Here is a 72,089-nt window from a genome sequence, read left to right as displayed (position 1 = left end):
TCCGCACCCCTGTTGCTGCGCTCTCCTCCGCGGCCCCGAAGCTCGCCGCTGCACCACCTGCAGTCTCCGCCCGCGAAGGGACTTCCTAGTGTGTGGACACCTTTCCTCCTTCACAGCTCCTTCCCACTGTGCAGGTCCCATCCCTATCCTTTTGACTCTGTTTATTCTTTTTTCTTTTGCCCTACCTAGGTACGTGGGGAGTTTCTTGCCTTTTGGGAGGTCTGAGGTCTTCTGCCAGCGTTCAGTAGGTGTTCTGTAGGAGTTGTTCCACGTGTAGATGTATTTCTGGTGTGTCTGTGGGGAGGAAGGTGATCTCCGCGTCTTACTCTTCCACCATCTTCCCCTCGTCTTAAAAGCCTTTCAATGTCCTGCGAAAAGTACTTCAGCTGTTTCCCATGCATTCAGGGTGAATCTAGCTTTCCTCACTTGACCTGCAGCAGGAGAAGCAGTCCAGCCTCAGCTGGTCCCGCTCACCCGCCACAGAAACCCCCAGTTGCCCAGCACCACCCAGCACTCGCACAGCTGCTAGAAGAGTCCAAGGGCATTCTCTCCACAGAACTTCACACTTGCACGCTCTCCACCTGAAAGCTCTTCCTCGCTCTTCACGCGGCCACTCCGTCTCATTACTCAGGTGTTTTATCAGATGTCACATCCTCGGAGAACATCTTCATGAAGGAGCCCATACTCAGTCACGCTGCTCTATTTCACTTTACTCTCTGAACTGAACCATGGTTACTCACTCCTTTACTAACTTATTACACCTCACTGGGACATACATTTCAGAAGGGCAGTCGCCTCATCCGCCATGTTTACTCCTATATCTCTGATATCTAATACATGGCTTGGCATATGGTAAGTCCTAAAGAAGTAATTTTGAATAAATGGATACATGTTTAAGTGCCTATAGCACCCAAACCTTTCTTTTTTTAAATTTTTTTTCTATTTCTTTATTTTCTTTATTTATTTGGCTGTGTTGGGTCTTCGTTGCTGCGCGTGGGCTTTCTCTAGTTGCAGCGAGTGGGGGCCACTCTTCGTTGCAGTGCGTGGGCTTCTCATTGTGGTGGCTTCTCTTGTTGCAGAGCACGGGTTCTAGGCGCGCGGGCTTCAGTAGTTGTGGCTCGAGGGTTCTAGAGTGCAGGCTCAGTAGTTGTGGCACACGGGCTTAGTTGCTCCGCGGCATGTGGGATCTTTCCGGACCAGGGCGCAAACCTGTGTCCCCTGCATTGGCAGATGGACTCAACCACTGCGCCACCAGGGAAGCCCGAGAACCCAAACCTTAGAAATTAAAATTCTTATTATTTGTTTTTCATTCATATTATATAGGCTCTTCTAGTTTGTGACAAGAATTTTAATGATACATATTATAATGTTGCCGGTATCAAATATAGATTGTTATAATAGAGAAGTTAAGAGAAGTACTAGTGAATAAAGAGAAACATTTTAAAAGTAATTCTTTCAATCCAAAAATTAAATTAGGCTGACCTAGTTAAATGTAAAAAATCCATAGGCATAGTAGTAAGAAAATCTCTGGGCAAACAGGTCCTTGAATTCCAAATATCTAGTACAATACCCGGAAACTAGTAAAGTGCTCATAAATGTTTAACAAATGCAAGAAATAACCTATCAATTGTTCATAAGAGGATCACTCCAGGGAAAGTGAAGAGAGAGGGCTGATTTTGCACCTTCAAACATTAAAACAGATTCTTTTTTTTTTTTTTTAACTAGAAAAAGAGCTCATGATTATCAGAGGTAAGTTCTCCTCCATGGAGTAAGAACAACATTACAAATAACAATGACAGCATCTGCCTCAGGATAGGAACCACCTTCTTAATATTTTTGTTTTGTTTGGTTTCAGAAGGTTTTTTTTTCCACACCTCTGGTTCAATTGATGACTCATACTTCCCAAGAAGCCGTATGTTTCTGTAGAAGGCATTCGCTCTATGGATTCCCTAGGGATGAGAGCCAAGCAAATATAATAAAACCCCTTTTACCCATCAAAAACAAGAATGAAATTCCAATTTCAGCATGATTTAATTAGCAGGCTGTAAATCATTTTGGTATTGAAAGCATACACTCCACTGTGTAGTGATTGCCCTATTTGCACCTTCACACTCTGCCTTAACATCACAGTAGCTGCACCAATGTAAAGGGGGCTCTCATCATTTTTACAAAAAATCTAGACTTCCAAGTTCCATGCATTTAGGAGAAAGTGTAGCCTCTGGGAGGTCCCCTTTGGTTGCTATGTCCTGAGTATTTGCCTCCCCTGTTTCTCACTTTGCAGCATGCCAGACTCTGTCTCCGTGGCAAGGACAATGTTCACTTACATATAACTGAGCTATTTTGTAATTAGTTTTAAAACTTGAAATTATCAGTGGATCATGACTCTGTGAATATACAAATGTACTACTCTTGACCTCTTCAATAATGGAAGACCAGTGTCGCCACAAGCATTTCCTAAGCTTAAGAAAACACCAAATTGTCAATCCAATCTTTCTTTTTTAAAAAAAATGAGATATAATTTGTACGGAGTAAAATTTACCTTTTTAATGTATAACACCATGAATTTTGACAAATGTATGTAGTTGTATAACCACTACCACAATCAAGGTATAGAACAATTCCATCACCTCCAAAAATTCCTTCCTGACCCTTTGTAGTTAAGCCTTCCCTCCACTCCCAGCCCTGGGCAACCATCGATCAAATCCAGTATATGAACACATTCATCATACCTCACTCTTTCACCATAATAAAAGTAAGACTTTATTAGAAGGAATTCAGGGATAAAAATGAAATTTCGTCTGCAGAAAGTGAGAAAAGGCAAGTTAATAACGATATCCTTATATTTGTTTCCATCATATGTTATGTTTAATTATTTTCTCTGTATTCTCAGTATGTAGAACTCTTGGTTAATAAAAAGAATGTTGTTATATATCATGGTAGATAAGCAAAAAAATCATTTTGGTGCCCGTGGTGAGCAAATGTCATTTCCATAACAGTATTTAAATTATTAATTAGCTTATATTAACCTTCTGAAGTGATTGATACTACTTAACAAACTATTCTCTTAATCAGGGATATGAAGATGGTCTCAATTTGAATCCTGACTAATTGCTAGTAGCTGGCAAGAATTCTAGGTTACAAAAAATTCTGAGGCTTAATAGGAAATTTTAATATGAAACATTTAAGTCTTAGAAATTATTAAACATTATATGTGTATTATCTTATTTAATCCTAACAAGAAGCCCAAGAGAATGTTCCTGTTGCTATCCTTATGCCATGAGAGGGGAAACTGAGTTTTAGAGTGATTAAATAACTTATTTAAGGTCCAACAGGGAGAAGTGATGAAGGTGGGATTTGAATCCATTTAGTCAGACTCCAAAGGTTAGTATTTATCAACTTTGCCACTTTGCACCCAGGAAATTAATCACACAATGCATGAGTGTGTCAGGGGGGTCATGCAAATTTTTCTGAGGAAGTGAATGTGGGGTGAAATTTGAAACATGTATTGAACAGAGAAGGAGGCAACAGCACAGAGCAAGGAAGAGCTTTTCGGGCAGAAAGTAGAGCAAGTACAAAGGCCCAGTAGGTGGAGGAACAGGGCGCTTTGGGGGAACTGATGTGCCCGTGTGCCTGAAGCACAGAGCCCAGGGAAAGAGAAGTGTGGGAAGCGACCAGAAGAGAAGCCTGCACACTAGGGCACTATAGCGATGTGAATGACTTTGATCTTCCTCCCAAGGGCACTGGGAAACCCTGCATCATTTTAAGCTGGCCAGTGATACAATCAAATGTAGGCTTTCAAAAGGTCACTGTGCCTGCAGGGAGGGAGTCTTATTCACAAGGGTAAGAGAGATGGAAGAATATTGCAAGTCATCCAGTTGAGGACAGTGGCTGTGTCTTCTCACTTTCTATATTCTGATGCTTGGACATCTGGGGCCTGGCTGACCCTGGAGGGACTGCCCTCCACAGGATTAGCTAATTCCTAGAGATTGTAAACCACTGGCCATCAAGCATATCTTTATATGCAAACCAAACAATTCAGAGCCCATACCCCCAACTGTCTTTTTTTTTTTTATCAAGCTCTTACAATCTGGGCCACTATCCACCTACCCTAGTCACCCCAAGACCAGGTACCAGACAACCAGACAGCCCTAGAGCCCACAGAAATGATTCAACCAGCTAAACCTAAACCTGTTTACCCTGCCTTGCCCATCCCTTCCATTGGAAACCACAGTAAAGGTTTCTGCCGTGTTACATTCTCTCTCCCTCTGCTTCCTGACAAACCCTGGTGCTTCCCCGCGTGACCCCCCATGGAGCGGTATGACCCTTCCTCTTCGGATCTGTGAGTATAACAAACTGTCTTTTCAATGGCAACTGTCTCCTGATTCTTTGGCCTTGCTGTACCTCAATAACAGTAAAACTATATTTTACAATAGTGGCATAGTGGAGAAGAGAGGGTACATCTGAGAGATATTAGAAATCAATAGGACATGGTGATTGATTGCATATGGGGCAAAGTAGATGTCAAGAAGGAAATCGAGATTTCTAACCTGTAGGCTGAGAGAAATAACAGTAAACACTTAGACAGCATTTGTGTTGTTCCAGGCCCTGTTCATTCAATTCTCTTTAAAATTTTATTCCCATTTCACACAAGTTGAAACAGAGACACAGAGAAGTTAAGTAATCTGCTGTGGCAGAGACTAGTGAACTATTATCCATCTCCTCTCTCTTGCTTCCTGAGAAGGCAGCTGGGCTACAGTTTTTCAGCCTTTTTTGAGGCTAGGTGTGACCAAGTGACTGAGTCCTGGCTGTGAGAACATGGTTGGGGGATGGAGTGTAGCACTTCTGGGCCTGGATCATTAAATCCTCCCATGTACCAACCATCCTTCTTGATTAATGAACGGACTCGGGAAGCCTCCTGTTACATATGGTGGAGCCATAGGTAGATGGAGCTTAGGTCTGTAAATCAAGGAGAGATCAAGCAGAATTTTTCTGTAAAATACCAAAGAGTAAATACCTTTGAGGACCAAGAAGCAGAATTGAAGGTATTATGTAGATACGACTATAACCATTTAAAATATGGTAATTAAAAAATGTAAGAACTATTCTTAGCTCATTGGTTGTACAAAGAAAGTGCAGCAGGCCAAATTCAGTCACAGGCCTTAGTTTACCAAGCCTGCCCTAAATCATTGCTTAAAGGAAAGCTACCTGCTGATCTAGGAAACTTTCCATGAGTTTATAACAGGCAGCTTGTGTGTCCAGCCCCTGAAATTTGGGGGCTGTTTTTTCCAGCAGTTAGCCTCCCATAACTTATCCAAGGCCACATAGCTGGGAAGTAGCAAAGCACACATTTGAACTTGCTGATATTGCACAGTGCTGCCTGCTGAGAAACAGGACAAGTTTGACTGTTGACATCCTCCAAGGGCTGCTTCATATTGCCACCCCAATTCTAAACCTTGAGTCAGAAAGAAATGCACAGAGACATAGTAAGAGTTCTACGTTGCACAATTGTGCCTTGAAAACCCACATGTTCCCAATTTAATAAAGAGATCTTGTTTGATAGTGTCAAGGATAATGGCTTGTTACTGTTCCTTCAAGGAGTAGGACTAATGTTTCGCATCTTATAAATACCCCCTAATTACCATTTCTTCCAACTCCAGCTCTACCAGCCACCTTCTCAGGAGTGTCCCTCAGTGTAGAGGCCACCCAAATCTGGAAGCAGTACTGCCCTTCTGCTGGAAAAAGGTGGGATGGAGAGATGTATAAGGGCTGGCTCTGGGACATCCCATGCTTTCCAAAGTTTACATTCCTTAGAGATTTTTGACACCTTATTTAAAATGACTAAGAAAACAAATAAAGAATTTTTTTCCTGGAACTTTACAGAAAATGAAAATGAAATGAACGTGGTCTGATATAGATTATCCTAAACACGTGCATGTCCAAAATATTGGATGGTGTATGATGTACCTAAAAAATCGGCAAGTCTTCCTGGTATAAGTTTGGAAAGAAAGAAATTGGCATTCTAAAATACCATTCCTGCTCATTCTTGCCATTTTTCCCCACCAGGCAGGATTTGTTTACTTCGGTGTTGATAGTTACCGGTTGGCCTCAAAATAGATATTTTAATTCTGAGATCTCACTCATGGATAAAGAATGTGAAGAGAAGTTTTCTGTGGTGAAGTTTGCATTTTTAAATTAAGGGTAATTAATCTCTCCTGTCCATCTCAGGAAAAAGAAGATGATTAATATGAAAACAGAGGTTGTTAGAAGAGAAGGCAATTAAAAATGATTCATTTTGGAATTTTCCTTAGACTTTGCTTTTTTGGTTTTGGTTCAGGAAGGTAGATGAAAGATATTATTTTTACTTATCCTGGACTCTCAGTGTTTTAAAGACAAACAAGTGATGATCTATATCTATATAATTTGCCCTATTTGTGAATACTCCATTATTGGTTGTTGTGGTCTGGTTCTCACATGCCAGATTCTACAAATGCCATGCACAGTAAGTTGTCTTATACAATGGAACCAGAACTAGTAGTTGACTGATTAATTTTAAAAAGTCAAAGAGTCATAAAAACTTCATAATTGCATCTTTAAATATTTCCTTTTAACTTAAAAGTTAAAAATGCTCATACATTTACCATCTTTTAGCAATACTATAGCGTGCCGTCTTTCTTTTGAGTATGAGTCTGTTGTTGGAAATCTAATCAGGTAGCTTAAATAAAACCCAATCACAATAAATTAAAATCTGAATTTTAATTTATTTAAAGAGGAATGAGAATTCAAAGACATTCAAGAATCAGTTGGAGGGAAGAATCACTTTTTATTTTATTTTTTGAATCTTTTACAGTTGTATCAACCACACATAATTCAATGGAAATTTTTAGCGACTCATCTTTATTAAGTCTTTCTAAAGCATATAACTTAGTCGTCATAGATATAAGTACTCTATGCTTGTCGCATTCGTACGACATAGTTTTATGGGACATTTAAATTATGTAACTTCAGTAATCCACAGAACTTGAATAAACTGGTTTGGGATTAAATTTGACCGCAGATAACTCAACTGGTGACACCAAAAATGCACAGATGTATAGGGAGCAGCTTTGAGCATTCAGCTTGGTTTGTGAAAACAATGAAGAAATGCAGTACTCTTACGAATCTATTAGGTACAGGTCAGTTTGAAGATCTTTGAATGTGTATGTAAAGTGGTGTTTGCCTGCTTGTAGATTTTACAAATCTATGTTATCACACTGAATAAACATAGTAATAGGGAGACTGCATGGACTACACTAATGTAATAGATATAGAAGTGATCTTAGTGTCTAAATTACTTGGATTTGAACTTCATCATCTCAGTAATAGCAGCCACAAAGTTGTAAAAAAGCAGTTATTGGCATCGTTATTTTTAAATTGACTCAAATAGTAGTAGTCTTCTTAACACACTATGGGTGAATTTGTGTGTTAGCAACTATAATCAGAATAGACTTACAGAAATTGTCAACTGCTTTGAAAAATTGTTTCACACATAAAACTCAAAATGTTTGATTCCATGATATTGAGGATGAGCTTTTTAGAATAAATAAATACATTTCTGTCTGATGAATTTCTATTCATCTTTATTTCCCCCAGCGTGAAACAGACCAGTGGTTCTCAATTGGGGCAGTATCACACGCATAAACACCTAGGGTATTTTGGAAACTGTATGAAGGCTTATCAATTACTGCAGTGGTTGCAGGGTGTCATTATTGCAGGGAGCTACCGGCACTTAGTAGACCGGGTTCTGGGATACTGGGGTCCCAGCAACGTGTAGGACAGTTTTGTACAACTTTCTGATGTCCCTCCAGAGGAGACACTCATGAAAATGAAAGATCTATTTAGATCTATATGAATCTAGAACCTGTTTTATTATAAAGACAAATTGGGGGGTAGATCTTTAATAAGTCATTTCTGCTATAGTAAGATGTGTGTTTCTAAAAATCACTGTGCTATGCAAAATCATGCAATAAAAACAACAGGGCTTATGAGAAAAATGGGTTTAGGGACATGATACTCAAAAACTTCATGAGTGACATAAATAAAAAGGTGGGATCCCAGTAAAAATAGTAGCACAGTTTGATACATGGTAAATGGTTAAGAAATACACAAGAACTACAATAAATATTTTACTGGAAAAATACCTAAAGTTCGCTAGTAGAAGTGGGCAACAGAAGAGCCGCCATCTGTGAGTTATTGTGAAGTCTTGGAGGGAGGGTTATGTGAAACTGGACGGAAAATTACAGCCCCATTCACTACGTGTGCCGGTGTGGTGAAACGAGGTAGCTGGTAGGTGTTTAGTGTGTTAGCATGTACATGTGTGTATTCCTACATGGCTCATTCAGCAAAGTGCACTTCTCTGGATTTGCCTGGTGTTTCTCGCTGAAAAAGTCCTCATAAGCAAATGTATTACGTTCAGATTGTTCCTATCAATTGCTTTCGAACAAATTTTAAAGCAAGTGTTACAGAACTAACTGTAGATTGAATTGTTCTAGGAAGGCAACTGCTATGTAAATCAAGAAAAATGTTTTCTTTTGTTTGGAACTTTCCAAGATTTGTTCACCTTTCCAGAAAATCATGTCCTTGAGGCAATGCCACTTGTGGTTCATGACTTCCCAACACGACACACTGGTATGAGCCTGCATTGGTAGCTGTCGTATTCCTGGTGATCTATATAGAGGTGCAAGTATCAAAATATTCATTAGATCTTCTACTCTAACGTTTAACTGTAATAGTTAAAGAGCATTTATCTAAGAATAAAGAAATAAAGTTGTATTAGAGATTACGTTCCTGCCATTTCTCCCTTACATACAGTTAGGATATTATATTGAAATTTTTGAAATGATATGTAAAGGCCAATTATATTATATAAAATGGGCACAATAAAATATGTATTAGGAAAAGAGGGTGGCTGTGAACCACGGGTATAGAGTATGTTTTTTTTAAAAAAAGAAAGGAAATGTTGACATATTTTTTTATCCATGAATACATGTGAGGGTTAAATGAGATATGCCTGGCATATGATAGGCTTTAAATAAATGATAATGGTATTATTATTTTTTGATACAGTATTAGAAGACACACATATCCAGTTGCTTCCTGCATCTTTTCTTTTGGATGTCCCACAGGGCCCTCAAACTTAGGAGATCATGGTCAACAAACTGCCCATTACTCTCCCAAACATGCCCCCTACCTGGGGTTTTTATTTATTTATTTATTTATTTATTTATGGCTGCATTGGGTCTTTGTTGCTGCACGCGGGCTTTCTCTAGTTGCGGTGAGCAGGGGCTATTCTTCTTTGCGGTGCATGGGCTTCTTATTGTGGTGGCTTCTCTTGTGGAGCATGGGCTCTAGGCAAGCGGGCTTCAGTAGTTGTGGCACGCAGGCTCAGTAGTTGTGGCTCACGGGCTCTAAGAGCACAGGCTCAGTAGTTGTGGTGCACAGGCTTAGTTGCTCCGCGGCATGTGGGATCCTCCCGGACCGGGGCTCAAACCTGTATCCCCTGCATTGGCAGGCGGATTCTTAACCACTGTGACACCACGGAAGTCCCCTACCCGGGTTTAATCAATAGTGAAAAGGCTTCATGTTTAACCCAGTAGTGACCAGCTAGCAAAGGAGCATTATCTGTGACTCTTCTCTTTTTTGAGAGGCCTATATCCAATAAACCCCCATTCCCATAAATTCCAGATATCCCCCTCTCTCCCACCATGTGTTTCAAAGCTATCTGCTTTTCTCTAACCTAACTACTACCACATTATTTCAAGCTACCATCATCTCCTACCTCAATTATGGAAATAGCCTCCGAGCTAAGCTCAGTCTCCCTTCTTATCCCCTCAGATCTATCTTCTCTTTAGCATCAACCAATAGAAATACAATGAGCACATATGCAATTTTCAATTTTCTGGACCATCATTTAGAAAAGGAAACGTGGGCGATTTTAATAACAACTTATTTAACTTACTGTATCCAAATTTTAATCATTTCAACATGTTATTCATATGAACAATTATAAAAGATATTTGGCCTCCTCCTTCTGCTATGTCTTCAAAATCTGGCATATATTTTACATTTACAGCACCTATCAGTTTGGACCCCCCACACCTCAAGTACAATTTGAGAGAATTTTATGCTATGCTGTGATACTCAATATATAATTTCTGGAAAGCCAGGTTTGACTCCATGACTGGCCTTGAGTTGAATTGGAAAATATACCACAGTCCATCCCTTTACAAATAGGGTTCCACAAGAAGGGTAAGCCCTGATGCCCTAAGACATCCATTGTGTGTCATGAATTAACTTCTCTCCTGTGAGAGTCCTCTAACTTCCTCTTCTACCCCTCTGTACACATCCAATTCAGTGCTCTCAGCTACCAGTAAGTGACAAGAATAGACAAACCAGTCTCCAGCTTGGGCCTTTCTTGAGAACTACTGTAGGGAACTCATTTTCTTACCTGCATCTCCAAATGCAATATAAACCTATATTTTTCCTTAGTTAACAAGACCACCTCATTCCACTGCCCAGGTTAAAACTCCAGTCATCTTTACCCCCCTATCTCTCTCTCCCTGACACCAAATCAGTCACTAGTTATGATCAATTCCTCTTCATTAAGTAAAACTGTCCCTTCTATCTCCATGACCCCATTGTCTGTTTGGATTGTTGTTGCTCTTATTTCCAGGGAAACGACATAGCTTCATAATTCTCCCAGTTGGTCTCCCTGCCTCCACTCTTTCTCAAATCCATTGTCTTCCTTGCTGTCACATTGATTTTTTTCTGAATAATAACAACAACACTAACAATGGCCATGTACTTTCTTGCTTCAATCTTTGCTTACCTCAGCTCCTCATTGCTTACAGGGCCAGATCCATGCTCCTTGTATTGGATTAGGAAATTGGGCTTTGAAGTACCTTTCTAGCTTTACCACGTCCACCCTGTCGCAGACTCAGGGAGCTAGCTATAATACATCTGGCTTTTTCCCCACTCACAGCTTTACAACCTGGATCATCTAACATGCCATTTTCCACTTTATTTTTATGCCTCACCTCTACCAGAATATAAAATGGAGGCAAAGACTTACTGTGTTTTGTGCAGCACCATGCACCCAGCACACAGAACAGTGTCCCAGAGTACATGATGAAATTTATCTATTGAATGAGTAAGTCAATAAATTGTTCTGAGACAGGCTGAGACCTGGGACCCTTTGCTGCAGTGCTTACACTTGGACAAATTCTCCTTGAGCAACAAAATACAAAGAAACTATAAGGGACTGAAAATAACTGTGCATGCACAGTTGAGGCAAATTATGGACAAGAAGATACAAAAAAACCAAAAAGATGCCACCAAAAACTACTAGAGCTAAACAATGAATTTGGTAAAGTTGCAGGCTACAAAATTAATGTACAAAATTCTCTTGTATTCCTATACACTAACAACGAAAGATCAGAAAGAGAAATTAAGGGAACAACCCCATTCACCACTGCAACAAAAAGAATAAAATACCTAGGAATAAACCTACCTAAGGAGGTAAAAGACCTGTACTCAGAAAACTATAAGACACTGATGAAAGAAGTCAAAGATGACACAAACAGTTGGAGAGATATACCATGTTCTTGGATTGGAGAAATTAATATTGTGAAAATGACTATACTACCCAAAGCAATCTACAGATTCAGTGCAATCCCTATCAAATTACCAGCGGCATTTTGTACAGAACTAGGACAAAAAATCTTAAAATTTGTATGGAGACACAAAAGACCCTGAATAGCCAAAGCAATCTTGTGGGAAAAAAACGGAGCTGGAGGAATCAGACTCCCTGACTTCAGACTATACTACAAAGCTACAGTAATCAAGACAGTATGGTACTGGTGCAAAAACAGAAATATAGATCAATGGAACAGGATAGAAAGCCCAGAGATAAACCCACACACCTGTGGTCACCTAATCCATGACAAAGGAGGCAAGGATATACAATGGAGAAAAGACAGTCTCTTCATTAAGTAGTGCTGGGAAAACTGGACAGCTACATGTAAAAAATGAAATTAGAACACTCCCTAACACCATACACAAAAATAAACTCAAAATGGATTAGAGACCTAATTGCAAGACCGGACACTATAAAACTCTTAGAGGAAAACATAGGAAAAAACTCTTTGACATAAATCCCAGCGAGATCCTTTTTGACCCACCTCCTAGAGTAATGGAAATAAAAACAAAAATAAACAAATGGGACCTAATGAAACTTAAAAGCTTTTGCAAAGCAAAGGAAACTACAAACAAGATGAAAAGACAACCCTCAGAATGGGAGAAAATTTTTGCAGATGAATCAACAGACAAAGGGTTAATCTCCAAAATATATAAACAGCTCATGCAGCTCAATATTAAAAAAACAAACAACCCAATCAAAAACTGGGCAGAAGACCTAAACAGACATTTCTCCAAAGAAGACATACAGATGGACAAGAAGCACATGAAAAGCTGCTCAACATCACTAATTATTAGAGAAATGCAAATCTAAACCACAATGAGGTATCACCTCACACCAGTTAGAATGGGTATCATCAGAAAATCTACAAACAACAAATGCTGGAGAGGGTGTGGAGAAAAGGAACCCTCCTGCACTGTTGGTGGGAATGTAAATTGATACAGCCACTATGGAGAACAGAATGGAGGTTCCTTAAAAAACTAAAAATAGAATTACCATATGACCCAGCAATCCCACTACTGGACATATACCCAGAGAAAACCATAATTCAAAAAGACACATGCACCCCAATGTTCATTTCAACACTATTTACAATAGCCAGGTCATGGAAGCAACCAAAATGCCCATTGACAGACAAATGGATAGAGAAGATGTGGTACATATATACAGTGGAATATTATTCAGCTATAAAAAGGAACGAAATTGGGTTATTTGTAGAGATGTGGGTGGATCTAGAGGCTGTCATACAGAGTGAAGTAAGTCAGAAAGAGAAAAACAAATATCGTATATTAATGCATATATGTGGAACCTAGAAAAATGGTACAGATGAACTGGTTTGCAAGGTGGAAATAGACACAGCTGTAGAGAACCACCGTATGGACCCCAAGGGGGGAATGTGGCGGCGGGGTGGGATGGTGGTGTGATGAATTGGGAGATTGGGATTGACATGTATACACTGATGTGTATAAAGTGGATGACTAATAAGAATCTGCTGTATAAAAAAATAAATTAAATAAAATTAAAAAAAAAAAAAGACCAAAAGGACCAACGGCCACTTCTGAAGAGCCGGGAGCACAAGCAGGATACTGCACATGGCCCCTGCACACAGCACCGCCAAAGGCGGGAGCAAACAACCTGAGCCGTCACTCCAGCCCGACCGCTGGACCTGCACATACTCACCCCATATAAGGGACCAGCTCACTTCCCCTCAGTGAGCAAGCAAGGGAGGGAACCTGTTGCTTGTTCTCGCTCCCCCCTGCTGCAGCAGGGGCCCCAAAAAGCCTTGCCTGAATTTCTTGTCTGGCCTCTGATCAATTTCCATTGATGAAGAAGGCCAAGAACCCTGATCTGTAACAGTTCCAGGGCCACCTCTGCAGCGAAGCCTGCTCCATGCTTCCTTTCATTCTCAGCAGGGTGATTGCTCTCTCCTTTGTGATTGCAAAACACACCAAATGCGCCATTATTTTAGCACTAACAGCATACTGTATATATTTACTCACATATACATCTCTCCTCTTTATTTGAGCTCCTTGATGGCAGGAATACTCTCTTATTCATCCTAAATGTCAATTATAGTACCCAGTTCATAGTAGGCATTCAAAAACTGTTTTATGAACAAGTGAATACATGAAATGAGTTAGACAGAGGAAGAAGAAGAGTATTTGATTTGGCCAGGGAATCACACATACACATGCACACCCCCCCCAGTGAGGAGTAAGACACACAAATCACCCTATGCAACTAAATGCTGCAAGGATTATTCTCTGTGAGAGACAGATATTAGGCTAGCTGTGGTGGCCTTTAATTCACCTTTGTAAAACACAGTTTTAAAAAGACAGTCTTGCTTATAAAACATAATAGGTAAGTTGTAAATCCACCAATTTGAGATTTTTGGAATGAAAATACTGATAGAGTTTGACCTTTAATGAGCTATTTCCATTATTAAAAGGTTCTACTTTTTTGTAATGAAAGAACTATGATTTCTGGAACTACGATTTCTATGATTTTATGGTGTATTTGTTTCAGTTGGTTTTTACCTTCAGTCACCTCAGCAAAAATAAAGAGGTTTCCCCACTGGGGGAATGTCAGACATGTATGCATACTGAGAGGGAAGCGGAGGGGGAAATGATCATTTGATTAATTCATGACTCTTCTCAGATACCCATTCCCATGCCCAGGTTCTGAGGACCCCATTTCTAGAGCTCGCACTGTGTTGACCACTCTCTGTTCTAATCGGATGACATATGGAAGCCAATGACTGCCTTCTCACATGCTAAAAGCGTTCATACTCTGCACACCTCGGGATAGGCAGAGCCTAGCAATTAAAAGCACAGATGGTATGTTGGTAGCCTCAAAATTTCTGCAGCAACAAAATTGGGAAATTAAAATGTAAAACAACACATAAAAACTAGACACCTCAAGCATGTAATCGTATATTTATTTCTCTTTTTAAAGAACACTCCTTAATGTAATTCAATATACAAACTTGGTTTCACAGAATTATAATCCACTATATAGCACAAAGATAACCCAGATTGTGTGTGTGTGTGTGTGTGTGCGCGCGCATGTGTTGTACCCCTTCCCTTCCTTCCATTCTTCTGAACCTACAAAGGCTCTGCCCACTGTCCACGCTAACAAAAACCCATTCTAAATGTTATCTACAAAAGACATTATCCTCCCACAAGTTCTTTTCCCTGGAAAGTTCCTTTCCCGTTCCCCCTGAGATAGCCAGGAGTGTGACACTCTTCCCCTCTGCAGTAGGGTCAAGTGGCTTCCCCTAGAGCTGATGCCAACCCTGTTACCGTGCAGACTGGCTGACAGGAAGGGCTGGGGACCAGGTCTCCGTGCCCTTCCCCACTTCCACACCCACCCCTCAGTCCAAGCGCGACCCCTCTGTAGTAGCCTTAGTTCCAATCACCATCTCGTGCAGCAAGAACCAAGGAGATTGCTAAGCCCAGGTCTTCTCCATGGGCAGCGCACAGCACTGCCTGCCAAGCCACCGGGCCGGCCGATAACCAAGCTCAACACAGTCCCATGTGCTTTGTCACTTTAATTTTTAAAGACACCCTAGCATAGGTCTGTGGCAACCTAGTGTCCAACTGAGTTACATAAAATTGTACCAGTGATGCACTTGTACATATTTACATGGGGTGGAATGTTTTCCCATATATTTAGATGAGTATATAGATCAACATGTTCACATAAGACCAAATACTTTTAATATTATTTATAACTGATTTATAAAGCTTTGAAAAAACTCACAATAGCACATTGTTTACTTTAATGCTTTACGGTACTATCAGTTTAAAATCACAATCAGCACTTAAGTTATAGTCAATCCAGCAAACAAGAGACAAAAAAATTTACAAGAGTTAAGAACTGACTGATACATCCTTTATCTTTTTTTTAAACTAATGCATAAGTGCAGAATAAGATACTCTAGTTTAAATATCTTGTTTACAATATACATTTTTGTTCTAGTTACGCAACAGTAAATCCCATGCTTCACATAGAAAAGCAATCCACAACATTAAGAAAAAATGTACAATTTATGAAACAAAGTAAATAAATATTAGTATTACAGAATCAGAGCTGTACATAAAAGCTGTTCAGTTTTAATCATATAAAAATATGTTTTAGTGCAACCTCACATATATATTGATGCTGTTTTGCTTTACATCATTTAGATCCAAGTGTCCAAAAAAGGAAAGAAATTACATTTATTACAAAGCAGATACACAAATTCTAAAATATGTACAAATTACTGCTAAAAAATGCTTATAAGAATATAAGCAAAGTAAAGAAAAGGCACAAACATCTGTACAATTTTAAAAGTACCAGACCCAATAGGTTAATTTCAAATTTTGTTTTGGTCAGGCTCATGATGACTTGTTAATTTACCTAATTCTTCTGATATAACAAAAGTATATATAATAGCAAACTACTGTAACTTAGGACAGGCATGCTATAAACTTGATTACCTCTATTTCTAGAAAAACAAAAACAAAGGGGAAAATGTGGAAATGAAAGTCTCCATGCATCTTAGATCAATGTAGTTGACTCTTTTCCGACAAAGGTTCCTTGCCTTCCTCTGTGCTTGAGGGTAATTCTTTGCTGCCTTGAAAGCCCGACTGTTTGTCATCCAGACAACTCTTGCTGTAAAACGTGGAGTGAGCGAATGCAGTCTGTGATGTACCAAAATTGTCCTTTTCACCATCATGCAAGTCAAGGTGGGTAGCTGAGGTACAGGGCTGACCTGGCTCAGGTCCACTAAAGTGTCTAATGCTAACATGTGCACTTTCCAAGGGTTTCTGATGGGGCGCCTGCCCCCGAGCTGGCTGGTCTGCCCCCAGCAGAGCGGCCTCTTCTGTGGCAATCCGGAGGGAGGCGATGGCTTTTGTGCAAGTCTGTATGTTTTCCTCCTGTTCCCGCTCTGTTGCATTCAGGCTGTCTTCTGAAGTGCTCTGTTTCGTCAGTAGCCGAGGAGAGGAGGGTGTGCTAGGTGGACCAGATGACTGCAGAGCGTGAGGAGATCGCTTCTCGTGCTGCTTAGGAACCACATAGGGATCCTTGGCGAAGGAGTCCCCTGAAGCTCCTCTCTTCTCCTCAGAGCCCTCCATTGGCAGAGGCAATGTGGGTGGAGGGTATAAACCGGAAAGGGCCGGCGGCATGGAGTGAACCATTTGGATCCCACCAACTGGCACCATGGGGATAGGAGCTCGCACTTGCTGCTGAGAGTGGAGTGGAAGATGACTGAAGACATAGTCATTAGGACCCTCAGGGAAAAGGCTGGAGCCTGGATGTTCATAAGCACCTTCTTGGTCTCCATAGAGACTGAAGTAAGGAACCTGAGGTAATCCTCTTCTTAAATTCTGCATCGGGAAACAGAGCACAACGCTTAGGACCCATCACACTTCACGCTTAGGTCAAGCTGTTTCATTCATTCACTCACTCACTCATTCTTTCAAGACATGTGGAGACTCCCTGATCTTTTTACCCATTTTTTATTTCTCAAGACAAAAGAGAATTTCTCAGCGGTCTTTTAGGATTCTTGAGTGAGGCGGTGGGTCTGTGAAAAGTTGCCTTTGCTGTTAAACAGCCATGTAATAAATCATGCAATGTGTTTTCCACTAGGTACAGAGACATGTTACAGCTCTGTTTTGTTCATAAGATGGAATGAAAAGAAAATAATGGATAATTACCAAAAACACTTTACTGAGCCAAGAAACACTAATAATAGATTTTTTAATTCAAAAGGAAGTTAAAAGATTACCATCTGTTTACATACTGGGCAGATTTTTAATATTTTTCTTAAGTGTTGATGAATAGAAATGGAGTGACAAGCCTGAAAATTAGCTTGCTTTTTTTTTTTTTTTTTTTTAGTTTTCTACAGAACAGATGACAAAATGGTGGTGATAAGATAACACAAACTGGTTACTCCAATGTGCAAGACATTGGTCTAAAGGAATAAATTCCTGCTCAGGAGACATCGAGGCAGATGATCACAGCTTCTCCATCAAATCTTAATTCAAGGCCAGACTTAGTATGGAAACTATGCATCAAAGTAGTTAATAGTAAATATTTCAAATCGTTACAACTTGCATTCAACTACACAGCTGGGAACCAAAGATGACTGTGTTTTAATTCTTCTGTTTATACTACTATTTCCACTTAAATATCTTCTTGGCAATTAATGGATTAAGATACTTAAAATTGGGGGCCAGTATTCCAGATGTTATGGTCCCAGTCCTGAAAATGGAGAACTTATTTTGTATAATTGTTTCTGTAGCAAAACCCAACTTATACTGTGAGATTATCAGGTTTTGACGAGATGATGAGGTTTCAGTTACTGAGATTCATTCTTTTAATGAATCGTCATCTAAAAGAGACTCACTGTATTTTTATTTTTATGTTTTTTGAGAACTTAAAATCAGAGAGATACAAATGTGGCAAATATGGTAGTAATCAGGAGAGACCAAAAAATGTTCTAACTCATTTCAAGGATGTTTCAGTTCTAAAATTCAAGATATGCTCTATACCATTAATGATTCATCCAGTTCTATTTGGATCGTGAGACCAGCTCAAGAACGATAAGTTATGCATCGTCTCTGCTACTCTGTACCAGGCTTGGCCCTTACCCTGTTCTGGGCTTCACCTTATTCAAGCCAAAAACAAATGACCTGTGCTGAAAGTGCAGGAGAAATCATGTAATCATCAACCCTATAACCACAAGCATCTCATAAGCTAGGTAAGGGGAGAATTTTATGGTATGAGAAAGAATCATTTAAATGCTACCAAAAAAAAAATGCCTCTTGTACTTGCTCCGGTTTAGAAAAAAGGCATGTTTCCTTCATCCATCACCACGTAAGGTGGAAGAGTATAATGCCTACAATAATGACCTTTGAAGCTAACCAAATGAATCTTCTTTTAATCACGATTATCACAGATTCAAAGTTTAAAACAAAATGTAGCTTGGCTATTTTCCATTTTGCTTTTGATTGCTATTCTGTGATGTCCACTGCATACACCTAATCAGAATGGGGGTCTGTGAGGCAGCCAGAGACACAGCTGTCCCATTTCATGAGATCTCTGAGTCAAGTCTAACAAAGGGAGTGGTGAACTGTCCTCTAAAAATAGGAGGTATTCAATATGTTCAATAGCCAACAGAATTTTGTGTTAAGAGTAAAAGTGTTATAGTCAGACCTTTACTGACCAGAAATTAAATGATTATAGTCACAGAAGCAAGTGCACAAGTACAATTCCTATCATGTAACCACTTCCATGGCTCCAAATACTGCCAGCCTTTTCCACATATCCTCTGTCCTTGAATTGACCCTTTCTTCACCCTCCAAATAAACTCTCAAGAAGATTTTTCTACCCTAATTTTTACTCCATTTGCAACACTATTCTCATAACTTGGACCTTATCATTGTAATATCGTGAACACACTCCCATCTTACTTAAAAATCTCGATACGGAAAGATGAATAATGAATGCATGTGTGGGTTGTGTTAAGTGCATGCATATGTGTGTGTATATCTATACATATACCCCATGTACCAGATATTTACCCCACTCATCTTTTCAACAGTGTCACTAGGTCCTCTGGAAGCAAAGGCTCAGAAGGAGGTAGGGGTGCAAGAGGTTCAGCTGGGGGTGGTGATGGGGGAGCGGGGAGTTAATGTATGGGAAGGTAATGGGAAGAGGAAGCAGGTGGTCAGCTGGGGCTGATCCAGGCTCAGCCATTGACTGGGGGCTGCAGGGGAGAATGTGACCTTGGCTTGAAAATGGAGGCCTAGCCTGAAGGTATGAACAGCTGGAGGCTGTCAGCTCACTGCATTCCTTAGAGCTGAATGGCAAGTTCTTTCAAGGACAGAAATCTGCTTGGCCCAGCCCCCTGACTGCCACAAACAGATTAAGAAACTGTGGCCAAGAGGTTAATTGACTTGTTCAAGATCACACAGAGAGCAAAAGGGATGGAACCGTAGGACGACACTTTTACTAGACAATGTTCACGGACACTGTACCGAGGACCAGGACACATTTTCTTTGTCTCCTTGCTATCTATCTACCAAAACTTTAAAAATGGAAAAGGAAAACTTTTTGTTTAAAAAAGATGAGGCCAGAAACTGTACAATTTTTTCTTCATCATCCTTGAGCCACATATGATAAACCCTCAAAAAATATTTACTGAATGAATAAAAAACTCTTTTCTCTCTTCCTCTCTTCCTTCCTCCCTCTCTCTCTTTCCCATTCTATTGTTTATCTATCTACCTTTCTATCTATCATATATCTACCTATCTATCATCTGTCTTAAAATTAACACTAACCGGAGGGCATTAGGGAGGAAACAGCAGGATACTAGAATCTCAGTGACTGCATATCACCTCCTCCAAACCTGCTCCCTGGGACCTACCACTCCAGACTGAACCAGGTAATGAGCAAGCCACACTGGACTACAGGGTCCTTTCATGCCACGGTCACTGCCCTGTGAGCCCTTGGTCAATGTTAAACAACAAGGTATTGCTAATAGAATTTCCATCAAAAAGAATTATTTTTAGGGTTATTCCAAAATAATAGAGAGGGGGAAGCACTCATCTACTACAGCAATCGGGAGACGTACTTCTCATAGGATCATTGATTCTTCTTTGCTCTGGCAATGAAAATCTTGTCCATACATCATAGAAAGATGAAAACCCTCTGCAGCCCCTCCAAAAAGGTGTGGTAAAGCATCAAACGGGAAGCGTTCGAGACCAAGTGTCTCTGCTTGGGGAGGATCCTCAGGGAGGATTCCAAGGTCTATTCCTTTCTATCGCATGAACAAAGCAGCCTGCTAAGAATTCTCTACAGAGAATTAAACTGGATAATAGACCAAAGGCTCAACAGTTGGGCTTCATAAATGGTAAAGTTCAACAATAATATTAAGTATACAGGTGAACTGGTATTAAAAAAAAAAAACTGGTGCAAAGTCAATGACTAATAAAAACCAATCTCCTTCCAACAACAACCTTCTGGCCATAGATCTAAAAATTAGATGAAGTCCTTCAGTCTACTCCTTCACTTCCTTTGCCCAAGTTGGCTGCGAGTTGCTATTATTTTTTAATAACAACAGTGTGTTGGCACCAAAGGGTTATTTTTTGTGGCTGTAGCTGATCAGGAACAGGAGAGCCTCATCTCACACACTTCATCAGCATCATTGGGTCTATACCAGAAAAAGCATTTTACACCCTGGATGTGGTATCCTGGTATCGGAGGGATTTCTCACTCTATTCATGCTGCAATAGCATGAACTTCAGAAGAGCCCTGCTTTCTACTTAGCACCACCAAGACACAAAAAACCTGTGGAAATGTCCCTCTTTTTCTTAGCTTGTTAATTTATTTGTTTGACAAATAGTTACAAGTAGTCCTGATAGCTACACATGTTTCCGCAGTAGTTGAATCATGAAGACTAAGCTGGTGGCGGGCTTGTAAACAGGGCGCTGGGGGCAGGGGAGTGGAATGCAGCAGGGAGTTTTCCTAAAGTTCAAAAATGACAACCTAAGCATATAACTCAGGGTGGTGAAAAGGTGATGAGAGGGAGGAAGGTGACCACTAGGGCAATGATAAGACGGTAGAGCTGGGAGCTGGTAGCGCTTCCTTTGGCTGTGAAGGACAGTGCCGACCCACATGATGGAAATCCAGAGCAAAAGGAGAATGGCAAAGAATAGAGCCCAGGAAACAAAAAGCACACTTAAAGCGACCAAACTCCAAAGGTATCATTCCTCTGTCTACACTAGGTGCCTGCTTCATTCATTTTTTAAAACCCTACACAAGCTGAAAGAGACATCAAGGTCTACCACGCTGGTGGAATGACGCAGGGCAGGTGCTTTTCTATGGATTTGCATAAGCCCACTGCCTAAACTTCATCCATAATTGCTGCCGTTGTTATCTTAATCTATAATGAGGGCATACCATAGAAATCGCCTCTGGTGCTTTCTCCCTTAGCTTTCCCAACTCCCCATTCTCTGTGGGCTCAAGATCTCACTTTACAAGGGCACTCAGTAGCAGGAAGTGGCGGTACCAGGAAGAAAAGCATACATGTTCATGCCTTTCATTTATAAACATACCAAGGGGTTCATTCTCCCCTCTTCCGATCCCTCACTGGTTTCACATGTCCACTCACTGTGGGCAAAGGAATGAGTTTATTTTAAAATATTTTTTTGCTTGAAAGTCAATGCTAATGCCTGAATCAGAATCCTTACCTGGCAAAGAGTTACATAAATGACACCTAAATGTCCCTGAGAATGTCTGTCTAGGCAGCCATGCTATTCCAAAGACTTCACCTTTTCTACTCATGCAAAGGTTTCAACTCCTGTCAATAAGGAGTTAGGTTTAGAAAGCATTTAGAAAGATCGCCCCTGTGACCAGCTGGAAATGCTCTTCTCTGATGTAATACTACACTTGGGATAATACCACAGACATGTTACTGACAATAGCATGCAATAAAAATGTCTTCCTTCTATTTTCAGTAACCAAATTTACTCCTCCCCATGAGAGAGACCCATGTCATAATACATTTCACACTAGTGTGTCATCAAGAGACTCCAATGTGCTTGGACTTATATATTAGAAAGAGAAAGCTAATTATACTTACAGGAGGCCCCAATACAATTGGCTCTGCTTGCAAATACTGTCCCATGGACAACGGTGGGTTGTGGTATAAAGCCCTTCTGGGAGATGGTGCTCTTATGGTGGTCATGTATCTTCTCTCTCTTCTGGGAGAGAGGTCTCTTCTGGCCGTGATCTCTTTCCCAGGTGACACTGGCCTCCTTGGGGACAGATGCCTTCTTGGTGAAACATCTCCTTGTGATATCTCTCTTCTCAAGGCAGCTTCCTTTCTTGGTGAAAGATGTCTCATGGGCGATACATCTCTCCTAGGTGATAAATGTCTTCTAGGCGACAAATCTCCTTTGGGTATCAGATACCTCTTTGGTGAATTATCTCGACAGGGTGAAGAATCATATCCTGGTGAGGAGTGGTGGCTGGAGGGTGAGAAGTCCCTTGGGGAGGAACTCGGTTCTGAAGACAGCATGCATTCTTCATCCATACAACTAGGGATGTCTAACCTGTCTTTGTCTGGTTCCGAGTCTGTACTTTTGCTCTGGAATAATCTCTGGTATTCTGTCATTGGAGTATCTTCACATGAGTCACTTGGTGTCATAAGCTGAGTAACCTGAATACTTGGCAAAGTAACCAAATAGCTGATCAATGAAGAATGCCCCAGGGAGCTATCAGAAGGAACCCCATGGGGCACGGCGCCAACATTCACAGGTAAGGAGGAGAATCTAGGAGGCTGGGGACTGGTGCTTCTTGATCTTGTTTTTGGTGTCAAATCTCCTTGGTCATCAAAGTCATCATCATCTTCATCATCATCATCATTATCATCTCCATCCTCACCATCCGATTCTTCAGCATCTGAGAACTGATGATCAGTTGAAATGCTGGACATGCTATGCTTCTCAGCCGCTTTGTGCAAATCTTCCATCGTTTCTGAAGCAATTGAACAAAGACAGTGAAGATCAAGATCCAAATACGAAGGTTAGGAGCTAATTTAGGCCCCATCTCTTTCCAAAAGCTTTCCTCAACCCTCCAGCCCTTAGAGACAGTCTTATCTCTGAATTCCTATAACACACATGGGCACATACCTCTGTGACTCTAGATTGGTTCTTTTTTTTTTTTTTATGTACCTATCTGGTTTCATCTCCACCCTGTAATACGGACTCCATAGTAGGACCTTATAACTCAGGCATCATACCACTCATAGAAAACCCTCAATAAATGGGTATGCAATGTTGTTAATGATGGTATTAGAGGAAAAAGAGAAGCAAGACTTGTCTCTATAGGTATAAGACCTCACGAGGCCCAGCTGACCCTCAGGTTTTCTATTGAGGTTAGTGATGGATTATTTTTACTACTAGATTTCCTCTTAATAGGAAAAATAAGACAAAATGCTTTTCAAGTTTCCCAAAAAGTTTCATAAACTTTAAATCACCATCACAACTTAGGTGCAATTAGATCTCCTTTATGGTTCTAGATAGAAGTATTTCCATAGTAAGGCCTTTCAACCTCCTCAGCCAGAACTGAAATGCATTTCTTCTCAGTAAGTTTCAAGCAATTCAATGTGTCAGACTTCTTTTCTATATTTAGTATTTAGTAAAATGAAATGTGATCAGTATCTTTTTTAAATACCTAAATTTATTTTACCACCTTGGCCACAAAGCTCCAGCACGCACAGTAAAGAGTTCAGTCAACTAAAGTATGAAATACCTGCTTCCTCGGTTTCGGTATCATCCACTGATGTCATTGAGACCCCCAACTCCAGGCATTTCTTCATGTGTGCTTTAGATTTCATATGCTTCGTTAGGTTTCCTGGAAAATACAGCCAAAAAAAGAGCAATGAATTGGTTACCAAAATGTGATGATTGCTGCAAAATTCAGTGTGAAATGAACTGACTTGAGATAATAAAGATTTGTTTCTCGCCCCTACCCCTTGTCTCAAACTTAAGAGGAACAATTTGGCTTCTGAAGATATTAACCCCAGACAGCTTCAGCCCAACCTCAGGTTTTCTGCATTCTAGAAGACTTGTCGAAGTCTAGGGTCACAGCTTTTCAAGAGTAGGCTCAAGTACAACTGGGAATCCCAGGCTTTCCTGGCTGAGAAGGGATCTAATATCTTTGGCCCAGTTGGGCCCACCTCCTTGGACTCCATAAAACCAGGATGGCACAAGCTGGGTCACACCTCTCTGAGCAACTTCAGAATGAAATATTGTCATCAACATATCCACCAGACCCCAGACCTTCTGGCATTGATCAGATAAAGATTAAACTCACAGGATCCTCACTTGTCAGAAGAAAAAATATATGCAAACTAATGTTGGGGCCAATCCTGTAAATGAATGCAAAGATCCATACAAATACTTAGCTAACTACTTATAGGAAGCATTAGTCTCAGTATTTAGCATCTATCCATCTGGCATATATCAGCAAAGTTTATGACAGCAGCTTCTAAAGTTCTGGAGCAGCAAAATTCCTTTCTTATTTATCTTGAAACTCCCACTGTTCTACGAAAAAAGAAAGAATTTTATGTCAAATATGTATTATGATGATGATAAGACATACACAATTGTCCCTTATGTAAAATGGTGTAGTACAATTGGCCCTCCATATCCACAGGTTCAGCATTCACAGATATGAAGAGCTGGCTATACGGTTATACGTGTACCTAAGTACATATGTGTGTTTCTATAGATTTATATAATTGCTATATGGAATGTGAGAAATTATGAAAACACTGATCCAATCACCTCTGATTTAGGATCTATGAAATTATATATATATTATTCCATGTCATATATATAACTTATCAAAAGAGATCCAGGAAGTAATTCAGCTGTAAGGGCCATATTATTATCTTTGCGCTCTGACGCTGCTTTAGTAACATAGCAGCAAATGCTTTATTTTTAAGAGTAGGCTCATTGAATCTAGATGGAAACCCAGCCTGCTGAAATAGTTTATTCCCCTTGTAAGAGTGTCTAGCTTACTATTAATGTAATATATGAGCCACAACTCTAAACTGGGGCACTGTTGTTTATTATTTTATTTATATTATTTTATTTTTTACTTAACATTTGGCTTATTGCTTATATACCTACAAATTTTATGTGGTATTTTGATAACTCCAAACATAGAAATATGTCCTGGCCCTTACTGCTCTTTTTTATCAAAAAAACTATATCTACAATTTTTCTAAAGATCTAAACAATTTTTATAGATACATGATCAAGAATTCTAAAATCTGTAAATTAATTAAATATATCTATAAATTAATGGAAGTCATCTGCTTCTATAAGAGTGCAAGTGATCTGAGTATGTGGACATATGTAGATGTTAGGTATGTCAAGATAATTTAGAGCTTAGTATGTGTTTCTTCTTCTATATTTTTCTTTCCACTCGTTTCAAGTAGGCAGTGAGGCTTTGCGCTCTCATCCTCAGGGTAGTTTTGTAGTTAGAAATAGGGCTCAGAAACAACCCCACCCTGACTTTGGCTTATTAAAGTCTTGAACATATGAAGGATTATAGCAAAGAGAGGGGAGCAGGATGGCAGGAAAGGGCACCTGGAGAAGTGACACAGGCACAGAGGAGGTACCGGTCCTACAAGTGTGCTCTGATTCTGTGCTCAGATGACATGACAACAAGCACTTCAGCCGGAAGTGAAAACTGGCTGGCGAGGGGTTTCCCAGGATGATCTGCTCTTTTTAAGATTCCAAGACATTTGTACATTCCCGAAGGGTGACAAGGAAACTCCAGTAATGACCAAGAATAAATTATTTCCTGCTAAAACTCCAAGACAATGGTTCAAAGCCAAATTTAATTTGGGTCAAAAGAAATAGCTATGTGACGTTTCTTCACGCAGTGTTTCATGCAGCTATACTTACAGTTAACTCATATGCCCAGGGAATACCAGTTGTAATGACTGGCGGATTTGCATTATTTCCTAAAACCAAAGTTTATATTTTCTTATGTCCTAGGGAGTCTCTCAGTGAAGTTCTACATAAAAGGTCTTGATTGTGCAAAAGTGGATGGTATTTAAAGGACATTATGGTTATCTCCTTTGAAATGCAGCTGAACACTCCCTCCCCTTCTTTCTGGCTTACAAAGAGGCATACTTATAATGTAAATATCTTTTTAATAAAGAAGAAACAGATACGTTGAGAGGCTACACATTTTTACTTCTGACAAACGAATAAAGACAATTTAGGATTTTGTGTATAAGAGAAAATAGGTACACATTTCTCTACCAAAGATTATTTTATTTGATATTTATTTTTCTTGATGGGTAGTGGAGCAGATTAATTGGCATGCAAATCTAAAGTTAAAACATTGGAAAATGTTAGTGTGAGGTTAGTGAGGGTGTGTCTAGAGGATTCATTAGTACTTCTACAGTAAGTAGTAAAACATACTTCTACAGAAGTCATCCACCTCTAATTCACTACTGTTTGTATTCTGAGAACACTGGGTTTATAAGCATTTTCATAATTTTATAAAATGATAGAAATATAATGGAAGCAACCTTTTAGTATAAAATATTTTCATATAAATCTACCTTCTAAAAACAGATATTTTTTAAAAAAAGAGAATATCATTTCAAGGCAAGTCTTAGTTTTATGAGATTAATAGCCATGGCCTGAGAGTAAGAAATTGTCTCCGTGCTGATAAATACACAGAATACAAGCTATCAAATTTCTATGCATAATTAATGCAAGTGTGGATGGAGGGGCCCACCGGGGAGTCCGCGGGTCTCTACATCATTTATAATCTTGAAACTGACCATGGGCACATGTTTTCTTTCCAGCTGCTGCCTTGCTTTTCTAATGCCATGGCACGGATTATCTCCCTGCAGTATTTCAATACCGGTGCAAAGATTCTCTAGACCACATAACATTTCCAACATGAGGTAATAGCTATCCAGGCAATTCTTAGCCACTTCCTTCGAGACAACGAGCCTGGACCTAAGTCTGTAGCTCTTACTTAGGTCATAAAAGGAGCCTCACTGTCTCATGTACATCCTCAGACCACTTAACAGGAAGAGGAAAATACATTTTGTGGGGTCACATTTTCACAAAGAAAACCAACTAATTGTCGATGACGGTTATAAAACAGTATTCAGAATCTGGAGCAGCCATTAAAAAAAGTGTTTTTCCTCTAAAAAAAAAAAGAAAGAAAAATCAGACCTGTACCTTTTGTTTTGAAGGCAAAATTACACAACTTGCATACATAAGGCCGGACATCAGTATGAGTGCGGATATGCTTTTTGAGCATGCTCGGTTTCTTACAGCGAATTCCACATTCTTCACAAATGTACTTTCCACGTCCACGTCCTCTGACATATACATAATCTTCATTTGACTTATACCTGTTAAAAAAGGGAAAATACAGTGTGTTTCCAAATACTTTTGCACGTTATACATCAAACCAAAAGCTAATCATTTGCAAGACAAATTTTTAGGAGGGACTTTTACAATTATTCAACTTTATTTCTACAAAGCCTGTGAAATCTATGCAGTAAAGTCCTGAAAGAACAGATTTGGCATTGTAAATGAAAGGGAATTTTTTTCTACATGGAGTTCAAAACGGAATTGGCTCTTCTATGAAGTGTAAATATATGGACTCCGTACAGATGTTCAATGGGCTTATATAAGCCTCAAAGAGTTGCAGAGCTGTGCACCTCGCTGCCTCTGGCCAAGAAACATCCAAAAAGTTATACTAGCATATTTAAATCATCACATATCATTTGCTAATATTCCATCATCTAAGATGTGCATACCCCTCTGAATTTGCTAGAATAAATATGACTGATTATAGAATTCTTCATTGCAAGTTTCTACTCTATTTTTACAATCCTGGCACGAGAGTCAGAAATTTCTAGCTTACACAGGCTGAGCTGAGCTCACCAACTGTTGCCTACAGATTTGATCTCCTCTTCCCAAGGACCATGAATCTGTACTAAAGTGAAGTCTAAATTTCAAGTGGCTTCTGGAAGGTACTGTTACATAATGAAAACTAGACATTCTATTTTTCAATCAAATTTGCATTCGTTTCTGGAAGGATTTAATAGAGAAGTTTGAAAGGATAAATGAGGTCCTCTAGTTTAATTAAATCAGTTAGATGAGCAAAGTCTTAGGTATTCACTGTAATTATCAATGGAAGAAACCTATCTAGTGCTCACCATCCATCACATTTTGTTTAGAATACAGGGAAACATGACCTATCATACAGTATAGCAGCATTCTACTGAATAACTCAATGAATACCATTATCTCTTAAATCTCAGGCTAGAATTATGGGTCTAATGTCATTCTTGGGAAGATATTCCTTTCGAAGGGCTCTTTTTATAACTTCAAAAGGTAAAGTGACCTACAAAATGCCTTAACTCAGTGTGGACTGACTTAAAGGCACTAGATTTACAGTTTTGTTTTGTTTCGTCTTACATTCTAAGAGCATTGCAAACTTCTCTATTTTGTTCTAGCTAATCTATCATCAGAAATAAAAGCAAGTTCAAATTCATTTGTCAAATCCACTGAAGAATATTTAAGAGAGAAAATCCATGCAACATATTTAAATATCCACTCTGCTATGGATACTATTTAATCTTAAGATTATCTTTTGTTCAGTCCCAATCCAGGTGAGAATTGACTAGTATCAGAAATATGAATAGTCAGTTTTGCATGCTTTCTGCTCCTTTAAATCTTTCCCACTTAGGGACAAGGAATTTCCAAAGTCAACTTTTTCTTCAAAACTATTTTGAACTTTATCTTTCATCTCACATTGTCTTTTGTAATAAAGAAGAAAAGAACTTAAAGATGCAAAATATCTTTCATCTTTTAATATCACTATTCTCTGCCCCAAACTTAGGGCATGAAATTACCTAAGGATGACATTACCTTAGGATGAAATTACCTAAGGAATATAGAATAAAACAAATAATTTTATAGAAAGCAACTTTTCTTCAGGGAAGGGTACTTTAAGCTTACTGTGGCCCAGGCCCATCATTGTACTTAATGTACAATGTATTATCTTCAAATAACACTATTTTAATGTCTCAGCTGATTAACTTGCTTCCAGAATGAAAATAGAGTAAATTTTGTATAAAATATAACCATATTAGAAAAGTCTGCACAAATAAAATATTTACCCTTCAACAGTTCTGCAGACCCATGAATTTACTTGATACAAGAATTAATGGATTTTGAAAAAATAATTGAAAGATATGATGAATTGGGTGATTGGAATTGACATGTATACACTGATGTGTATAAAATTGATGACTAATAAGAACCTGCTGTATAAAAAAATAAATAAAATAAAATTTAAAAATTAAAAGGAAAAAAGAATTAATGGATTTAAAAAATAATTAAAAGGTATGTTTAATTAAATTACTAAGTCTATGAATTAAATAGTAATAAGAAACATATACACTTAAAAATTTGGTCAGTAGTCCTTTTTTTTTTGAACTTATCACTTTGCAATCGGCAAAATAAGAGGTGGTAACACACTTCTTGGAATAAACAGCTGATTACCACCAGGCAGAAGATGGATCACAGATTAAGGAATGATATCAATTACAGGAAAAAATCTGTAAAATATACAAACACATGGAGGCTAAACAATACACTGCTTAATAACCAAGAGATCACTGAAGAACAAAGAGGAAATGAAAAAATACCTAGAAACAAATGACAATGAAAACATGATGACCCAAAACCTACGGGAGGCAGCAAAAGCAGTTCTAAGAGGGAAGTTTATAGCAATACAATCTTACCTCAAGAAACAAGAAAGATCTCAAATAAACAACCTAACCTTACACCTAAAGCAATTAGAGAAAGAAGAAAAAAAAAAAACCCCAAAGTTAGCAGAAGGAAAGAAATCATAAAGATCAGATCAGAAATAAATGAAAAAGAAATGAAGGAAACAATAGCAAAGATCAATAAAACTAAAAGCTGCTTCTTTGAGAAGATAAAATTGACAAACCATTAGGCAGACTCATCAAGAAAAAAAGGGAGAAGACTCAAATTAATAGAATTAGAAATGAAAAAGGAGAAGTAATAACTGACACTGCAGAAATACAAAGGATCATGAGAGATTACTACAAGCAACTATACGCCAATAAAATGGACAACCTGGAAGAAAAGGACAAATTCTTAGAAAAGCACAACCTCCTGAAACTGAACCAGGAAGAAATAGAAAATATAAACAGACCAATCACAAGCACTGAAACTGAGTGTGATTAAAAATCCTCCAACAAACAAAAGCCCAGGACCAGATGGCTTCACAGGTGAATTCTATCAAACATTTAGAGAAGAGCTAACACCTATCCTTCTCAAACTCTTCCAAAATATAGCAGAGGGAGGAACACCCCCAAACTCATTCTATGAGGCCACCATCACCCTGATACCAAAACCAGACAAAGATGTCACAAAGAAAGAAAACCACAGGCCAATATCACTGATGAACATAGATGCAAAAATCCTCAACAAAATACTAGCAAACAGAATCCAACAGCACATTAAAAGGATCATCCACCATGATCAAGTGGGGTTTATTCCAGGAATGCAAGGATTCTTCAATATATGCAAATCAATCAATGCGATACACCATATTAACAAATTGAAGGATAAAAACCATATGATCATCTCAATAGATGCAGAAAAAGCTTTTGACAAATTCAACACCCATTTATGATAAAAACCCTCTAGAAAGTAGGCATAGAGGGAACTTACCTCAACAAAATAAAGGCCATACATGACAAAACCCACAGCCAACATCATTCTCAATGGTGAAAAATGGAAACCATTTCCACTAAGATCAGGAACAAGACAAGGTTGCCCACTCTCACCACTATTATTCAACATAGTTTTGGAAGTTTTAGCCACAGCAATCAGAGAAGAAAAAGAAATAAAAGGAATCCAAATCAGAAAAGAAGAAGTAAAGGTGCCAGTGTTTGCAGATGACATGATACTATACATAGAGAATCCTAAAGATGCTACCAGAAAACTACTAGAGCTAATCAATGACTTTGGTAAAGTAGCAGGATACAAAATTAATGCACAGAAATCTCTTGAATTCCTATACACTAATGTTGAAAAATCTGAAAGAGAAATTAAGGAAACACCCCATTTACCATTGCAACAAAAAGAATAAAATACCTAGGAATAAACCTGACTAAGGAGACAAAAGACCTGTATGCAGAAAACTATATGACACTGATGAAAGAAATTAAAGATAATACAAACGGATGGAGAGATATACCATGTTCTTGGACTGGAAGAATCAACATTGTGAAAATGACTATACTACCCAAAGCAATCTACAGATTCAATGCAATCCCTATCAAACTACCAATGGCATTTTTCACAGAAGTAGAACAAAATATTTCACAATTTCTATGGAAACACAAAAGACTCCGAATAGCCAAACCAATCTTGAGGAAGAAAAACGGAGCTGGAGGAATCAGGCTCCCAGACTTCAGACTATTCTACAAAGCTACAGTAATCAAGACAGCATGGTACTGGCACAAAAACAGAAATATGGATCAATGGAACAGGATAGAAAGCCCAGAGATAAACCCACACACATATGGTCACTTTATTTTTGATAAAGGAGGGAAGAATATACAATGGAGAAAAGACAGCCTCTTCCATAAGTGGTGCTGGGAAAACTGGACAGCTACATGGAAAAGAGTGAAATTAGAACACTCCCTAACACCATACACAAAAATAAACTCAAAATGGATTAAAGACCTAAATGTAAGGCCAGACACTATAAAACTCTTAGAGGAAAACATAGGCAGAACACTCTATGACATAAATCACAGTAAGATCCTTTTTGACCCACCTCCTAGAGTAATGGAAATAAAAACAAAAATAAACAAATGGGACCTAATGAAACTTCAAAGCTTTTGCACAGCAGTGGAAACCATAAACAAGATGAAAAGACAACCCTCAGAATGGGAGAAGATATTTGCAAATGAAGCAGCTGACAAAGGATTAATCTCCAAAATTTACAAGCAGCTCATACAGCTCAATATCAAAAAAACAAACAACGCAATCCCAAAATGGGCAGAAGACCTAAATAGACATTTCTCCAAAGAAGATATACAGATTGCCAACAAACACATGAAAGGATGCTCAACATCACTAATTATCAGAGAAAGGCAAATCAAAACTACCATGAGGTATCACCTCACACCAGTCAGAATGGCCATCATCAAGAAATCTACAAACAACTAATGCTGGAGAGGGTGTGGAGAAAAGGGAACCCTCTTGCACTGTTGGTGGGAATGTAAATTGATACAGCTACTATGAAGAAAAGTATGGAGGTTCCTTCAAAAACTAAAAATAGAAGTACCATACGACCCAGCAATCCCACTACTGGGCATATACCCTGAGAAAACCATAATTCAAAAACAGTCATGTACCACGATGTTCACTGTAGCTCTATTTACAATAGCCAGGACATGGAAGCAACCTAAGTGTCCATTGACAGATTAATGGATAAAGAAGATGTGTCACATATATACAATGGAATATTACTCAGTCATAAAACGAAACGAAATTGAGTTATTTGTAGTGAGGTGAATGGATGTAGAGTCTGTCATACAGAGTGAAGTAAGTCAGAAACAGAAAAACAAATACCGTAAGCTAACACATATATATGGAATCTAAAAAATATATATATATATGTGTATATATATATATATATATATATATATATATATATATATATGTATATAGTTCTGAAGAACCTAGGGGCAGGGCAGGAATAAAGATGCAGACGTAGAGAATGGACTTGAGGACTTATATATACTACCAAATGTAAAACAGATAGCTTGTGGGAAGCAGCCACATAGCACAGGGAGATCAGCTCGGGTGCTTTGTGACCACCTAGAGGGGTGGGATAGGGAGGGTGGGAGGGAGGGAGATGCAAGAGGGAGGGGATATGGGTATATATGTATATGTGTAACTGATTCACTTTGTTATAAAGCAGAAACTAACACAGCATTGTAAAGCAATTATATTGCAATAAAGATGTTTAAAAAAAAAAAAAGAATGATTGGGACATAGCCCATAACGTTGGACAATGAAATGAGGAGAAAATTAAATATGGCCCAATCCTTTTGGATCATCAAAACACAGCAATAAAATGTTCACATATGCTTTTTCATTTGTGTCCTTCGTTAGTGGAGATGGGCTCCCCAAATCATACAGTCACTGTGGAAGTCTCGCTAATCTAGTACAAGTGCGCTGTTATGAAGAAGACTGATGAATGTAAGCGTTGATTCAGTCACAGGGATCACTCAGTCTCTATAAAGATAAAATCTCTATTTCTCTTGTTTGTGTTAAAAGATGAGGAATGTGAAAAAATACTGAGACAAGCTTCATGACTACAAACAGCTGTGGCTTTAGTGGTGACAGTACTAGGCATTCATCCAAGGGGGTCAACCTTACCAGGGAACCAACTTTGATAAACCATCTCCAAACTGGTAAATCTATGTGAGAAACTGATACTTCATATCACCAGCCACTCAACATTTTAGAGTCAAACAGATAACATTATTTTGTTCTCCAAATATAATTAGAATAAAATCATGCTCATGGAAATATGTAGATTATAGATCTGTTGCAAAGATAAGGTAGACACATCACCATCCCCAAATGTGGTTAACATCCTTTAAAATTTTTAAATTTTAAAGCAGAAGTCTGGGCTTTTTCTCCCCTGTGACTAGATTTAAGATACCTTTCTATCAAAATCTAAAACTGGACATTACACATACATGCAGTGTTTCTTAACTAGATAGACAACAAAATCATTGAACCTTATTACTTGAGTTTCTGCAACTCAGAATTCAACACTTAAAAAGAAATTCCTAAAGACAGAGAAACTGTCACAGACCAGAGAAGTTTGGGGAAACATGACAACTAAATGTGAAGTGGTGCCCTGGCTTGGATACTAGAACAGAAAGAGGGTATTGAAGGAACTGGTGAAATCCCAATAAGGTCTGGACTTTACGTAATAATAAAAACAATAAAATAAAACTAGTTTCTAGGTTTATACATGAGTGTGCATGACTGCATTTTTGTAAGCATAGAATAAAAATATGTCCATTACTAACACAACAAATGCCTATCAAAGTAATACCAAAGAATGAACAAACTTAGACAATATCAGGAGTCCAGCAATTTAGTCGATTTCATATTGAATTAGAGGTATGAAAATTTAAGGCAGAAGTTCGAACCATATACAATAGGGACATTTTCATTAAAAGCAAGTCATGAAAGCAAGGGCACGAGCTCATTATCTATTACCAGACAGACTTCAGAAATGTGTATAGAAAAAGGAATTTGCTTTATGCTTCAGACCAGAGGAGATACGACTTTTCCATGCAGACACTCAGGACCATTTATGCTGAATTTAATGGAATACTTTACATTTGCACATGTGTTTCCTTACCCTCCTTCAAAGATTTTAATTCGAATGGGCTCAGCTTGTTTGGATCCAATATCCTTATCTCCATGAATATCTCCTTTCCCTCTTTCCTTTAAGATATTTCCCATTAGTTTCCTTTCTAGCTTGCTGCCAAATAAAAAGGTCGCATCAGGTTTCATCTGTAGGCCAAAAAGAGAGAATCATTTCGTATGCATTCCCTAAGACACAGAGGCAGCGCACACATCCCACTCTTCCATGATCTCTGAAAATCAGCCTAAACTCCATGCTAAAAGGCCATAGGCTGGCTACATAAAATAAGGGACAACGGGGATAAAATCAGAAAAGATGACAGTTTCTACAGAATAAATTCAACATTCTGTTAAAAAAAAAAACCAACAAGACCCCACTAGCACGTACACTGTACAACACTAATAACAATGTTAAAAACATGTTCTGTTTTTGGAAGTAGCAATTCAAGCAATCTCTATACGTTTAGAAAATATTCTCAAAAATTATTAAAGAGAAATGGTAACTGAAGTGAGTAAATATATTTTATATTTTATTTATTATATATTTTTGTTTAAGACCTCCATGTACTTCTTTATTAATTTAGCATAAATTCCAAAGTGGCCCTTATTAATATTCTTATAATCCTACATGTAAGGCAATAATTGTTCATGTAGGAACGAACCTGCTAATCCCTTGGAAAAATGAGTTTTGAGAGAAATATATTAAAAATAAATTTTAGTAAAACAATAGCCAATGGGAACAACCCCTCCCTCAGAAGTTCACAAAGTTCAGTTCTAACACCCGGCAGCCTCCTTCCTGATCTTTCCTCTCCTGTGTCCACTCCCTGTTCTATGTCCTCATTTCACAATTTCCTGAAGTCCTCACATCAAAGGGAAGTTGGTCTGCTAGGTCACTAACACAGGTTGGAACGGAGAGGAACTCCAAGGAATTAGCCCCTGCGGTGGAATTTCACTGCACCCGGCTGAGGAGATACTTTGTGCTTGGTACTTTCCTAAGTACTGACTGGTACTGACCCCTCATAACTAAGTTCAGGGTCAATGGGTAAGGCCCGTTTGCAGAGGACCCCCTCCCCAGCTCTGGTCTTCATTTTACTTGTATGTTTTTTCCGTACATCCTTCACTACGTATTCTGCTCAGCAGTCAAATCCACAACACAGAGTGCTTTCAGAAACAATATTTGTTACCTGAGCAAACTGCTTCCAAGCACTTGATGACGTAAGCTTGCCGGCTCCAGGCCTGTGCATAGCGGCCAGGGTATAAATTTCTGCGGTGATTTTTTGCTTGGACCTCAGAAGAGCCAGCGTGGTCTTGGTGTTCAATCCTGATGGGTTTGGGTTACAGGAACTAATGCACCATGAAGCATATACCGAGGATTTGAAGGTGGCCTGTTGCACATAATTGGGTTTTGTATAATTCAAGAAGCACCAACTCACAGTCGTTGTTGTCCGCAGACTGGGGAACTGCAGAATCTGCTGGAAATCTACCACGTCCGTGAAAAGAAGAGTCGAATTTGCCACTTTCCCGCTTGGGTCGGATGCTCTGGGGACCAGCACGCCGGCAGGCAGCTTCTGGCCCTTCCCTTGCTCTTCCAGCTGACTGTCCCCGGGTGGCAATGAGGAAGTCTGCGGGCTCATGCTCATATCAGACGCCGTCTCGTCAATGTCTAACTCATCTGAGGACTCTTTGCTTTCAGAAGGCCCACTGGACTTCTGCCCCAGAGCGGGTGCCCTGGAGCTTGGAGGGAAGGGCTCCCTCAAGGGCACGCTGGCGGACGGGTGGTCTTGAGATGAGGAAGGGGACAGCGAGGAGAAGGACGATGACGCTGACGGCAAGCCATCCTTTGGCTCAGAAGCACAGCCCTGTCGAACCAGCTGGGGCTTCTGTGGGCGGGAGAGATCCTTTTTGATGTCTGAGTTGGTCAGCTCCACGGCGCTAAGCTCCTCCACGATCTGTCCATACATCTTTTCTTCCTTGACCCTTTTCTGCTGCTTTGTTTCCATGAAGAGTTCCAAGCTGCTGGCTGGAGAAAGCATCCGCTTGCTGCCTCCCAGGGTGGCGACGCTGTCAGAGGTGGAAGGTAAACATAAGGGGATCGAGGATTCCAAGCCAAGGGGTATGGTCTGAGGTACTTTCCAGATGGGGCACTTTTCCAAGCCTGCGTGCTGCCCCAACACCTGGGCAATGTTAAATCCTATCCCTTGCATGGCCGGGTTGGTTACCAGTGTTCTTTGGGTCACATTCTCGTCGACTTTGCATATGACAATGGCAGGGCTGTTCTGCCCAAGCATCTGAGAAATGCTTGTGTACATGACACTCCCATAGGACGGTACGTGGGTCTGGATCCTAACAGGAACCACTGTTCCTGGTAAGGACTGTAAAGGCCCAGCGTTTGCTGAGGTGAACTCTTCTTGAAGAACCTGCTCGGAGGGAGTATCTGTTGACTTGGTGCTCTCCCCTGACGGAAACTTTGGAAGAAGGTTCTTGGAGTGTAGCCCTGATGTTCCTGAATAACCCGGGTAGGTTTGCTCTTTCGTGTGCGCATAATCAGCGGATTTCTTTCCAGTGTGCTCCGCCACAGGCTCCAAGGGGTAGCTGGGGTGAACTTCTGCCTGGAAAGAAGGCTTTCCATAGCTCTTTGGAGCGTGCGGAGCCAGGGGATGGGGGAAGTGTGCCTGCCACCAGGGGGGCTGCTGAGCTGGGAAATGAACCATACAGACGGTAGGATATTGGAACTGAAACAAGGTGTTCTGGATTGGAGAGAACGGAAGAGTCTCTTGATGTGGAAATAAATGTGGCTGTTCAGTCAAGTGCTTGCTTGGAATATAGGATGTCGGTTGTATGAAGGGATTTCTCAGAGACTCCTGACTATCCAGGTGCATGATCTGTTGCTGGGCCAGGTGGAGTGGTCCTGAGCTCAGCTGGGCACAAGGACCCACCACCTGCTTCCCTGGGTCCTCTGCCTGAAGGGCAGGAAGCACAGAGCACGGGGCGTGGTGCCACGTGGCCCTGAGGCTGCCGTGCAGATGTTCTAGCTGTTCCTGCTTTACGCTCAGATCCGCGGCGGCCTCCCCCTGGGCGATCTCGGGAGAGCCACTGAAAGAAGCCTGCCGCACCAGAAAGCATTTCTTTCTCTCCCGGGATGGGGACAACGCGGATGCCGACGCCCCTGCCACCGGAGCATGGGACAGATTCCCATAATCGAATGATTTGCTCCGAATTTCTGGGACTTCCGTTGGGTGGGGACAAGGCATCTGCTCGGACGAGCAGCGTCGCATCTCCTTTTGGTGGTGGTGGCCGGGGACGGACAACGAGTACGAACCAGCAGGGACCGTCAAAAACTCTGAGTGCTTCCCAAACTCATCCGGCTTGGGAGGTGCCGCAAGCTTCATGGTTTCTTCTCTTTCGAAAGACATGGAGAAACTGGAGCTGTGCGACAAGTTACTTTCCTGACTGGGGCTGCGGGAGAGGCCGGTGCCTGTGGATTCAAAGCTGGATTCCCCGGAGGAGTGCTCCATGTCCGCGAGCCGCAAACGCTTCTTTTTGGGCGGCAGCTTCTCGGCCGGGAGCTGGGAGAGGGTCTCACTTCTCTGGGGCCACTGAAATTCCTCCACCGGCTTTTCTGCCTCTTTACTCTGGGCCTCCTTCTCCTTCTCTGGCTTGTCAGGCTCCTCGGTCACGCGGATCTCGGGGACCTGGATGTTGTGCTGACGCACGAGGCGGGGCTGCGCGTGGTAGGGCGGCTGCGCGACCTGCTGCGAAGGGGATGGCTTCCCCCCGCCTTCCGTGGTCTCCCCGGGCGGAGCCCACTCTGGGCTCACCGGGGCTTCTGAGATCTCACTGTCACAGGTCTCGGAAGGTGACGAGGCTTTCTCCTGGGCGCTAGCGGCGAGTTCAGCGGACTCGGACCTCTCAAATGAATTGGGGCGGCTCAGCGAGTTCGTATGCTGAATCACAGAGATCACATTGCCGGGAGGCTTCCTGCCCCCTCCGTCTGATGGCTTGTCTGAATCAGCAGCTGCGGGTGACTCCTCTGACCCAAGCGATGGACTTCCAGATTGCAGCGGGGGTCGACACGGGTCAAAGCGCTCCGAGTGACCATGAGAAGGGTTTTCCTGTCCAGCCAGGCCGAATCCACTCCTGGCTCCTTCCTGCATCTGCAATTTGGGCTCGAAATCTGAAGTCGCGATGCCCAGGGGTGTGCTGACGACGCTACTGCAGATCATCGGGGTGTCCTCCTCGTCCCCTACACTCTTCTCTTTCCGGCGTTTTCGATTTTCACAAGTAGTTCCAAACATGGTTGGCACTCCCTGCAATGGCACCGAGGGATCCATGAAATACTCTCCGCCGTGTTTCAAGGGGCTGATGCAGGAAACATCCCTGTAGCTCTGCTTCGGTGTCTCAGAATCCTCCCACTTCTTATAGGGTTTCCGACAGACATCATAGTCATACCCAACCCTGTCCCCAGGAATCAACTTCTTTTCCTTCAAGGATGGACCCGTGATGCTCTTTGACATCCTGCCATGGTGTTCTGCTTCCACATGCCCCTCCTGTACCGAAGGCAGCTCAAAAGCCGCTTGTCTTCTTAACATGCGCTGAGGGGGTATTCCTACAGTCCCTGGATAGAACACATCATCAGAACCAGTCATCCGTTCATCAAATGAGTGACTTCCTCTCAAAGAAGGAGGAAGACTTAAATTTGTTGCTGAAGAAGTTGGCATTGAGTTGCTTCTAATAAGGGGTGAAGAGTCAACAGGAGCTTCTAGGAGAACTGGGCTGCTGCCTTGGAAACTGGCTGGATAAAGTTTTCCTTCATTCCTGATAGATGATGGAATAGTCTGGGACTGTCTTGACTCGCTGTTGAATTTAGTGGATTTCAGCATGCTTGTCTGACTGGGGTCGATCTCTCCCTTGCTTGGGATCAGCTGTGAAACAGGATCTTCAAACATCTTGACATCTAACCTGGTGTTAACGTGAGGTAATGAGTCCATGGTGCCCTTCCTACCCATCGTGGCGCGCTCCTGACTTGTGGTTGTAACACTGAGTGTATTTCTCGGACTAAGCCGACAGTATTTTCCAAAGATGATTTCTTCATAAGACTTTGCATTTGTGTTTGGAGGGCTTATCTGCTGCTCTGCACTTTCTGAGCGGGAAAAGTAACCAGAGTCAGTGCTTCCTTTACTGTGCGGGCTCAGAAGGTTTAGAGATGGCTCAGAATCTTGTCCTTTTTTCTCTGACAGTCTTAGTGCAAGTTTCTGTTTAACTGTGTGAGAGTCATCAGCCTTAGTATTTAAAGACGGATTTGGTAGCATATCAGTGCCAATATACTGAGAGCTTTCATTAGGTAAAGGAATCCCGCTTTTGGGGATAATCAAAATCGGCACCTTCATCGGACCTCCCAGTGATTCTTCCAGTGACCCATGATAGACACCTCTGCTGGCGATATCCAGCGGCATGGGTGGGCCGGGACTCATTTTGCCAGAAGCCTCCACAAACAAAGAACTCTCCTCATCTGTGTCTGTACTCTGTTCACCGTCTGAATGTATTTCTGCTTCTACGTCAATAAAACCGGCCTCTAGGTCCAATTTAGATACAGCTGACTCTGTGAAAGGGACTAATCCTGCCTTAATTGCATGGGCATGTGACTTCCTGTGCTTGTACAAATTGCTCTTTGTCTTGAAAGAGAAACCACAAGGTATACATGGATATGGCCGCTCACCAGTATGGGACCTGATGTGTTTTTTCAATACGCTGGGTTTGGCACATGCCCTGCTGCAGTAAGGGCAAATGTACTTGCCGGGCTTTTTGGGTTTGTGCTCTTTTTTGTGAGCATCTTCCGACTGTTCGATACTTTTCTGGGAGTATTGGCTATAAGCAGGGTTCAGACTTGAAATCTTTTTTCTAGGATAACCACCACTGTGGCCGTGTATAGGAAAGGAAAATAAGTCCTCGGAGGCAACAGATGGCAAAGGGCCAGGGAAAAGCCACGGAGGGCCTTCAAGGCTCTGATGTGGCTTGTTGCTGTGCATGACCCCCTGTGGCAATGAGTGCTGAGGGAAAGAGAGGGAATGTTGGCATGAATAAGGACTCAGACGGTGCGGTGGGTATTGCTTCTCTGTGACTTGCTGTGCCACTTCGCCAGGTGAGGCCAGTTTCCCAGAACCAAAGAGTTGTGCTGATGCTGTGTTTCCGATATGCTCAGGATCTATTTGTGGTTGCTGCTGTCCTTCTTGACTGCCAAAAGTGCTCATCTTAATAACAGCTGATTGTTCCTGTCTCCATCTACCTGATGCTTTATCAGTTTCTCCAGACCTTGAGGTAGCTTTTTGTCCTAGAGCTGTGTCCCCAGTGTCCATTTTGTTACACAAGGTCTCAAGTGCTAGTTCGCTTGAAAGCCGTGCAGACTCATGGAGTGTCTTCAAAGCTGCGCCTTTCAAAGCTTGCTTGCTTCCATGTTCCAGGGTGTCTGCAAACTTGCTGAGTGTTCCTTCTCTTTGGAACCTTCCACACCCACACCGTAGTCTATGGGCATTAGATGGTAATGTCCTTGGACCAGGGCTATAACACAGTTCTCTCCATTGTAGAAATGTCCATCCAAAAGCTAAGTGCAAATCTATAAAGATCTCTTATGGCATTTGAATATTTTCAACTAGGGTGATATTGGGGTGATGAATATTCTAGGAGAAATTTTGCCCATCAACTAGAGCAAAGTTCAGTTGCCAGTTTCACTAAGATAAAATGGTCTGAAAGAGAACGAAACACAAAGAGATGGTCATAGTAGTTATCAAGCAAGAAACCAAAACCGTTCCTAAATAAACAGCCTGAAATTGGATAAATTGAAATGTTTTCTACTCCAAGAAATCCTTTTTATGGTTGTTACATTAATCCCACAATGAAAGGTTATTCATTGCAAACAGCATTAAGTCATAAGCATATATCTCCTCAATGCTTAACTTTTGGTCATCCTTTTAAATACCCCTTAATTTTGGTCAGAAAAGCATTTAAAGGAAAACTTTTGATACATATTATTTATAAAATCATAAGATTTTTAAAAGGCTTCATTAAAATAAATTTAGAGCTATTTCTAACCCAGTTTTATGACTTACATGCTAAGTGTACTACATATTTCTCTATATAGATATATTTCATAGGTTAATATAAAATATATGTTAAATATATAATATAATATAATTTATAAGTATGTAATACAACAGTTAATATAAAATGTCATATGTATTATATGTAATGTTAATAAAAATATACAGCTTAAAATTGGTGATTAGGAGTGATTAGAGCTAGACTAAACCTGTAAGAATCAAAGATTGCCACAGAACTTTGGAAAAGGCAGAAAAGTGCATCTAAATAAAATAGTTATAAAACCTTCATAATATGGACAACAAAACATATTTTGGGGACAATTAGAAAATATAATGATTACCTGAATGGTTTAGAGTTCTCATGGGCATGATTGTCTTGACGCTTCCTGGGTAGAAAATAAATGCAGTTAGGAAAGATTGTTCCATCAAACTACAACACTGTTGTATGCAAATGTCAATTTAACGTTCATTATATGTAGGGCTCACAATGTTATGTGCTCTAAAAAATCAGCAGGTAACTGCTTTAGAAAACACTGAACTAAAGCAGTAAACCTAATACTGATTGTCACTGTGTCCAAAAACAACTCAAGGAGAAAAAAATTTTTTAAACTTCAGATTCATATTTTCTAAGATATAAGATTAATATATTAAAACATCTTAGACTTTTGACACAATAAGCCTGGTTCTAGTTCTTTAGATATTAAAAAGTTGAGAACGGTGGTTTTTTTTTTTTTTTTTTTTTTTTTTGCGGTATGCGGGCCTCTCACTGCTGCGGCTTCTCCCGTTGCGGAGCACAGGCTCTGGACGCGCAGGCTCAGTGGCCATGGCTCACGGGCCCAGCCGCTCCGCGGCATGTGGGATCCTCCCGGACCAGGGCACGAACCCGTGTCCCCTGCATCGGCAGGCGGACTCTCAACCACCGCGCCACCAGGGAAGCCCAGAGAATAGTGGGTTTTTAAAAAATTCAACCTATAGCTTTAAACATTTAAATGTATAAATATCCTTTTCAGGAAATTTGCATGACAGCAAAGTGAAGGAGTCCTCCAGATGACTGTGAATGGCTCAGGAAAACTTGACAACTTAGAAACTATCAGATTTTAAGTGAATACTCAATTTCCATAAGGGAATGGCCAATATCGTACCCAGAGGATTCTGAGAACTTCAATGCTCAACTCCATCAATTACGACGATAGCTGAGGTACTTCCTTGATAGGCAATGTAGCAGTGCTTATCAAAGTAAGAAAGCTCATACCCTCTGGCTCAGAAATTCCATTGCTGGAAATGTATCCTCATGGATGTACACAAATGCACAAAGTTATATGTACAAGGATTAAGTCAGTCATAAACTCAGCCATTAAAAAAAAAGTAAGTATAGCTATAAGTACTAATATAAAAGCTCATTCAGGAGATAGTAACATTAGATGTGAAAAAAAAAAGTTTATTGCACCCTAGAATGTATTTTATAATCCCATTTGTGTAAAAGAAAAACAAGCAATAAACAGAAAATTTCTGCAAGAATGCCAAACAGCTTTTACATTGGTTAAATCACATAAATGGAGCCAGGGAGTCAGAAGAACGGACACAGGAAGGGATTTCTACTTTTAACCTTATGATTTTTGGTAATCTTTATTTTTGCTTATTTTTTTAACCCGGGCATGTTCACATTTTAAATAAAATACTGGTTAAGAAAAAGGATGCCACCATGTAAACGTACTGTATTTTTCCAAACTAAAACTCAAATACTGATTTTATTTCCATGACCAATTTTGTCCCTAATATAGAATGCTACTTTGATGATGATAGTAGTTGCACTTAGAAAGGGTGGAAAACATGGAAATTCCCACAGGAACAATAAATCTTTTGGATGAGAAATCAGAAGCCCCCGCGTATTTGTAGCAAGGTATCTATAATCAAAAAGTCTTTCTGCTAATAGCCATGAAGCACAGTAGGTTTGTAAAGCAGTTGTCAGAAAACTAAACAACAAGCATATTAACTTTGGTTTGCTAAAAAGTTTTATTATTGAATTACATTTTTCCCCATACAGTGATTTTCCTATGAATCCCTCTATGGGTAAAGAGGCAAACACTGAAAGAGAAGTGATGGCTTTGTTAGACTTCAATGCAAATAAGAAGAATAAGCATCGTTAAGCCCAAATTGGCTGAATTTTTGTTTAATGAACTACCTACTTGAGGTTCATGTAGACACAACCTCTGTCAGACCTTTAGAGGTAACACCCTCCAAAGTGGAAGTACAGTGTATTTCCAATACAAGTCAGAAACTTTTGCACATCTTTCCTTAATTCAGAGTCAGAGCTTGAACTGAATAACTTCTAGGCTGCTTTTCATATTTATTATCTTATCATGGTATTGATCTATGTATGCAGTTCTGTTGATGGTGATAACAAGGATGATGACTGCTATTTACTGTGTGCTTACTACATGCACTGGTAGAGTTATACTGTATAGAGCTTCATGACGGTCCTACGCCACAGGTGTTATTACCCATATATACAGTTGAGGATGATACTTAGGGTCAGAACCAGAATCAAATCCAGGTTTGGCAGACCGCCAAGGCTAAGGGGTCTCACCTCCCCAACTAGCACCTGCCACCCCCAGCTCCACTGCTAAGTTTTATCACAATGTAAAATAATACATCTTCAAGAATATTTTCTCCTAAATATTTTCACTTGACTCCAATACTTCCAATGCTTGAGTATTTCATGGTCCTGGGAGAATATTTGAGTTTTGTATGGATTTCAAACAAACCCGTAGTGTAAATGATGTTCAAAATCTTTATATTAAAGTATTAATGAAGACAGCTCCTCGTGAGAACATGATTAATTCTCATGACATACAACTGTTTTACTTTGTTCTTTGAGAAGCATTACTTTTAAGGAAAGTAAGAACCTCACAAGTGAAAATTAGGCATATGGTCACTTCCCATTCCTTGGTTTACATAAAATATATAATTTTGCTTAAAACACGGACTTCAAGTTAAACATGTACATAAAATTTTATAAAAAACAGGACTGGGATACTATATTTAATAATTAAATAGAATGTAGTGTTTTCATTTAGCAACAAAGCAATAACTTTTTAAATCAGATTTAATTTTTATGGTTTATAGTAAAAAATTAAAACTATTACACCCTAAACCAGACATATACGATTCTTATTCACTAAGGACATATCATAAAAAGAGAATCACCAAATAAACTTCAAGGAAAAGCAATAATATTTTGCTATTAAAGAACAGATCAGAGACGAAGAAAAGCAATTTACATAAAATTCAAAAGTAGACAATTAATGGTCAGAACAAAAATTATCTACAATAGTTATTTAATTTTTGATGGGTTTAAATTTTAGAAAAGGGCTCGTCAAAAAAGTCACGCCTACAATTTTATTTAAAAAAATCAATTTTGCTGATCTTAACAGAAGACCGTCCTGTACTCCAATAGCATTTATTATACAGAAAATGTTTTAAAATTCACAGCTTTGATCCCAGTAGAAAATGACAATTATGCAAATAGCTTTGGTCAGGAAAACCTCCTCCTTTTAAATTTCTATGACAAACCTGCATAAGATGTCCTACCATTTCATCATGAAATTAGATAAACCCAGTGCCATGCTCCCTACTGCTGTTCAGAGAAGAGCTTCTGTCCTTCTGTCTGAGCTGGAGATCCCAGAAGTATCAGGGACACCTCTGGTCTACATTCCTCTGAACTACAGTGTCTAACTTTTCACTTCAGTGAAAGGCTTAATTAAGAATATTACTAGGGAATTGGAAATCACTCCTATTTCACATGAACCCCTTACATGAGATTTTAAACATATCTGAGCATATACTATTCTCTCCAACACCATCCTTGGACAGCCTTCAACTAACTTCTATCCATAAAATCACTCTCCTTCTTGGAGTTTCTGAGGCGTATAGAAAGGTAGATTGGAGAAAACAGGAGTAATGGGTCCTTTGGGATACTGGTTCATATTCATGAACCAATAAGAACATGGACTCTTTTCATTAATCTCTTGTCTTCAGTTGCTTTATCTTGGAAACTGAAAAAAATTCTGCAATGCAGACTGTTTGCACCATAGATCTATTCCTGGGCATGGCATGTCTGTCTAGTATTCAAAGTCTCTTTGCTGCTCTCCTCAACTTACACTTAGGGAAAAAAATTCACTTGAAAATCCATAAGGCTTTCAAAGTTTAAGCCAAAGTTTGATAATGACATTTGTCTTTTTTTGCTAGGTGATACTTTTACTTAGCCATCTTACTCTACCAACAATGGCGTAAATTCCTGGGCTTGTGCTGTATTACTTAAATGTATGAAAATGCTTATAAGATAGGGAAATATTTTCCTTGGATCTCAGAATATTATTATAAACCATCAAATGTATTATTGTATATACCTGCAATTTTACCGAAATTTTCTCCATAAAGATCTACTTGGAGCTATAAAGAGCCATGGTAATGTGGTTCATTACAGCTACATTACTTCTCTATGATTGTGTAGATTCATTTCATTTTTCATACTCTAACTGTGTGTTAAAAGTAAATCTCTGGTTTTCCCAATTGATTGATATGTCTAAAAATGCAATATTCGAGCAATCCTCATATGAAAAGAAAACAGCCAGTTATCATTTCCTTCTCTGAGATTTCTTTATACGGTAACCAAACCCACGCAAATTCATTGTTGGCATCCATTGCCAACCACGGAACGGTATGCCAAACACAGCTTCACATTGACATTTAAGATTTTCCCTAATGCCTTTGAGTGCTCTGAAAGGAGTAGGATATTTTGCAAGAGGATATGACTTTTGGCTTTCCTGTGGATGACGCTCCAGCCCATAGGAGTCCTTCGGTTGGTAAAGAAAGGCAGGCATTGTCTAGCAGGCTCAGTGCATTTTTCAGAGGGGGGTAATATTGAAAAAGACACTACCCTCTGCGTGGCTATTTCAGTGGTAATGGAAATAAGGGAATTGAGCAGAAGAAAAGAAAATGATATTACTTGGAAGAGTTGCCATTTTTCTAAAAGTGTGCCCACTCCCTTGGCCACGCTTCAGTCCCACTCAAATAAATCTGGCACCCAGTTAAGTAATTTCCTCAGACAGGCCCTGAAAGGAAAGGCACAGAAACAGCCTCCCTTATAGACCTCCACAGAGGTCTCTTCAGGATAACAGCTGGGTGGGATTGGCAGAAGGGCAGCCTAGCTCTGCAGATGAATAAAGGCCTACAGTATCCAGGGCTGTCAATCTGGGACCTTTTGCTTAGAAAAACACTATCTCAGAAAAAAACTTTACCTCAGGAAATTAATCATTACTTGAGTGGTGGCAAAAGTCAAGTGAGCATTAAATAATAACATCCTAGATAATAATGGTATAAAATGATGGGCAACAAACACTACTTCTCTGCTTCCAATGTTTTAATAATAAAACATTTCAAACAAATTAAAATGGTTATTTGGGTTTTTGTTGTTGAGAATTAGGTGGTATTACACGTGTAAAAAAATATATGTCTTCTGATAGCAATTACTAGACAAAAAGCTAGAGGCCATTTCCATATATTTGCTTTCAAAATGCCATAGATCAACTACAAAATATTTTAGGAAACACATGAGCATCTCGGAGCACCGTTGCTTTAATGCTGACGGACCCACAAGTCACTACCACATATGAGTACCGGATGAAGGAAACAAGGGTCTACCGAAAAACCATGACCAGTGCCAGAGCCCAGCTGAATACTGACTTATTTACACAGGATGATTAAAAAAAGGCACCTTCCTGAGAGCCAAATTCATTATAAATGCTTCTTTTATTAGTAAAAACTCCCATAACAACCTTAGTTCTCCCTAAACGGAGCAAGTCGCCAGTATGAGGAGGATACTGTATATGATACAAAACCCTGCCAAACAATTCAGAGAACTTCTGGAGAAAAGTAAAGAGATTGTGATGATCACCCTCTAATTGGACATACATTAAAATCTAATTTGACATCTAAAGCCTAATGGAAAACTGAACTATATTTTTTCCATGTTGGCTACAATGAGTGCAGATAGTTGTATAGTTTGCATATCTGTTCAGAGTATTTGTGACTTATTTTGACTCTAGCATGCTAATTTTAATATTTTGTCATAAATTTTTCTTGGCAATTTTTTTACAATTGTGATTTTGCTCTTCTGGTGCAACGTGTCCCCATTCTATAACAAACGTTATTAGGATTTACTACATAGAATTTTGCATGAAAGTAAACTGGGCCAGAAAGAAATTCTCTTAAATGAGGCTATCTCAATTAAGCAAATTATAATTAAAACCGGACTATTATGAAAAACAAAGCAAAACCTTCACTATATTTCTCTCCAAATAGCATATACCTTGTTTCTTCCCAGACTGGAAGACAAAGTAAATTCACATACTGGTGTGCAGTAAGTTAAAACTGCTTTTCAAGTTCAATGTAAAAACAATAGAATAAAACAATAAATTTTAGTTATTAACCTGTTATCCTCATATCAAAAAACTGCATCATAACCGTCTTTGCTATCCACGATGCCAACTCTCTCCACAGGAACTCATGCACAACTTCTGGGAATCTAAAAGATGAACAAGAAGATTTTTTAAATGATGACACTTGTAGTGACTTTAACAGACATGCTTATTCTTCACTCATAGAAATGCCTTCCATGAGAAAAGAAAATCTGGAACTGGATCTCTCGAGAAGACATTTTCTTTCAAGAAAAAATTTCCTTTCTTTTCACATAGTTTAAATCTTTTGAATAAGTACTTGCATTATAAAAGAATTGTCTGTAACAGCAAACGTGGAAGCAATTTGGAAAATAATGCTAGAGTTAAAACGATGTATTGGAACTAGAAATTATGCCACTGCAATCCACGATACAATTCTGTCTTAAAGCTGAGATTCCCACAAAACTTCTTTTGGTGCATCAGCAACTAAACTCCACAGGATGAAGAACCTCATAGAAAATTCTTTTCTATAGTTTATTTCAGTAATGTTATGTTCTGTGCTAAAATTAATTTCTAAAATAGGAAGCCAAAACCAACCAAAGTAAAATCCTGAGACATAACAAACTCTGGAAAGTAACAAAGAAAGGAACTTTCTCATACTTAGAATTAATTTATTCAAGTCTGATCCAAAAAAAAAAAAGCATAGAAGGTCAGTCAAACTACTTAATCCAAATAGATTAATCAGTCAACTATCTTAAGATGGTTTATCTCCTGGTAAAAAAGGCCCATATAAAAATATTACTACGTATCCATAGATATCTATTGTATATTTGTGCATTTTTAAAAACATTGCTCTTTCTTTCAGACAAGTTGTGTTTCATAGGAAGGACTAAAGCATCAAGACAGGACAGTTAAAATGTGCCTTAATCTACTACCACGTCATGTGAACGTTCAAAATGCTTAAAGGAAGCAGTTAGCTTTCATTTTTTCCTCCTTTCTGCACATCACTGCAGTAGCACTTCAGGACACCCTGTGCACTTTGCAACATGAATCATTATAAGCAAGTAGGCCCACTCGGTTCCTCAAAAGACACAAAAGGTGCAAAAATAGCTTCTGCAATTGAAGCAAGAACCACGTCAGCAGCCAGATGAATGTGGGTGGTCAGATAAGATTCTGTTGCTGCAAAGGGCAAATTATTAAGCGAAAGCTAGATTTATTTTCTTTTTTAACTTTGTTCTTCTTGCCTCAAATCAACCATTTGCTGGCACTTAAATGACTCTTGACAAGCTCTACCATTCTCAAAATTGAAAGCTTCATCAAAGACAAAGAACATGATTGATTAAACACTGAGAGAATAGTGGTGGGGTCCTTCATATATATATATATATGATAATTAACCACATCCATATTAACAAACCAAAGAGCACCTCTTTTGGAAAAAAAAATCAAGTTAAAATGCTAAAGAAACAAAACAAAACTGTACGTTAGCAACACGACCTAAGTTAAAGTAAAGCATGGCATCTCGCAGATAAAAAAGAATAAATCAGGGCTTCCCTGGTGGCGCAGTGATTGAGAGTCCGCCTGCCGATGCAGGGGACACGGGTTCGTGCCCCAGTCCGGGAAGATCCCACATGCCGCGCAGCGGCTGGGCCTGTGAGCCGTGGCTGCTAAGCCTGCGCGTCCGGAGCCTGTGCTCCGCAACGGGAGAGGCCACAACAGTGAGAGGCCCACGTACCACAAAAAAAAAAAAAAAAAAAGAATAAATCACTGAGCTATTTTGCACTCTGAACAGAATTCACCCAAGACATAAATGGGCCAAGATTCTATAGATACAGCTATTTATAGGGAACAACAACTTGCAGTATTCAGTGACTACCTATGATTGGCAGTCCCACAGTCATTGAACTAAGCCTTAAAAGAGAAAAGGAGAACTTAATCCTCAGAAGGCTAGCACTGACACCCACTCCTTCCAGCTGTGCTGCAAATATAGACAAGCACCCAACCATTCCCTAACCCGGAAACCATCAATTCTACCAACAGCTTCCACAGGCAAAAGAGAGCACGTAAGTCCTCCAGACAAGCTGTGTCAGGGGCAGTGTTCCCAGTTCTGACTCTACTTTTCCAGTCTTAATCTCCAGGACTATGGCTCCTGGAAATAGAAAATAGTTGTCTCATGATATGCACATATATCTGGAATTTTAGATTTAGCAGATCCCTCTTTTCACTCACTCAGAGGATTTGAAAATTGTTTCTGCTGTCTGGATTGCTATGCATGACCTCTTCAATGATTGGTTTTCCCTTGAAGAACAAAAAAGCGGTGGTCGTAATGTTGTACTTATATTTTACCTCACAGAAACTTCCAGGTAATCAGTGTGATTTTAAAGCAAAGATCTAAATGATATTAACGTGAAAGATGTGACACCAAGTTTGCGGATTTTGCACAAATCATTTTGTTGCAGTTGAATTAGTAGTGGCCTCTACAAGGGAGGTAATTATTGTTACTATTAAAATAAAGACATAGAGATAACCATCTCAGAAATTTGTTTTTGCATTAATTTTAATTGAGTTTTTGTGCCTCAGTTTCTTCATCAAAATAAAAGAAAAATATTTCCTCAAACAGTTCTTGAGAATTTGGTATTATAACTCATGCTTATGTTTCCTAGAAATCAGCAGTTCATATAGCATACTTTTTAAACAATGGAATAAGGGAAAGAGAGACTTTTCATTTTTTTAAACTTTACTTTTAGGTTTTTAGATTCATAAGAAATCACTATGCAATGAAACTTTAATATTCAATAAAATTAACAAGTTTTCAGAAAATTGTGTTAACAGATCTTGTTAAATATCCCCAAGTCATTTAAAATCCATTCCTAAATATGAGGTGAAAATTATCCTTCACTTTACTAACAAAGTAAAGACTGATTTTTCTGTTGTCTGCAGGTTTATAGGAGAGTGCCTTTAAAATATTTTCCAATACTCCATCTACTATTTGTAACAAACACTTGGAAAGTTTAAGCGTTATTGTTTCTCAGCCTTTCCATTTTTAGAAAAATAATCCTTGGCATTAGATATTTATTCTTGGGTGCTTACAGGTTATTATTACTAAGCTAAGCAAAGGTCATGTTGAGCTACGATTAGATAAATAGGTAGATAGATAGACAGATAGATAGGCAGAGACAGATTTTTTAAAAAATATCCATTGTTGGTAAGATTCTTTATCATTTCATTTCTCTATTCTTCCAAATTATTTTAAGACAAGTTATGGTTTAATGGTTTACTACGGTTAAGGCTTTATTGGCAAACTTCTCATGCAAATATAAGTGCCTCTCATCACTCCTTTTACTGAGGTTAAACACATACAAACTAGATCATAATTTCAGTAGAAAAGCCAATAAGATATTCCATTTACACTTTAGATGAGAGTTGTCACAATTAAAAGTAATAATTATGTGCATCAACTCTATGGGAAAAGTGGCAAATAGGACCTGGAAACAAGATATGATCTTTATAGTTCTTAGTTAAAAGGAACGTTTAAAAGAATGAACACCACTCTTCATATACTAGAGAAGAGATACTTCTTTCATAGAAGGGAGTAGAAGGGATTCAAAAGCACTAGGTAAAGATGGGAGGAGAGTACTGAAAGATAAATGCACGCTCAAGATACACTTTATCAGGGCTTCCCTGGTGGCGCAGTGGTTAAGAATCTGCCTGCCAATGCAGGGGACACGGGTTCGAACCTTGGTCCGGGAAGATCCCACATGCCACGTTGCAACTAAGCCCGTGCGCCACAACTACTGAGCCTGCGCTCTAGAGCCAACGAGCCACAACTACTGAAGCCTGCGCACCTAGAGCCTGTGCTCCACAACAAGAGAAGCCACCGCAATGAGAAGCCCATGCACCGCAACGAAGATCTCTGCAAATAGAGAAAGCCCACACGCAGCAATGAAGACCCAACACAGCCAAAAATAAAAATAAATAAAAATTTAAAAAAAAAGAAAAAAAGATACACTTTATCAAAGTGTACCAAAAGAGGCAACTTTTCCCTGCTACAAAAAAAGACTCTAAATGGGGTCACTGTTCCACCTGGAGTATCTGGAGGGGCAAGGTAAGAGGCACTTAGGAGGTGGTAGAGAAGGCAGTTATAGGCTGGGAAGATACACACAAACACATACACACACACACAACACACGCACACAAACCCTGATCAGTATGATGATTTGATTATAAGCTCAGATCTTTAGAAACATTTATGATATGAAGGTAAATGTTGGGATTGAGTTCGGAATGTAAAGAAGATGAAAAAGGGTTAAAGAGATACAAGTAGGAATGGGAAAGAGTGTTAATCTGGGAGCATGGGGCAATTCATTGCTGGGACAACTAAGTAGAAGGCTTTGAAAAGTCAAAAGTGTGTCTGGGAAAAAGGAGTTTTCACAAGAGGAGGATGGGGCAAACTGAGTCAAAATTCGCCTACTCTGCCATTTTGTTTAGGGTTCCAGTTCTGGAAACTGCCGTAAAAATGATCTTAGAGCTACCTTTGGTCTATTGCCACTTCTCAGCAGGTCCTCAGTGCTGGAGCACAGAAAAGATACAAAATAAAAGCACTGCGTAAATTAGAACTACTAAAAGCACAAAAAAGTAGGTACAAGTGAATTAGTGATTGTAACTTAAGCCTCCTTAAGTAGGGTTTCTGACTATTTTATGATACTTTTAGAAACTTATAGAATGTCCGTATTTGTCAGAAAATGAGCTAAGTTTACAAAATACAAAAATGGAAAAGGCAAGCTCTATATTTAAGAGCTCAGAGCCTAGAAGGGAAACATTTGTGAACAGATAAGTGCAACAAAGTGTTTTAGGTGCTTTGAGAAAAATATAAATGCAGTACAGGGGGAGCACAAACAAGGAAGTGGCCAACCCTACCAAAAGAAGTAGAAAAGGCTTTAGAGAGGCAGTGATACTGAGTAAGTCTTTAAAGAAAACTATGTGTGCTAATATACAAAAGCCCACAGTTCTCAGTGTTAGATTTAGAGATAAATACATTTATCAGATGAAATAAAAACATAAGACTATCATTCCTGAGTTGCATACACTTTATTTTAGTGTGGTGAAAGGTTGGTTCATGGGGAAGCTTAGGAATAAGGTGAATGTTCTAGTTAATACAACCTTATGGTTAGGTAAAGCCGACAGAGAAATAATTTTTGTTTTAACATCTGCTAGTGATTATTTTCCAAAGTACATTAGCCTTCTCCTTGAGTTAATTATAGTTTCCTGAACATAATTTAATCTTTCTTTGATGATTCAGGATCGTATAGTGCTCTCTGCTCCGTACTCTGCATCTGGACTGTGATTGTCTGGTACTGGCAATGCGAACTTCTCCCCCACGTGTATTCTTAAACACATGTCAAGTTTTCTAAGATCAGGGTTGTAACTGAGATTTTTTTTTTCCCTGACCACATATTTGACATCAGACTAACTTATTTTAGGAGCAAATATATAACCATCCACTTCTATCACAATTACTTGTTGAGCTTATTCTAAATCATATAGGGAGTATTTAGTATTGTGAAAGATTTTAGAAATCATTGAATCCATCAGCCAAATAATAGGGGAAAAAAAGCTGAGAACCAGATAAGTTAAAATACTTGCTTAAGCACTCATAGGTGGTTATGGATGAGTCTGGGCTATAGCTTAGGTCTTCAACCTTTCAAGTCAACTATTTTCCATTATCCATATTACTATCTTATTTAAAGTTTATTAATCTGGCCCCATTGCAGAAACTGACTGAATGAATAAAGGAATAAAAAAATGAAGAATAAATAAAATTGAACTTAGAATGAGCAAAGACATTTATCATCCATACCTTGAAGGTAATCAGTCAAATGAACAGAAAATAACAGTAGCTAAAAACCAATGTTCCATTAAACTGTTTATCAATTTTTATTCCCAAAGCAAGGACAGCTCTTTCATCGACAGTCAATGGAGGTAAGCCCTTCGGTTCATAAAATCAAAATTTCACCAACAAGGCCTATAGACATATGGTACCCCATCTCCACAGGTACTACTTCTCTTGCAGAATGGTGTTTGCTGACTTGCTTTTGCAAAAGAACAGGGCCAATTAGATGTTTTGTATAATTAAAAAAAATGTTTTTGTTTTCTCATGTGTGATACATTTTATTTTTATATTCTCACTTTCATTTTTCTTTCCCTTCCTTTCAATTCCCTCTATTCTATCTCTTAATAACATTATGGCAGGTAAATAACTCCTTCTTGCCAAGCTATCTTAAATATTTATTCTTTAACTTGATATTTGGAGGATAAAACCAAAGGAGGACTATTTGACTACTATACTCTAATGAGAAATATGACATAACAAAGTCATAACTCCAAGGTATTGTTTTCTCCAGTTTTATCTTTTATGGCACTTATGGCTACTAGTTGGTTACTATTTCAGTATACTTAAATAAGGTCATAACTCTTTCTCCAATTCTCCTTTTACTCCTGGACGTGCCAAGATTAGCATACAGAAAAGCCAATGTTAACTCTGGAGTATGTAAACAAAGAGAATGAAGAAATCAAATGATAAAATATGCATTATATTCTTGAGTATGCATAAAACAGGCTGACCTTGCCTGAAGGAAAATCCATCTCTTAGGGGAGAGCCTCCCACATCAATGGAAATAATACCAAAAGTAATGAAAGCACAGCTGAAAACTTGAATTCCATTCCAATATTTCATGCTACAGCTGATTCTCAGATGTAATGAAAAAAAGTGCTTTCAGTCTCCCTCCCCTAGGTCCACGATACAATAAAGATCCTTCAAAAAGAAATCACGGCAAGGCCTATGGCATTTCGTGTAACCTAATCAGATGGGCCCTATCCACTGTTAGGAACGGAGCTGCTGAAATAATCAATTCTGTCTCTTCTCTTGAAAAGCTTTACAGGGAATGGGGAAATTGACTCATGCGCCAGTGTAGAGGTGTAGAACCTCACATTTTTTTTTTTCTTTTTTGCGGTACGTGGGCCTCTCACTGTTGTGGCCTCTCCCGTTGCGGAGCACAGGCTCCGGACGCGCAGGCTCAGCGGCCATGGCTCACGGGCCCAGCCGCTCCGCGGCATGTGGGATCTTCCCGGACCGGGGCACGAACCCGTGTCCCCTGCATCAGCAGGCGGACTCTCAACCACTGCGCCCCCAGGGAAGCCCCAACCTCAAATCTTGATTACACACTGTCCAAGGATTGGTGAGGCAACAGGCTAAATAAACGACAGGGTACCAAACCTCAAGAGTTTAGAAATGGACATAAAGTTAGAAAACAACAAATAATCTGAATATCAGTTATTAACAGAGTTTAAGAAAGCACATGCTCAAGAGGGGTTTGAACAACCAGGTAGGACTCAACAGAGGTAAGTGGTTCAAATGGAAGCCATGCTTCATCCAAATGACGTAACCAGAAAAGCTTTATAATCACCTCTGCTATGTGGTTATTCAGGTACTCCCCTGGCACTTTGATAAACTCTGGATGGCATTTATATTTTCAGCCTCATCTTGGAGTATGTCATCACCTACAAAGTTTAAGGCTAGAAAAATGCTCAAGTTTCAAGCAGGTGTTTATAATATCCTAACAGGCAAACTCTGTCAGACAGTTCCAGAATTTCATCTACTGGCTCATTCACTCAGTCAAATGATATTTTTTCCAAAGCTTATATATACTAATGTAATGAAATAAAATATTATTGGAAATCAAATTTCATATTACTTTGAGTTTGAATCTAGATATTATTGTCTCAGTTATCCATCTAATAATTTATATCCATTTCAATGACACCAAGTATGAATTCAAAATAATGTACACGTGTGGAATTCAAAGATAAATAAGACAAGACTCCTTTTTTCAAAGAGCTTGCTGTCTAGTGTGTGAGAAAACCATATAAACAACAAGTTGTAAAAGCTACAGAGGCATAAAATGATATTATGGGAGTAGAGAAACAAGAGACTGGGCATGCTACACTCTCTTAGGTCTTAAAACAATGCTAGGATTTGGTAAGTAGAGATGCAGAGGAAAGGCATTTAATATGAACATATCACTGTGCAACAGAGAAGAGCAGGGGATGCTGAAGAAATAGCCGGTGTGACTAGAACATTTGGCATATTGAGGTAATGGGAGTGAGGGCTGAGAAGGAAAGGTGGTGACAGATGGTAAGGGAACTTCATTTGGTAGACAGTGATTGCCATCAGAGACTGCCATAATCAGACATTTTAGAAAGTTCACACATATCTCATCTCTTTCCATCCCTTCTTGGGCAAATTACAAATGTGTTACCTGAAAAAGAAACATGATTGAGACGAAATTTGCTTTAAGATAAAGAAGGCTTGGGATTTCCCTGGTGGCGCAGTTGTTAAGAATCCACCTGCCAATGCAGGGCACACGGGTTCAAGCCCTGGTCCGGGAAGATCCCACATGCCACGGAGCAACTAAGCCCGTGCACCACAACTACTGAGCCTGCGCTCTAGAGCCCGTGCTCTGCAACAAGAGAAGCCACCGCAGTGAGCAGCCTGTGCACCACAGCGAACAGTAGCCCCTGCTCGCCGCAACTAGAGAAAGCCCACGCACAGCAACAAAGACCCAACGCAGCCAAAAATAAAAATAAATAAATTTATTTAAAAAAAAGACAAAGAAGGCTTGAAGCTAAGGGGGAAAAGATACAAGTGATAAGATCATTAGGGAATAAACTCTTGGAAAAGTAGGAAAGAAAAGGGAACTCAAAGGCATAAATTAAAGGATCGGTTTCAGAAGAAAGAATGAAAACTTCTGTTTTAGACTGGAGGAGAGGAAGGAATAATGAAGCAAGATGACCTTTTAGATAGAAAAGAAACTGAGAATTCCCCTTAAGATGTTCTTAATCTGCTCAGAAAAGTAGAAGCCTGGTCATCTGATGGGTGTGAGGGAGCTAGAGTCGCTGAGGGGCTTGCTGAGTCTAAACAGCTATTTTCCCCGAGTACTTAATGCATTTAACAGGCTTAGGAAGAATACTATTTCTTATTAGGCTATTTAAAAGAATATTTTGCACCAGAATATATGTAAAACTCATCTAAGTTGATAAATATATCTAAATAACATAATTATATCTAATAATACAATAAAATATATAAATTTATCTTTTATTTTTCAGTAAAACTCTGAAGATGATGAACTATATAAGCCACTATCTATGAATAGTAGATTTAAAACAATTTAAAAAAACTTTATATACTCTTTTTTTTTTTTTACTGTTTCTTTAAAAGAACAGCTGTGGCGATCTTCTACTATAAACATGAAAACTTATCTATACTGATCGTAGAAATGTTGTAGAGTTTAAAAGATCAAACTGTTAGTTAATATCTGGATACAGATTCCTTACCTTATTGAATTAACTACATATATTCAACCACATATGAAATATACTGAAGGTTAAACAAGTCATTTGAATGTCCCACAGGATATAGGACACTGGCTGGCAGAGTAGGAAGTCAATAGATATTTGTCAGTTGAGTGAATGGATGAATAAATAAATATGAATAAATGAATGAAATAATGAATGAGTGTGAATATGCCACGTGTGTGTGCCCAGCACCTGAGAAAACACTCTTCTTGATTAACGACTGAAAAAGAGCTTCATAAACCCTCAGACATCAAACACAGATGGGATCTTGGTAAGTCCACCACCATGTGCAACAATTGAGGACATGGAAACCCCTCAGGACTAAGTGACTGACCTAAGTGACTGACCTAAGTGGACTTCATGGAAGTTGGGCATCCCAAAACCTCAAAAAGGGTTAGTTTTAGAATTTCTGGCACTTTTTCAGCTACCAAACACAAAGAGAAATTTTTTGCAAATGTTGAAAGGTGCAGAGAGGTTATTTGTTATTTAGAAGTTTAGGTAGGAAAAAAAAAAAATATATATATATATTTTTTTTTACCAAATAATAAGTTTAAACATCCAATCACTCTACCTTTTGTTAAGAATCTCATCTCAACACAGTAACTAAAGTAAGTAATTAAGAGTTAGGCTTAAATCTCTTTACCCAAGATGTAAACAATAAAATATTAATTTAACTTGTTCTCTCCAATTTCTCACTCTTTCTTTCCTGTCTCCTTACTGATTGGAGTGGTCATTTTAACTGCTAAATACCTGTGAGGTCTGAGCTGATTCTATGTATACTTATGTCAAATATGTAAATGTGAAGGTCACTGAAAACCAGGGGAAAAGATTGTTCCTGGATTAGAGCTTGAAGCATGGAGGCAACATAGCAACAAACTTTTGTCTCTGCCCTGAATGGTGGTCAAGATGAGTAAGGCAGTGCTGACATCAATGACCCTCGTGATATAAAAAGTCATCACTTGGCATTGATCATGAATATTTTTACTTTTGCAGTCTTAGCGTACATTTACCTCACTGACTATCAAGATGCTGGTCTACTCGCTAACTAGAAGGGCAGAATGGGGTAGTATTTAAGGCACTGCAATCAGACTGTCTAGGTTCAAATAAATCATGAATGAAGCATCTACTAGATATGTGACCATGAAAATCTTAGCACAAAGGGAAGTAATAATATCAAATATCACCTATCAACCTCATTTAATTGCGAGAATTCAATGAGACCCACTGAATTCAATGAACCCAAAGCAATTAGTAGAGTGTCTGGCACGTGGCAATTGTGCAAATATTATCGTTGTTATTATTATGGGTTATAACTGCTCTCAGAGACTTTGCCGGGCCCTTGGTCACTCCAATTCCAAATGGTACCAGGGTGTAGAGCCAACCTAGAATGTGAAGCAACTGCACTGGATGACCATGACTCAGTCAAGCTGCCTTGGTACTAAGTTAAGACCCTGAGTCTAGGTTGAGATCATCATGCACAAGGGGCACAGGAAGGAGGAAGGGATGCCTGGTCGCACTTCCTTAATGAAATTTTCTCATTAATTGATAACTGTTAGAGACTGAATGTTCACGTCTCCCCCAAATTCACGTGCTGGTGCCCTAGTCCCCAGTGTGGCTACAGTTGAAGATGGGGCTTTTAAGGAAGTAGTTAAGATTAAATGAGGTCATATAAGAGTGGGCTTATAGGGCTTCCCTGGTGGCGCAGTGGTTGAGAGTCCGCCTGCCGATGCAGGGGATATGGGTTCGTGCCCAGGTCCGGGAGGATCCCACATGCCGCGGAGCGGCTGGGCCCCGTGAGTCATGGCCGCTGAGCCTGCGCGTCTGGAGCCTGTGCTCCGCAACGGGAGAGGCCACAACAGTGGGAGGCCCGCGTACTGCAAAAAAAAAAAAAAAAAAAAAGAGTGGGCTTATAAGAGTGGGCTTATATCCTCCCACACTGAAGTGTCTTTATAAGAAGAGACATCAGAAAGTTCTCTCTCAGTTTTTCTCTCCGCATACACACAAGGAAGAGGTCATGTGTGAATGCTCAGTGAGATGGTGGCCGTCTACAAGCCAAGAAAAGATCTCAGAATGAAACCTACCTTGCCGACACCTTGATCTTGGACTTCAAGCCTACAAAATGTGAGAAATTAATTTGCTGTTTAAGCCATCCAGTCGGTCGTATTTTGTCATGGCAAATTGAGCAGACTAATACAATAATTTAACACAGTTTTACAAAAGTACATAAAGTTGCTGTGATGAGGAAGAAAATGTGCAATGAAAAGAATACTGCATTTTGATTCAGGAAATTCCTACCCCTGTGCTAGTTCTAATATCTTGTAGCTGTGTAATCTTGGACAATTTATTTAACCTTTTTGATCCTTCTTTCTTCTCTCAGAAAATGAAAACAATAATTCCTCCCAATCAGGGTTGTTGTAACTGGATGTCTGTCACAGTAGGTACTCAATAAATTAATTTTTAAAAGATAGTAAGATTAAGGGGGAATCCTGCGAGGAAGAGAATACAATAACTACAGATATCGTATCTCATAATTCTATATTACTACCTAAAGCAGAACATTGCAATAGTCATGCTGTGCTTTATTCTATTAACATTAAGGAAATATTTATTGATGGCCTGAATATTCACTTTTATGGTATTGTTAGTGATTGCGATGATTTGTTTCAGTGTTTTAATCAATAATTCATCAAAGAAAATTGATGATGGTTCTATGCCACGTTTTGGTTTCCAAATTCAATGGTAATGAAAATATGCATTGCTTGCTACTGTGGACAAGGCAAGGTGTCTATTCCAGTTTATTTAGCAATTAAAAAGGAGCTGTGCAATTTACAAGTTTTAATTGCCTATTTAAAGTGAAGACAGATGAGAGAAATGTTTCTGGTATCAGTATTAAGAAGAATTTTATTTTTGCTGAAAACTGACTTTATAGACACTACATTTTAAGCCTATGTAGTGTCACTTTTTAAGTTGGCTGCTAGAAAGCAAACATCTAAATCTGGGGCCTTTCTCTAGGAAGTATCTAGGCCTTGTTGGCACGTATTCTGATCATTAACATCATTTCTAGCTTCAAATACTAGTCATACCTTTCTTTTCTACTGTCTCATGCTCACACTTACTAATTTATACACATACACACCTCAATAATGAAGAATATTACAAAGACATAATAAATGTAGCTGGGAACTGTTTCCAAAATTGAATCTATTTGTATATTTCAAGAGTGTTTGGGCAGCACAACTGTGAAAATTAATTGGTTCCAGGTATATAAAAAGTAATGTGGAAACTCCCCAAGTATTTTTCTTTCCTTCAGCCTTCCACTGTATTGATTCCAAGAAGAGAAAGGATTTCATAAATACAACAGAAAAGGTACATATAACACAACTCAAGAAAAACATTAATTACTTTTCCTTCTCTAAGGAATTGCATATGAATAATATGGAAATAATATGGTCAAATTATATTATCTTTGAGACATGGTCAAATTTCCAGCTACTGTCAAGGCTCAGCAGCAGACGTGGTAAATGCATCTGACATATTCTTGGACACAGATAACTTACACTGGCAGATTCTACACGCAGATCCTGTGCAGAGTATTGAAAGGGTTGGATGAATGTTTTTTATTTGTTGAACATCCATAGGGTATAAAATCAGATTTGGACACATGTACTTTAACAAGTTTAGAATCCATTTGATCAGAAAGCATTTCAAGTCTCAAATCAACCTCTACTTTAAAGGTAAAAGCATCGTCTATCATAAATGTTACTAAAATTTTAAACAATAAGTTAGAATATAAAAGCCATTTTCAGTGAGGATTTGATTAGCCCATCATATGTGATTTAATTTGCTCTTTGTTTTCAAATAAATCTAAATGCTGGAGAATGTGTGTTTGGATTCATAATTTTGGGTTTCAGTCAACATTGACCAGTATCCAATATGGGCATATTAGCTTGATTTCTCTATTCTTCACATTTATATAAACGACTGAGGAACACAATTTAAATAATGCAACCAGCAATACTTCACCCTGAAAAAAATTATAATAAATTTGAAAAATATGCTTTTGTTTCAGCTTTAAAGCCGTTTGCCAAAACCTGCAGGGCTACAAATGGTCTTAATTCACACATTATTCATTGACTCCACGTATACTGATGTTATTTGGAATCTCACTTTCATTCTCCCTGATATATCACTGAAGGGAAAATAACTTGTTTAGAAATTTTATTAAGAATTCTTCATTAGCACAGATTCTCATCAAAACAAACAAAAGTAGAGAAAAATAAGCAAAAACAATTAAGCAAATAAAAACACAAAGAAGATTACAAAATTAACTATTTTATCGTATTGTCTAATTTATCAGGCTTGCTCTGATTTCATTAAAGGCCTTGGACTAGGTGCCAGAACTAATTTTACTGCAGCATCTGCTCTCTGGTTTTAACATGGGTGTACAAGTAGATTATAATATTTCTTTTAATTGATAACTAGCAATATAGGGAAGAAAATGTTTTAATAATGTCTTGAGTATGTACATTATTTTATTTTTCACAGCTTATCATTTCATCTTCATAATTTCCTTATACGGTGAGAAAAGCATGCAGAAATTGAGGTTTAGAAAGGTTAAGCAATTCTCAAAGCAATCTCTCAAATCAGTGAGCAGAAACCTGGCCTCCTGTCTCCTAGCCCAAGGCTACTTCCGTGGACCACAGAAGATCCTATAAACCAGTTTTAAGAGAGCATGTATGGGATTCGTGGGCAGGAGACATAGGTTTAAGATCCCCTCCGCCATGGACTGACCTTGGGTGTGGTTGGTTCCCTTACCTTCTCTGAGCTTAAATTTCCTCATGTACAAAATGGGAATAATAAAGGTGCCGGCCCCATTTTTCTACCGCTCAGTTGGTGAGTCAAAAATTGAGAGGACGTGAAAGTCGGTGACATGAAAATTTTAAGTCACCGAATAGTAGATATTAATGTTGTTGATACTCATGGGCAAATCAGTTTTGTTGGTGAAGAAACAAAAACAGAAGAAATTAAAAGGCCTGAGACTTAACTAATACTTCCTACTTCCCTGATGGCCCTGACCAAGTTCTATCAACACACAGTAACCCGTCAGAAAGCTTTCTACATAATAATGTGACTACTCGATGGTTAAGCAAGGTCAGCCAAAACCTTCTGTACGCATCTACCAACAATAAACTTATATTCATTTTATGCATTAATGAGAAATGACTTCAGCATACACCCAACAGTGAGATTCCATTGACAAGGACCTGCAAAGGCTGGAAAGGCTGTAGACACGTGAGCCCTGCTGGGCTGTGGTGGGAAGATGCGTCAGTGAAAGGAGGTTTACGGCTCGTCTTAGTGCAGGCCCTGTGACATCTTCACCCCAGAAGCTAAAAACGGCATTATTTCAGCTGTGCCTGCCTACAGGCACAGTCTACAGTAAGCATCAACCTTTAGTTTAGTAAATGGGAGGGGACACATGAAAAAAACACTAGGATCACTAGTGTTTTTAATTGTAGGGAGTCACTGATACCCTTGAAAACCCTGAAATATTCACATCTGCTTAGTGATATGTAGTCCATAAAAAGGACAGGGCTCTGCGTTTGCAGACACATGGCATATTCACCCTTAATGTTTTTCTATATTTGGACCATGGCCCTTTTGACTATCACGGTCCCTTCTCTTCAGATCTGTTAACAATAAAATCCATTTTTCAGAACCTGAAGATGTGTGAACAAGAGAGCAGAAACAGTGCAATAAATAAGCCTGTGGAAAACCTTCTTTTGTTCCCTGCTACCATGACTTGTTTCATAAAATAGATCTTCCTTTCTTTTCTCCTCATGGAGAAAGGGGCACAGAGAGTGGAACTCCTTACTCATAAGAAAAAAAGCAAGAGAAAAGAAATAATACGGACATAGTACTCAGAACCAAAAAATACAAGCACATCATATGGAAAATATTTATAAATAGTACCTCCTCACCAAGGGTTTACTATAAATGGAGGGTTTCCATATTCTTGTTAGCTTATTTTCTCTGACAAAAACATCTCAGAGAAATTTTCAAGTGACTATATTGCTATGTGATTTAATTTCCATGAGATACAAAATAAGGGTAGAGTGTAAAATAGTTACACTTCGAAGTTCTGGATGGGAAATTGGTATTTTTAGTTTCATTAGGCATTAATTAAACTTGACCTACACAAGTGAATCCAAACATCAAACTGAAATATTTAGTTATAAATTGTTTCACAGCCCTTTCCTGCATGGAACAAAGAAAATACTTGTAACTCATCAAAAAGCAATACATTTGAAATACTTTCTTCAAGGAGACAGCAATTAGGACTTTAAGCGAAAACTGGCACAAATCATCTAGACAGGGAATGGAGACAATGTCATCCGAAATTGTAAACAAAGGGCTATTTTTCTGGAATAGCAGTTTTCCCGTTGTGTACATATGTGTTTGGTACGCCCAAATACCAAATACCATATATGTGCCTCAAAAATCCTTCCCTGGACTTCCCTGGTGGCACGGTGGTTAAGAATCTGCCTGCCAATGCAGGGGACATGGGTTTGATCCCTGGTCCAGGAAGATCCCACATGCCACGGAGCAACTAGGCCCGTGCGCCACAACTACTGAGCCCGCGTGCTGCAACTACTGAAGCCCGCATGCCTAGAGCCCGTGCTCCGCAACAAGAGAAGCCACCACAATGAGAAGCCCATGCACCGCATCGAAGAGTAGCCCCTGCTCACGGCAACTAAAGAAAGCCCGCGCACAGCAACGTAGACCCAACACGGCCAAAAACTAACTAACTAACTAAATAAATCCTTCCCTTTGTTTCTAATGTGGTGATATTATGTTAAGAAGAGTGTTATAAGTAATTATGAATTGAGCTTCTAGGTAATAGCAGGTAGTGCCTGTCAAAAGATTTTCATCCTGAAAAGCCACAAGAAATTGTCTCTTCCTTAGATTTGTGTGGTGAGGAGAGGAAGTCAGGGATCTCGTCTGTCATTGCTGCTACCATGAGGGGAGCGAGCCTAATGACAAATCTGATACACAGAGGAGACACAGTCAAAAAATCCCAACAGAAGAAACCAGATCCTGAAGGCTTCACAAGTCTCTGGATCAAGCCTAGCCTGAAAGCACACGACCCCTGGACCGTTGAGGTTCATGAGCCAATAACGTTTCCATTTTTGTTGTAGAGAGTTGGGTCAGGTTCTCTGTTCTTTGCTATCAAAGGCATTATACAAATACTATGATTAAAACACCTGGGCTGGTGTTTCCCACTTCCTAGATCTACCTCCATGAACTTGAAGAAGGCCTGACACCAAGGAAAGGTGTACAGTCTTTCACCTGGGTTGCAATTTTCTGTCTCACTCTCTCAAAATAAAAAGTATTCTGCTCCTGACTGCTCAGGGTCACAGATGACCCCACGAAGATTGTGTCAGGATGATGAAGTCCATGGACTCCGGAAGAGAACTGGGTCTCAAGTCTAACATACCCACCAGCTGTGAGACCTTAGTTAAATTACTAATGCTACTAACATCTGCTTCTTCATTATAAAATGGGGTTAACGATAGTTCTTATGTGAGAAGGTTGTTAAGTGTTAGATGAGATACCACACGTAAATCACTCAGAACAATACCCAGCACTTAAAAATACCCATAAAGTACTGGCATTCTTATTGATATACTATCAGAGTTAAATTTCCAGCAGCTGTAAATATAGGCAAACATTATATTTACAAAAGTAGGTACTTGACTTTTACTATTTGAGCTATATGAATAACAAATGTATCAAATTCGTTGAAAATGGTTATTTAATTTTGCCTGTGTCCAACCACGTGTGAATATATTGTCTCAGTGCAGGTATAACTTAAAGCGTGAAAATATTCAAAAGGCAAACTTTAAAAAACTGTATTTTGTAAAGTAAAGCTTGTTAAGTAGAATATCAATGTTGTAAGCATTTCTGTTTTTTATATATATATACATATGGCAGAATGGCTAGCCATCACATGTAGCTCGTTTCTTTGCTTGTCAGCAGGAAAGCCATTCAGGCCCCCCAGTGCAGCCCACGAGGGACATCTAAGTATCCCTGAAAAGCAAATGTGAATATGTATCTTGTCAATTTCAGGAGCGCCATCTCTCTCGAGAGGTCAAAATGCTAAGAAAAGGGGGAGGGAGAGAGAATCAGGGATCATCTTTTCTTGGAAAAACTGGATGTCTATATTGCTATTTATTGTTTTCTCTGCTCCTATAGAATAGTGACTAAAAATTAGTGAATTTCTGGTCATTAATAGTTGGCTTCAAAGTCGACAAGTTATTTGGAAAATTAGCACATGCTAAAAGCAATTCCCCCCCCCCCAAATTATTAAAGTTCCCAACATCAGTTTTGTCAGCTAACTTCTATCATGCAACCTGAAACTGTAATGAAAGTTCTAGGTGGTGGAGGAACAAACTAGTCACATCAGAAAGCAGAGAAATCTCTGGGCTAAGATCCAGTTAGTGGGAGCAAACAGCACCTGTGCAGGCTGGCAAGAGGTGGAACACCCCTGACAGTGACCCAGCACCACTGATTAGCTTGGAATTCACCTGACTCACCTTGTACTTGAAAATCCACAGATCACTTAACACCGATGAACAACGGATCCTCTTCAAATGCAGGTCAAACTGCTAGTCTATTCCACACCCCACCCCCTCCCCTGTAGGTTTAAAACCTTATTGCTGCCCAAGAACTCCCCAAGAAATTAGATTAAGCAGCATGTATTTTCCCTTAACTTCAGACTTAGTGCCTGGGTTGCAGTACAGCTGGGTGGCAGCAAAAAACTCTGAAAATGTCTGCATTTGACTGGTGTGAAAAAACCGTCTCAAAGCTCGCAAATCACTGAGGCATGAAGCCGAGGGAGAGAGCATCACTGCACTCAGCTACTGCAGTGTGGCTCTATCACTGCAATTTTTAGATACTTATCAACATTCAATTAACATCCATGATATGATATGAGTCACTGTTAACACTTATTAAGCACCTCTGTGCAAAGTGCAGAATTCAAGTTTAATAAGGTAGGGCTCGAACTGCCAGATGGCATCTTCATTTGATTTATGCTTCTTTATGAGAATTTGCTTCCATTCCAAGTGAATCGCCTCAAGTTTCAAAGTATCCGGCCTTCATTTTTATATACGCCCAATATGCTTAGGAACAAGAAATGCATGGCGATCATCAAGAGTAAATTTATGTATGAAAATTTATAAAACAACACATTTTCTACTTAGAATATCTAGTTGATGAGAAAGATTTCAAGTTGTTGAAAGAGATTAAAATGTAAAACCAGAAGATAGAATTTTAGAAATGGCTTCCTTTTACTGTCTTGAGAGATGATGAGCAGAAGAAAAAGGGAGAATTGGGAAGATTTAGGAGGAGGAATCCCTGAAAATGCATAGAAGGTATTAACATCCATGGAAATAATTAAAAGAACTGGTCCTCTTTGCTGAAACTGGAAATATCCTTGTTTAATATGGAGTGTTTCTCCCTGCTAACGACAGGCAATCCAAATGGTACCAGACAATAGCTTTGGAGGCATCACCATTTTATCCTTTGCTGCTTCTTGGTGTAAATGGGTAAATGCTGGCTTTGCTTGACAAAGACCGGTTACATAATGATCATTGTGTAGAAACCCCTACATGTTGAACAGACCGAGGAAGGCAGGAACCCCCTCAGGGCATGGCATGGAGAACACTGCGCACTTAGAGTCTGCTCGGGGAAGAGGGGCTGGACGGCTTATCCGGCGGCCCAGCCTGTCCTGCCACCCTGTTCTGATGCTCCACAGATCTGAAAAGAGAGGGTCTTCCCCGGGCCTTACCGAGTATGAATGAGGTTAAGCAGTGGCCAGTATCAAAAAAGCAGGAACAAGAGGCACAGCTGTAGGTAACAGGTCTTATAGCAACAGGAAAAGAATGCTACGTTAAAGCAAGTACCAGGACACTTTACAATACCCAAATTCATTGCATTTTCATGATAATACTGAAACTTAACACTTTTACAGCTGAGAATGTTAAAGCCAAAGATCACACCGATAGTACAGACCAGGCACAGAATTTTAAGCTAATTCTCTTTTACTCCAGTGCCCCAAATATTTCCACTCAGCCACGGTGCCTCTCAGCACATGAATTCAGCTCTCCTGTTTATGTATCCTCGGATAAATCACTTCAAATCAGTGGGCCTTTGTTTTCCCACCTATAAAATGGACACCGTAATTCCTGCCCTGCTACTTGCCTTAGTTATTTTAAGCACTAAATGAATCTATACATTTGAAAATAATAATAAAATGAAAATCATTGGAAGATATGAATATTAACTCCATGGCCCTTTTCAGTCACAGTTTTACAGATGTCCCCATCCCAGGCCTTTTGTGTCATGACTCAATTTCTAACAGGATTTTGATCTTTCATGGATTTAGGGACATGTCTGGTTTATCCCCATTCATCTTTAAGTCTGAATATCTCCTGCCTCCCTGAAGGTACCCCAGATCCTCTTCTGTGACCCCACAGGATAGACATCTACTAACGGTTCATCACCCTGTGCCACAGTTTTGAAGTATGTATGTCTCAGACTAGAGTGGGGGGGTCCTTGGAGGCAGGAATTCTATCTGTATCTGTTAATGTACTCCAGGGTGCTGTACCAAACAGCATCCAAAACACATAACGACTCGTTCACAGTAGCCGTCTAAAACGAGTGTCCTGACAGATGGGTGTTTCCCCTCAATTCAAGAACCTAAGCTCCTTCAATCTTACAGCTCATCATCTGAAACGAGGATTGCAAGGCCACCATGATTATCTGCCTCAAGCTGGCAAAGGAGGGAAAACATGGAGGGTCACCCATGGGAGCGTTTATGAGTCAGGCATGGATGTGGCGCCCAGCACTTCCTACTTCATTCCATTCACCAGAACTCAGCCACATGGCTCCTCTAACTGCAGGAGGGGCTGGGAAATGCAGTCTAACTGTGAGCCCCGGAAGAACAGGACAGAGGCTTGGTGAAGAGCCAGCCTCTCTCTGCCATGCTCATACTAGAAACTTCAGGGATGCTTCCTCATGTAAGAATGGTACACCCAAGTCTTGGTCATGTAGTAATGAAGGAGAAAAATCTACTGTATCTAAAATATAGTATTTAGATGTAATTCACTGCTTGCCTTTCTTTTCCTAATGCTAGTGGCTTGCTACCCAAACCCACTATTAAGGATAAAAACTATATTACACAGAGAAAGAAGAAAAGCATCATAAGCAAAGCCCAAAGTTCCTAAAAAGAATCACCGCATAATAAGGGAATATTACAGAGAGGGAGAATCATAAACAGAGAAAATGTACTGCTAGTGATACATTAAGAAAAGATGGAACATGACAGAATCTACTCGCTGTGCAATTTACTTCAGAATTTTACATTTTTATGACTGAGAGGAAAAGTCCTGTCATGTTTCCATAGCTAAGCTAGACTTCACATCATAAAATTCAGATGTTGATGTTTTAATATCTAATTGGTTTTAAAATCAATTGAGTTTAAAAGTTGACCAAACGCACAGATGAAAAAGACATTTAAAATATTTTGCTTTAAGTAAAGTCACTAAAAACAGCAAGGATGAAGGCATGGTCTTTTAAAGGCATCATAGAAAACTTTGTAGAATGTAAAGTACTTTTTAAGTCTACATTTGACCAAGTCAAAATTGCTAGTGCATTTAATTTTTGCTAAAAGAAATCTATCAGGTATAAGTTTAAGCTCCAATAGGAAACTAGCTGTATATGCCAGTATTGCATCACCCCTGGGAAGTTTCAGGTGATGACAGGCTGTGTGGGTAATGCCAATCCAGAGGATCTCTTTACGTTAGTGGAATTTGCTTCACCACACAGGCTCTCAAAATAGGTTTATTTCTGCTATTTTTCTGACTATATTTTAAAAGAGGAATGACATAGGTTTCACTGATGCTGGTGAAATAATTACAGTTGCATAGGCAAGGCATATAATTAGTTGAAGAAGAGGGTAAAAAAAGACTTCACCTACACTACGTGGGCACAAAGAGTTAGGATTAACTAGGAAACAACTGCTGTCTGTATCTTGCACAGCTGTAACCAGCCCTGAGGCAAAAACAACTGCACATACACACACACACAAGTAAAACTGACTCAGAACACAAAGAGAAGATAGCCTTCTGCACTGAAAGTAGATTCAGTAGTTATTTCCACCTCACACGTGTGCAGCAAATATCAGGAAGTGGAGCAAAAGGAGGAGGGAAAACAATGAAGTGCTTCTTCTTTTTCTACAGTCAAGGCCAAGTATACGTGCCCAAGTCATAGAGTAGAAACCTCTCTTCTGCGTGCCCTGTGTGTGGGAATGTTGCCCCTTCATGCACCTGAGTCCTCAGGCAAGGGAGGCTAGAAGTACTGGGAAAGGAACCAAATTCTCTCATTTCCATATAAACCTTTGTTGAACTGGCAAACGTTTCAACTTCTAAGCCGAAGGAGCTCTTAAGCATGAATATCAAAAGCTATTTTCGCCTGTTTTCATAATCTCCTTTAATTATTTTATGAAGCTTGCAAGCAAGTTGACAATGATACAGTACAGCGGCTCCGGTTCAAACATTAACTGCTCATGGAAGCACAATACCAGTTTACTTTTACCCAAATGTATAAATTATAATTAGAAGAATTTGCTCACAGCTTCAACAACCACACCTTCGTGGGAAGGAGCTCAAAGGAATTGGGAATAATTACAAATAAATACTACACTTGGCCAGCCTCATTCACTATTAGAAAAAATTGCATTAGTATTGAACCAGATCGACTGTCTCACAAAGGTTGGAGTTTTGTTGTGAAGGTATGTACAATAGGTTCACTCTCTCCTGTTCTAGCCTGACACCAGGATAAATTTTAGAATATCAGGGTTCACAATTCTAGTCACTTTGGGGCCAGGCAGGTAATGAAAATGAATGGAGTGTCATGGTGAAGATAGGAGGGAGTGTAGTGTCCAAGAGCCAGCTGAAGAATGAACGTGAATTTCAGGTGAATTTCACTTGCATGGACTGTGCGTGTCCCCCCAGAATCCATACGTTGAAATCCTAACCCCCAATGGGATGGCGTTAGGAGGTGGAGTCTTTGGAAGCTAACTGGGTCATGGGGGTGTAGCTCTCATGCTGGGATTAATGCCCTTAGAAGGAGAGATACAAGGGCGTCTGCATTCCCTCTCTCCCCATCATGTGAGGATACAATGAGAAGATGGCCATCTGTAAGCCAGGAAGATGGCCTTCACCAAGAACTTGACTACACTGGCACCCTGATCTTGGACTTCCAGCCTCCAGAACTATGAGAAATAAATGTGTGTTGTTTACACCAGCCTATGGTATTTCTGTTGTAGCAGCCCAAGATAATTAAGACAGATGGCCAACGGGAGAAGGGCAAAGCTGACATTCTTTTAAGAAAATAGGGCACCCTAATAAGGACATGTGCCTGTATAGAAGGCCATTTCACCTCAGCTTGGAGAAAGGCTGCATGAGTCACCACAGGAAAAGTGCTAGATTATTATTTTGAATAGACTTGAAAAAGATGAACGGCGAAATATCAGTCCTTTACGTTTGACTCCATAGGGTATGAACACCAAAGTTTCAGCCCATGCCCCGAAGATAAACAAACTACAAAAACGAGAAACACAGACTCAACAGAATCCTTTAACATTGCACTAATAGAATGTCACTTTGTGTAATGCTAGATTGTGAGGTTTCTACCCTGCAAGATGAACTATACGCAAAATGTAGACGAAGTAACTGTAAGCAGAAGGGTAATTACATGGGTTGCCATGGGCAAACAGGCATCTTCAGGGAAACAAAGAACCAGGGGAGCAAGGTAAACGTGGCCCGTGACCCTGGGCCACTTCTCCTGGCTGCCCTCACGTAGAAGGCACAGCCTGTGCTCCCCAGGAGGGAAAGGGAAGCAACTAATGCCAACATTCCTTTCCAAGGAGCCCTCCAACTCCTCCACATTCTCTCAGATTCCAACAAGCTGCAGAGAATACAATGGGAAGAAGCCAGATCCCCCTCCACCTAATACAGGAACCTTGTACACCATGGAACTTGCTCTTTCTTTTGTTGGAAGAGAGGAGCAGAGAGGCAGAGGGGCGCTGCCTTCATTTGATCTTCATTTGCTCTCTTATCAAGTAGGCAGAGTTTTTCAAAAATAAATCTTCCACTTTTCTTCTAGAAAGGGGGCTTATTCAGAAAAAACAAAACAAAACAAAAAAAAACTCTACATGGAAACAGTTTCCAGAGAAGGTCTGAGAAGGCTAGGTGTCTCCTGACCTAGCTTTATCCTC

General features: G+C 39.5%; 1 protein-coding gene across 1 annotated transcript; it reads right to left on the bottom strand.

Annotated features, from left to right (window-relative positions):
- Nucleotides 1-14,657: 14,657 nt before the first annotated feature.
- On the bottom strand, nt 14,658-41,393 carry HIVEP2 (HIVEP zinc finger 2). Its single transcript, XM_060029871.1, has 6 exons — nt 35,967-41,393; nt 34,778-34,932; nt 27,508-27,683; nt 24,038-24,139; nt 22,365-23,260; nt 14,658-17,103 (listed from the first exon to the last, which is right to left on the bottom strand). The coding sequence occupies exons 1-6, from the start codon at nt 41,133-41,135 to the stop codon at nt 16,279-16,281; spliced, it is 7,323 nt and encodes a 2,440-aa protein (XP_059885854.1). The 5' UTR covers nt 41,136-41,393; the 3' UTR covers nt 14,658-16,278.
- Nucleotides 41,394-72,089: the final 30,696 nt, after the last annotated feature.

The sequence above is a fragment of the Delphinus delphis genome, chromosome 14 (assembly GCF_949987515.2).
Source record: "Delphinus delphis chromosome 14, mDelDel1.2, whole genome shotgun sequence".
NCBI lineage: Eukaryota > Metazoa > Chordata > Mammalia > Artiodactyla > Delphinidae > Delphinus > Delphinus delphis.
This window is presented reverse-complemented; position numbering and strand designations above follow the sequence as displayed.

What these genes read in the sequence shown, in the direction of transcription:
- HIVEP2 (XM_060029871.1), bottom strand. Translation starts at nt 41,135, where the DNA reads ATGGACACTGGGGACACAGCTCTAGGACAAAAAGCTACCTCAAGGTCT. An exon ending in TACCGAAACCGAGGAAGCAG is followed by an intron (nt 23,261 to 24,037) that starts GTATTTCATACT and finishes CAATTGCTTCAG; the next exon opens with AAACGATGGAAGATTTGCAC. An exon ending in CAATTGTATTGGGGCCTCCT is followed by an intron (nt 17,104 to 22,364) that starts GTAAGTATAATT and finishes TTCCCGATGCAG; the next exon opens with AATTTAAGAAGAGGATTACC.